General features: G+C 41.6%; 8 protein-coding genes and 1 non-coding gene across 9 annotated transcripts; 3 read left to right on the forward strand and 6 right to left on the reverse strand.

Annotated features, from left to right (window-relative positions):
- Positions 1-7589: 7589 nt before the first annotated feature.
- On the forward strand, positions 7590-16871 carry LOC127763873 (probable inactive histone-lysine N-methyltransferase SUVR2). The gene is made up of 10 exons (XM_052288672.1): positions 7590-7746; positions 10350-10431; positions 11222-11417; positions 11571-11955; positions 13473-14569; positions 14762-15027; positions 15709-15775; positions 15866-15916; positions 16177-16267; positions 16464-16871. The coding sequence occupies exons 2-10, from the start codon at positions 10385-10387 to the stop codon at positions 16487-16489; spliced, it is 2226 nt and encodes a 741-aa protein (XP_052144632.1). The 5' UTR covers positions 7590-7746; positions 10350-10384; the 3' UTR covers positions 16490-16871.
- A 321-nt stretch (positions 16872-17192) lies between these two features.
- On the reverse strand, positions 17193-17263 carry TRNAG-GCC (transfer RNA glycine (anticodon GCC)). Its single transcript has one exon. It is a non-coding gene; the product is annotated as a tRNA-Gly (tRNA).
- Positions 17264-17797: 534 nt separating this feature from the next.
- On the reverse strand, positions 17798-23656 carry LOC127763336 (very-long-chain aldehyde decarbonylase GL1-4). The gene is made up of 10 exons (XM_052288005.1): positions 23477-23656; positions 23002-23225; positions 22665-22897; positions 20092-20311; positions 19559-19940; positions 19364-19471; positions 18868-19068; positions 18664-18762; positions 18335-18505; positions 17798-18244 (listed from the first exon to the last, which is right to left on the reverse strand). Exons 1-10 carry the CDS (start codon positions 23534-23536, stop codon positions 18083-18085), a joined length of 1860 nt encoding a protein of 619 aa, XP_052143965.1. The 5' UTR covers positions 23537-23656; the 3' UTR covers positions 17798-18082.
- Positions 23657-27854: 4198 nt separating this feature from the next.
- On the reverse strand, positions 27855-32681 carry LOC127764285 (E3 ubiquitin-protein ligase PRT1-like). Its single transcript, XM_052289141.1, has 8 exons — positions 32320-32681; positions 31641-31669; positions 31371-31550; positions 30480-30551; positions 30223-30393; positions 29941-30141; positions 28974-29086; positions 27855-28403 (listed from the first exon to the last, which is right to left on the reverse strand). The coding sequence occupies exons 1-8, from the start codon at positions 32460-32462 to the stop codon at positions 28086-28088; spliced, it is 1227 nt and encodes a 408-aa protein (XP_052145101.1). The 5' UTR covers positions 32463-32681; the 3' UTR covers positions 27855-28085.
- A 4911-nt stretch (positions 32682-37592) lies between these two features.
- LOC127764504 (uncharacterized) lies at positions 37593-38813 on the reverse strand. The gene has a single exon (XM_052289387.1). The coding sequence runs from the start codon at positions 38550-38552 to the stop codon at positions 38091-38093; it is 462 nt and encodes a 153-aa protein (XP_052145347.1). The 5' UTR covers positions 38553-38813; the 3' UTR covers positions 37593-38090.
- Positions 38814-41309: 2496 nt separating this feature from the next.
- Positions 41310-47237, forward strand: LOC127762218 (succinate--CoA ligase [ADP-forming] subunit beta, mitochondrial). The gene is made up of 12 exons (XM_052286640.1): positions 41310-41560; positions 41703-41813; positions 42499-42610; positions 43186-43250; positions 43864-43941; positions 44687-44761; positions 44884-45036; positions 45125-45259; positions 45461-45625; positions 46052-46174; positions 46653-46724; positions 46822-47237. The coding sequence occupies exons 1-12, from the start codon at positions 41459-41461 to the stop codon at positions 46897-46899; spliced, it is 1269 nt and encodes a 422-aa protein (XP_052142600.1). The 5' UTR covers positions 41310-41458; the 3' UTR covers positions 46900-47237.
- A 1811-nt stretch (positions 47238-49048) lies between these two features.
- LOC127762217 (long-chain-alcohol oxidase FAO2-like) lies at positions 49049-54338 on the reverse strand. The gene is made up of 3 exons (XM_052286639.1): positions 53879-54338; positions 53511-53786; positions 49049-50970 (listed from the first exon to the last, which is right to left on the reverse strand). Exons 1-3 carry the CDS (start codon positions 54167-54169, stop codon positions 49225-49227), a joined length of 2313 nt encoding a protein of 770 aa, XP_052142599.1. The 5' UTR covers positions 54170-54338; the 3' UTR covers positions 49049-49224.
- Positions 54339-60064: 5726 nt separating this feature from the next.
- LOC127762046 (casein kinase 1) lies at positions 60065-65986 on the forward strand. The gene is made up of 14 exons (XM_052286397.1): positions 60065-60727; positions 60860-60900; positions 61997-62066; positions 62140-62288; positions 62434-62529; positions 63156-63226; positions 63822-63883; positions 64118-64181; positions 64269-64353; positions 64458-64584; positions 64657-64718; positions 64806-64866; positions 64957-65090; positions 65298-65986. The coding sequence occupies exons 1-14, from the start codon at positions 60652-60654 to the stop codon at positions 65589-65591; spliced, it is 1392 nt and encodes a 463-aa protein (XP_052142357.1). The 5' UTR covers positions 60065-60651; the 3' UTR covers positions 65592-65986.
- Positions 65987-67046: 1060 nt separating this feature from the next.
- Positions 67047-68428, reverse strand: LOC127762047 (phosphatidylinositol N-acetylglucosaminyltransferase subunit C). The gene is made up of 2 exons (XM_052286398.1): positions 68281-68428; positions 67047-68180 (listed from the first exon to the last, which is right to left on the reverse strand). The coding sequence occupies exon 2, from the start codon at positions 68051-68053 to the stop codon at positions 67163-67165; it is 891 nt and encodes a 296-aa protein (XP_052142358.1). The 5' UTR covers positions 68054-68180; positions 68281-68428; the 3' UTR covers positions 67047-67162.
- Positions 68429-69477: the final 1049 nt, after the last annotated feature.

The following is a 69477-nucleotide window of genomic DNA, read 5'->3' on the forward strand; positions in this document are numbered from 1 at the left end:
GGCCAGCCATGTGCGCGACTTGATTTGCTCGTGCATACGAGACAGAGAGATGAATCTCGTAAAACATGTGCCACAAAGTCACATCGTGAGAAACAAAAACAATTTTCTACATATGTAATCATCCAATACAACAATATTTTCTTAGTGAATTTCAAACCACTTGTCATAAATGTGAATTTTCATAATGGAGGTACTACAGCTCGTTTAACTCTTTTAAGGTATTTTTATATGTGACTTTGACAATAATTTTCTATTGAAAAGTTAAATTTATAAGATCCACTAAGCTTACAAGATCAAAATAAATATACCCATCTTTTTTTTTATGTTTTGGAGCTAAGTATTTTTTAGATAAGTTAATAGTGAACGTTTTAAGAGTTTTAATAGGGGTTAAACATCATTGTTTTAATCAAAGAGAGTAGTATAGTTAGCTTGCAAGGAAAAGAATGTTTGATAGGGCACGAACCATCATATCTGTGTGAAGGATTATAAGCAGACCTAGGTTGGATAACTATTCAATTATCCAAAGCGCAAAACTTTTGTGCAAAACGTTAACTGAAGTATTACGTACTACAGCATATACCTCCAACTCCGGAAGTCCAGAAAAAATCCACAGCTATTACGACACCGATTCGTAAGGGCGGAAACATGTCACACGACAACACGAACGCGGACGCGGCTACACCGGTGGACGAACGCCGGGAGAAACTGACGAGCCCTCCGCGCGCAACGCGTCCTCACGATCCTTTGCTTCGATGGTCTCCTTCAGGTCGCGAGCAAACTCATTGAATCCCAGTGCATTCAGGACGATCTCGTCTACGGCCGCGTCCACTGTCGCCGCCGCCGCCGCCACGGCCACCTCGTCCTCGTCCTCGTCCACTTCGCCCACGGCCACCGCCGCCGCGGTCAACTCGTCCTGCGTAAAAGCCAGGTCGACACCGTAGTCGCACGGGGCCGGGAGGTGATCAGCGCCGGCGACGTCGACGGCCGACACAGGAGCCGCCGCCGCCGCCGCGTGCGGGCAGAAGCAGGCGCAGATCATGTACAAGTGCTCCACGACGGTGCCACCGCATCGCTCCCGGTCGCGGCCGGTGTAGGCGCGGGCGGCACAGGCGAGGAGCTCCTCCGGCGAGGAAGAGGCGGCGATGCTCGGGCAGTGCAGCACGTCGTCGTCGTCGTCGTCGTCGGAGCGGAGCAGCTCGCCCGCCATGTCCTCGCCCAGGTAGCGGAAGACGCCGGCGAGGAACTGCACCGGGTTCACCTCGTGGACGGCGGCGACGAACCCATCCGCGTCGCGAGGGAGGCCCGTGCACTCGTAGAAGCCGCCGACGTGGTTCTCCTCCCCGGCCTCCGAGTTGTACATGTTTGGTTCCTCCTCCTCCTCCTCCGGCTCCATAGTGATTAGTGAGCGAGGCCTTTCACGAGCGTGTCAGTTGGGTAACACGAGGAAGAGCCGAAGAGGTCGGGCGCACGTGCATCGAAGTATATAAGCACGGAGGATAGTATGTAGGCGTTACGATGAGTGGAGTCACTCTCGGACTCGGTCACGTACGTAGCACCGCGCGGCGCCGTCTCCGATCCGGTCTCTTATTTTTCGGTTAATCAGTTGCTTTCGTGGGTCAGTAGTAGTGTTTTCATCTCTTGAGATTTATATATCACCTCTTTTTTCATGTAATCTAAATAGTAATTAAAATATTTTTTAAAAAACTGGTAAGATAGATTAGTAAAAGATATATACTTCATCTGTTTCACAATGTAAATAGATATGTAGATTCATTAACATCAATATAAATATAGGAAATGTTATAAATATAGTGAATATATCACTATGCAAACATGTAAGTTAAAATTAATTTAGGCCTTGTTTAGATAAAAAAAATCTTAGCTAAAAACGTCACATCAAATATTTAACACATGTATGGGGCATTAAATGTGGGAAAAAAAATCAATTGCACAGTTTGCATGTAAATTGCGAGATGAATCTTTTGAGCCTAATTATGCAATGATTTGACAATGTGATGCTACAATAAACATTTGCTAATGACGGATTAATTAGGTTTAATAAATTCGTCTCCCAGTTTACATGCGGAATCAGTAATTTGTTTTGTTATTATTATACGTTTAATACTTCAAATGTGTGTCCGTATACTTCAAAAACTTTACACCTAAAGAACTAAAAACACCCTTAACTTTTACAAGTTATAACAAATATACACACATTAATTAACTAGTTTCAATTTTCCCCCAAAAAAAAACTAGTTTCAATTTAATTTGTTTTTTCTTAAAAAATTAATTTGTTTTTATTATAACTTATAGAAGTCAAATTTGAACTTGTTTTATTTAAGTGGCATGCAAGAAATGAGAGATAATATCCTCTCAAGAAACGAAAAACCATCTCCACTTTTGTAGCATCTAACTTGCAACAATTCTATCAGTTTCGTCTGTAGTCGTCCTCTTTTTTTTAAAAAAAAAAGAGAAAAAAACGTAGCTTCGATCGTCGGATGCTTGATCCAAGAAAGAAAAAAAAAGATATGGTTAAACTGTTTTAATTGATAAAAGACCAAACATCAAACAGACAAAAATATTGAAACATTCTTTATAAAACGAGAAACAAATAAAGTATAAAAACTGCAGTATCATCACTGATGAAGAAACCATCTTTGGTCAGTCCACCAGATTTCACAATAGTCCCAGTTGTATTAAAAACCGGGACTAAAAACATCTTTAGTCCCGGTTTGAAAGCTCTGAGGAATTTTTTGATCTTTAGTCCAAGATCTATTTACAGTCCCGGTTGGTGTTACCAACCGGGAAAAAAGATCAATATAAGCTTTACTCCCGGTTGATGTTACCAACCGGGAAAAAAGTCGACATAAGCGGGGTGGCTGCACGCAGATCGGACCAATACAATCTCCTCTCCTTTTTTAACTCATCTCCTCACAGAGTCACCCTTATCTCTTTCTCTCCCTCCTCCCTTCCTCTCCTCCTCTCCCTCCTCCCCACCTCCCTCTGCAACGGTAGGGCGCATAGGCCCGGCTGGCGCGCGGCGGTGCGCTGGCGGCTGGCGGTCTCGCGGCGGCGGCCGGGGACGCGGCGGGCGGCGCGCGGCGGCTGGCGGCCGGTGCGGCGGTGCGGCACACGGAGGGCCGGGTGAGGCGGCGCGGCGGCACGCTGCCGCGGCAGCGGGCCGTTCATCTTCTTCCTTTTTTTTCTTTCTTTTTTTTTAAATCTGTGATTCGGATCTGAGACGATTTGTGTGTGATGTTAATATATGATGTATTTGATTTGTGTGTGATGTGAATATGTGATATATTTGTGATAAATTTTGTAGAAGTTGTGATGTAATTTTTTTAAGATTTTGTTATGTATTTAGAGATTGATTTGAGAATTTGGAGACTATTCGGGGATGATTGATTTGGGATTTTGGGATGGGATAGAGTGAATCAATATATGAAAAACAATGAAGAAAAGAATAGAATAAAGTAGCAACCTGAGCTAGCCTCTTTAGTCCCGGTAAAGATACTCTATATTTAGTCTCGGTTGGTAACACCAACCGGGACTAAAAATAGATTTTTACTCCCGGTTTTTTCACCCGGGACTAAAGATAGCGATCTTTAGTCCCGGATTCGTAGTCCCGGTTAGAAAACCGGGACTACAGGGGGGTTACGAACCGGGAGTAAAGCCCCTTTCTCCACTAGTGCATACTAAAACATTTACATAACATCGGTGCAAAATTTGTAAAATGAAACAATAAAACATCTTAAAAATACTTATTGAACATCAAAGACCATCATGTGCAACATTTAAAAATCTATAACACATACATATGCTGGACACTGCTCCCCTGTCCACATGTTGCGTTTGGATGCAGGTCATTTACAGTACTGCTTGTGCAGTACTGCTCACTGACATGTGGGCCCCACAACCTATCGGTGTCACACTGCGGGGGATCTCAATTAGTCGCGTTTACATCTCAACTACTCGGCTTGTTTTGTGCTTACATTAATCTAGAGTTCTCCCATGTGCTCATCTCATAAGTTTTGCCAATAAAACCTATACAAAAACCACATTGATCTTCATAGTCCATCTCCCTAGCAACTAGAGCCAATCTATGGAATTATAGGTTGATTAACGATCATTATAGCGTGCATTTGTTTTAACTCAAGTACAAAAGGTAACTAATTAAATATTAGTCCCATATTTGAAGGAGAGATTTAAATTGATTTTGTAGTCTTTTATGTTGTTGTGTTCTCCTCTCCTTCCCCTTATATGAAGATGTTGAGAAGTGCAATAGTAGCATGGATCAGCAATTACAACGAATGATACAGTGCTTTCATGATAAGACCAAGTGAAGCAAACACCCACCCCTATTTGCACAACGATAATTTTTTTCGCACAAGCTCCGCGTCAAAGAACTTAGGGCTTATTCGGTTCATAGGATTTTCAAATCAAAAGAATATGAAAAGTAAAAGATTAATTAGGATTCACATCCACTCCATTCCTTAGGATTTTTTTTCAAGAGGTCTTACCTCATGCTAAAAATCCTATGGAATTAGCTTGTAAGACTACAATCCTTAGGAATTTGGTAGGCTACATTCATAAGAAACGAATGATGCATATAGAAAAAAAAATTCTAAGGATTCAATTTCTACAAAAATCCTATGAAAATCCTCTAAACTGAATGAAGCCTAATATAGGACTAAGGCAATAACCATGAATCGTGTAGAAACAACATTGTCCTGCATTTGTGCTACATCAGTGAATGGGTATGGCCTGGCTGCTCTTGCCGCTATGTGTTATTTATGGGGGTTACATCGTCGTTGCTTGCAAAAGATCAAACTGAGACTAGGCACACTAAAATTGAACCATTGATGTATATAGATGGAAACATAGATATGGAAAGAGAGAAGGTGTATCAATTACTATAAATGGATCGATGCTCGTTAATTAGAAGTCGAGAAAATATGAAGCACAAACTTGAACTATGTACACGGAGATCACTATTGTAACACATGGACATGGGATAAGAGAAATTGTGTTGATTGCTGGATAGAGATCAATATTTGTTAATTAGAAATTGAGGAAAGAGAAAATAAGATGCGAGGACTAGTACAACAAAACTTAAACATAGATGCACATGAAAGCATATATGGAAACATGAATATGGAAATAGGGAAGTCACAAACATGTAGTATTAATTAAATCAAGGAAAGAGGAAGCAAAGTTGTGAGGCCAAACACAACAATACTAAACCGTTGCTACATACAGGAGAACAAATGGAAAGATGATAGAAAACAGGAAAGCTGCGTTGCCGGACAAAGATCAATGCTCCTTAATTATATCTCAAGGAAAGAAAAAGTAAGTTGTAGGATAAGTATAGTAAAACTATACCATTGATGTACACGGGAACACCCACAAAACATATATATATGAAAAGGAACAAGAAAGCCATTGATAGAGATTAATTAGAAGTTGAGGAAAAAGGAAATACGTTGTATGTCTAGATACAATAAGTGTGCGTTTGATTCATGGTCATGGTTGGATAGGATATTCTCATTCAGCCATTTTGGCCGGATACTCTCATTCAAAATTCTTGTAGAATATTCTCTCTCTGACTGTCCCATACATACTTATCCACTAACTAAACACGCTCAACAATTAGATGACCAACTCGATATCATTTCAATCATGAACAGAGATCAATCGTCATTAATTAAATGGTAAGAAAAAAGAAAAGTAAGACATATAGACAGACACACCGTTGATACACATGGTAACACGAATGTAAATATGAAACAAGACGCTGCATGCGTACAACCCAAAGTATCGGGTTTGTTTCAGCCGGTGGCAGTGCGCACAAACAGACATGGACAAGTACATTTAAACTACATTGTTGATGTACATGGAAATATAGATAAAACATACTTTTTCTTACAACCACTACTAGAAAAAGCATTTTTTCCGACGTGAGGTCTTTTTTTCGCAGGCGAACATAAACCTTGGAGTCAAATAACCGCCTACAAAAATATAAATCAGGGTGAAGTTCATTGTATTTTCGAAGGCGGACCACTTAAGCGGCGCCTGCGAAAATATATTTTCGCAAGCACACCTTATGTGATCCGTCTGCAAAAATCATACCTATAAAAAAAAATTGATACTTATTTACTCCTCCAACCCCTCCCCACCACTCATTTCCCCAAACTTATCTTCTCAACTCTCTCTCCCTCCACAGGCTTCTCCCCTCCCCTCCCTCCCTCCACCGGCGGCATGGACGCGGCGGCGGCGCGGCGAAGCGCGCGGACGCGGTGGCGGCGGCTCCCGGTGCGGCGGCGGTAGCTCCCCTCCCCTCCCCTCCCAGATCCGGCCGGAGGGAGGCCGAGGGAGGGCGGCGGCGGCAGCTCCCCGGCCTCCCCTCCCAGATCCGGCCGGAGGGAGGCCGGGGGAGGGCATCGGCGGCGTAGACGGCGACGTGGGCGGCTCCCCTCCCCTCGCTTCCCCTCCCAGATCTGGCCGGAGGGAGGCCGGGGGAGGGCGGCAGCGGCGAGGCGCGCGCGTGGTCGGCGACATCGGCGGCGGCTCCCCTCCCCTCCCCTCCCAAATCCGGCCGGAGGAGGCCGGGGGAGGGCGGCGGCGGCGAGGCACGCGCGTGGATAGTGATGGCGAGGCGATTTTTTTTTTGTTTTTTTATTGGATTTTCGCAGGCGGGCCATTGCTCCGACTGTGAAAATGGATGATTTTCGCAGTCATTGGTCTGCAAGTGATCCTCCTCTCCGCCTGAAAAAATTGCTTTTGGCCACCTGCAAAAATGCCTTTTCTAGTAGTGAATGTTGTATTTATGGAAGGAACAAGAATACCGTGAATGGAGATTAATCACAAGTTAAGGAAGTTGTAGGGCTGGATACGATAAAGTGCACGTTTGGTTCATGTTCAAGGTTAGATAGGATATTCTCACCTGGTCAATTTGGCTGGATAAGTTTATCCAGTATCTACGTGGAATATTTCCTCTTTCGATCATCTCATCCATCCGTGCCAACAAACAAAAACACTTAAGGCTGTGATCTTACTCAGGTTTCCTAACTCATCTCCCTCGTTTTCCATGCACACGCTTTTTAAACTGTTAAACGGTGTATTTTTTAAAAAAAGTTTCTATACGAAAGTTGCTTAAAAAATCATATTAATATATTTTTGAAAAAAAATTAGCTAATACTTAATTAATCACGTACTAATGGACCATTCTGTTTTCTGTGCGCATTATTCCAGATAGGAACACGTTAGAGCGAACACAGCCTTATAGGAATTAAATGGTCATCTCCTATTCAGGATATCCTCCCAACCACGAACGAAGATCAATCGTCATTAATTATAAGGTGAGAAAAAAAGAAAGTAAGTTATATTGACAGACACACCCGGTTGATGTACGTAATACTAACACATTAACACGGATGCAAAATGGAATGTATGAAGCTGTCACCAACCCGAAGCACCGGGTTTGTTTCAGCCGATGGCAGTGGATCCACACACACACATACAGGTTACAGGGAGACCGACCGAGGTCCGAGGGTACAAGAAGCGCGTACCGCCCAAACATCGCAGCAGCAGGTGGCGCCTCTAATTCCTCCTCCTCGCGCCCTAGTCCCCTCGCCTTCCCCTCCCGTCTCCTCGCCCGCCGGCCGCCGCCTGCGACGATCCCCATCCCGCGAGCGGCAGCGGTGCCGGCGGTCCTCTGCCGCACCCTCGCCGCGGTGAGCTCCCGTACGCGCGCACATCCTCATCCTCCTCATCCCTCTCTATACGCACCTCTTTCTCTGAAGCAAATTGGGGTTTTGGCCGGGTGGGACATGCACCATGCACCACGTTAGGTCCGCCCCTGTTGTGATGCGGGGTGAGGGCTCCTCGTATGAGGGTTTTTCTTCGGCCTATTTCTGCGAAGTTTCGATGTCCTCCCGCGTTGCTTGGGTGTGCGAATGTGATCGCTCCGAGGTTGAGGAGCTTTGCTCGTATTGTATTTTGGGTGCCTGTTCAGTCGCTTTGAGTTGCTCGCTTGTTGCTCTGATCACAATAAGGCTGCTTCTCCTGCTTAGTTTTCTTGTGTGAAAATTTGTGAGATCTGGGCGTGCCTTTGGCACTATTGCCCCCAAATCCACCATTGTGCCGACTTGTGAGCTTCCTGTTCGGGAGTTGGAGGCGTTCTATGTGAAGAATTAGATGCATGCAACATTGAGTACTTGTTCAAAAGGTCATAATATATCAGAATGCAGCCTTGGGTATTTGTTCAAAAGGCTAGATTCTATATACTTCCTCCGTCGGAAAATATAGCTACTTCTCCACTTACTCCCTCATCTCAACCATCCCTCATTTAATTTCTGCATCTACTTTCCCATCTCAACCAATCACAACCATCCCTAATGTAATTTAACCCCTCTTCTTAATGTCCGGGAAAAACTCCAAAAGTGTTTATATTTTTTTTTGGGAATACACGAGGAGCGTATCTTTGTATTAAGAAGGAATAAATGTATGTACAAAGCGGGCCAAAAAGACAAAACGAAGGGTACAGGGTACAGGGGGAGAACAAAAAACTAAAAGCCTAATCTCCAACTAAATTTTGCGACCCTTCTCCATTAACATGGGCTACCAAAACAGGGATTGCAGCTCTTGCTAGCCGCCACAGCTCCGCTTCACCCGTCATAACCCTTGCAACCTCCACCCAAGTTCTGCTCTTCTGGTTGAAGACTCGATTGTTTCTTTCCTTCCAGATCGTCCATGCAACCAATGTTGCGATGGTGTCGAAACCCCGGCGATGTTCCTTGACCATCTTCTTATGACAGTCACACAACCATGAAAAGAAAGAGTGTTATTGAGCGGTAAGCACTCCGAATGCCCGATAGCTTTGAATGCAACCCACCACAGTTGCCGCGATTCCAGGCATGCAACCAAGAGATGATCAATTGTCTCTTCGCATTGATCACAAAGAACACATCGATCCGGGTGTGACAAACCACGACTCGGGAGGCGGTCCACTATCCAATAACGGTTAAGGGTGACCAACCAAAGGAAGTAGCGACAGCGAGGGGGCGCCTGTTTATATTTTTTTTGACAGAGGGAGTATTATATAAGTTAGTGAAGGTTAAATGAAGCCAACATATTTGCTCTCAAGGCCTAGAAATTACCATGTTAATGAGGTAAAAAAAGAGAAAGATATATGCCACTAGTCATGGTTGGTCTAGATTATAGCTATGTAGATTGAAAATAGAAGAAAGAATATATATATATATATATATATATATATAATAAATTATATATTCAAATAAGCTTTAATGGAGTTGCGCATAGTTTGGGTGGGAAATTTGACCAGATATCAAATGTTTTATTAAAGAAAATGATTGCATGGGAAATATTGAAATATATTTCCATAGGTTTGTAGCTACGATTTTCCCACTTTTTTTTTGCTGAAGCCTTTTTAAGCAACTGTTTGGATTAACTCAGTCAAATGCAGCAGGATATAATATAGCTAGGGCAGAAATGGCATTCTTATGTTTCAGAACCACAATAGACTTGGTGATGTGAGTGATCTAGATAGGACTGCGAGTTCCTTCCATGACAATTGCAATGGGATGTTTGTAGTATCAAATGGGTGGATTCACCCATGTAAAGTTTTAGACTGGATTTCAAAACCAATATTCAATACCGATCGGATAGTACTGCAATTTCCTGCGTTTGTTAGTCACAAAGTTCCTGGGTCGATGGGATTGAGGAACGGGGTCGAGAAACGTGGTATACTACTTGTGAGAGGTTTTTACAAGGTGGGCACGAAAATGACCCCACGTTCCCTTAATGGGGATGGGGTTCCCGGGTCTAGGATTCGCTGCCACTGACCCCGTTTCCTGTGACTAATATGATCTGAAATTGATTTTACTTTGTTTGTATTCAATATGTTAATTAAGAAGGGAATTTATATCTTTTTTGAGGAAATCTTATCCTCTACAAACCAGATTTATATGTTTTTGAACTTGTTCGTCCATTGTGAACAAGGTAAACCACTTGCCCAAATTATTAGTCTTATCAACTCGACACTATGGCTTACATTATAACTATATTTAGTAAATGATCATTATACACCTATTTATGGACTACTGCAATTCAAAAAGAGATTATTACTACTGTAGCTTGAACAGTTCTCTGAACAGAAAGTACTGTTCACATAACCTAAAAGTGCCAATTTCTGACACAGTTTTATAGCATGATTTCCTTATGATGTTTGTTTTTGCTACTGCATTCTGATGGCAGAGAAACATGAACAATTGAGCTAAAGGTTATATGTATTCTGCTTCTGTTCACGGACACTATTGTATTTGCAGGGTCAGCAGTTTCCACATCTCAGCTAAGGACTGGAATGGCCAAACCCAATGGCAAAGAGAAAACGGGTGACACGGGATTGTCGTAAGAGTTATTCTTTTACTCAGCATTTTTTAATACAATTGTTTTTATGGGCATCCGATGATATTATCCGATTCCAAACTCTATCTCACTCAGCAAAAAAAAATAATTCACGAATATATGACATGTCTTGCACACTCTCAGAATTCTTATACTAAACCATAGACACATCTTACAGAACATTACTGCCTCATGTAACACTGAACAAGGTATACATTTCTGAATGCTGCTCAAGTTGTCTAACTTTGCATGCACATGGAGAGATAATAATGCAGATTGGATGTCAACTGCTCAAGTAGTATGAATTACTCATTTTCTGTTTTTCCTGTTGTTGCACTGCTGTGTCATGAAAACTAGTCACTTCCCCTGGCATATATAACCATTCTGGTTATAGTGCTATTTGTTAAGTTTATTCCTCAAAATATTTAATTTGTTCCTATAATCAAGTAGATGGTATGTGGCAATTATCCGGTGAGTAATCTATTTCAAATGCCGACTGAAAGAATAATATTAACATGCACAATAGATTGAAAATTCAGAAATAAGCGCAGCCCTTCTCCAAGGATAAATAAGTTAGCTTGTACCTGGAGTACTCTTGTGGTTGGTCCTGTAGCCTATCTTGTGTGCTTAGTCCACAACTTCTCGTAATGTATCACAATCTTAACTTCATTGTACATTCGTAAGATGTTTGTGATACCATGCTTAGTATGTGTATATGGTTTTTCTTATCACTTGCTTTCTCAAAGGATATCACGTGTTAATGTGCCATGCTGATTTGTTCCACTGCAAGCAGGATGGCTCCTCCAAAGATTTCCAAGGATAGATTTGATGCTGCTATCAGAGCCATGGCTGATATTGGTATCCTAAAGGAAACTGCTGCGCCCGTGTTGAATAATCTACTAAACTTATTCGATTACAACTGGGTGCATATAGAAGCTGATAATTATCTGGCTCTTGCTGATGCTATATTTTGTGATTCAGATCCCAAAGTATAATCTTTTTGCTTTGTTCTGGCCTATTATTAAATATTTGGTTCTTTAAGTCAGTAGTGTAGTTTTATTCTTTATTATGTGAGCACCATATATCTTATTATTTCATTAATCTGCCATTTTGATTTGATTCAAGTTTTGGTGATGTACCAGGAAGGACAGAAAAGGCAAGCTAATGAGACAAATCTTGATGCAGACCAATCTAACAAGAAGCTTAAGACAAAAAAGCGTTCTCAAAATCCTACATCCAAGATGCATGGCAATGACAATAGAGAGTTTGTTGAAGCTCCACCACAGCAGGGACGAGGCACACAGTCTGCCCGAACTGTTAATGGGAAGAAAGTCACCAGGGCCCACTTGGAGTTGCCTTCTTCACAATTACTGATCAAGGAACCACATACATGCCCTAGCATTGCAAAGAATACAACAATTGTTGAAAATAATTCTGCTGTATTATGCCATGGTCAAGACCTTCAAACTTTTGAGGTCCCAGTAGCAACTACTTGTCCGCAAGTTGTAGCCCCCAGTACTCGCAAAGGTAATATCTTTGTAGGCGACATAGTGTTAATAATTTATATGAAAATGCTAACCTTTTAATGCTTTGTTGATGGATTCCCACAAATTAATCTAGTTTTATTGTATAAACTAAAACATACAGGTCGCCCAGCCTATTAATGTTGTCTACCTGAGTGTGCTAATCTAAATATTCTTCTCTCCACTCTATCCGTTCCAAAACATCTTTTGGGCGTGGTGCAGTAACAACATTTTGAAATTTGACAAATGTATCTAAATCAGCTGCATAAAAGCAATATTAGTGTATCCATAATCAATTTACTTTCATAATGCTGTTAATTCATAGACCATCCAAAATTAATGACTACTTATTGTTGGGAATTCATGGAGTAAGTTTAATTGTTGGGTTGTATTGTTGTCAACTTCAGTGCTATTTTATCAATTTGTTAACATTATGTTAATATAGTCTTGGTCTGTTAATCAGCTTCCTACCTACACATCACTGTAGCGGTTTTTTTTTTTAAAAAAAGATGAATTACTTATGGTTTAGAGTTGAAAGGAACACTTTATATAAATTCCAGTTAATGGGGTGTTGAGGCTTTGAGAGCAAGCGTGTATTGTAAAGCATTTTGCTAGACATGAGTGCATTATTATTTAAAGAGAATTTTTTACTACTACTTTCACAATAAGAATCATGATCTTCAAACTTGGATTTGAAAAAGACCCGTTATTTAAGTAATATTTCTGTGGGATTTTGTGGTCACTCCTTTTGAACTAGGGTTGTCAATATATCCAAAAGTAAAACTAATATTGATATTCAGATGGCCTCCTTCGGCCTTCCCGGCGAAAAAAACTAATATTGATATAACGTTGTTGCCAATATATTCCGATCAGAGAAGTTGTGAAAATCTTGCATTGTGACTATTAACTTAAAGACCATTTATATTTGGCCAGAGATTATTTCGAATTGTGTTGTCAATTTTGGTCAAAGAGTGGACGTATACCTCTATAATGGTATATATATATAGAGAGAGTAAGTTCACATAGTTATCTGAAATTGTTGCTTAGAAGTGTGATTTTTATAGTTTTGTGAAAGGTAGTGTTGTTTTTGTGGAATTTATTCACATATCGTATACACTTTTTGCAAAAAGAAAAAAAAACATGTGGCTGTTTTTTGGATATATAGAATTTTATGTGTGGATGTCTGAGGGATTATGATCTTATGTCTGTTATTTTGGGGGATGGGGCAGGGAGGTCTAGAGCTCTGGATGTTGATATCTCCTGGCAAAGAATTGGTCTAGCATTTGATCTCTAATAACTGTACAAATGTCAGTCCTTTAAATCCCTGTTCTACTCTGTTGCGAGCATGCTTGTCTAGTGATACTGAACAATATTGGAGTATTCTAGAGATGTCCTTTGCTTCCTGCAGAAAGTGTCATTGTTGTTGCTGTCATGTTAATATTCTTTTTTTGGCTTGTTGCTAGCTCTTTTACTTCATTTCTAATCAAGTCTTTTGGATTTTCTATTTTTCACGTTATGAAGATGCACGTAGGACTTCTGGTGCTCACCATGATCAGAAGCATGAAGATGTATATGGTGCGCATGAAAGGAACAGGGCTGTTGCGTGTAGCAACCAGGAAATTGTAAGCAGCAAGGATTCTCCATCCAACATTGAGGTAGTTTTGTCAAATTATGGAGCTGGGAAACTATCATTCACATACAACTCTTCCCTGGCAAACCGTTCTGATTTTCATCTGCCTGACATTAAATTAATTTGCAAGAAAATGGAGGCTAGATGCCTTAGGAAATACAAGAGCCTAGAACCCAATTTCTCTTTTAAGAATCTTATTAAAGATACTTGCCAGTGTATTGTTGAATCTAGTGGACCTAGACATGAAGGCATCATACAAACTGTTCCTGCCCTGGACATTCTGTCCAAACCTTCAGTGCCGCAAATATTGCAGTCAAATCAAGCTAATTCCTCTTTTATGCCACCTAATAATGTCATGAGCCTTGGTGGTACTTCTTCCTCTTGCGCTGTTGCTGGAGTTAGCCAGAATTCTAGTAATATGCCGGTTGTTCCGCATCAACTACATATTGGTGCCAACAGACCACCTCATGATGTCAATGATATCACAAAAGGTGAAGAACGTTTAAGGATTCCAATTATTAATGAATATGGCAATGGGATTCTTCCTCCTCCATTTCACTACATACCACACAATACCACACTCCAAGAAGCCTATGTAAACATCTCCCTTGCTAGAATCGGAGATGACAATTGCTGTTCTGATTGTTTCAGAGATTGTCTGGCACAATCACTTCCTTGTGCGTGTGCTGCAGAAACAGGAGGAGAGTTTGCTTATACAACAGATGGCCTTCTTAAGGGAGCATTTCTAGATAGCTGTATCTCAATGATTCGAGAACCACTTAAACATCCCCATTTCTACTGCAAGATTTGCCCAAACGAACGAATGAAGATAGAAGTAAATTCTGATTCATCAAACACAGAAATGAATCCTGGTCCTTGTAAAGGACACCTTACAAGGAAATTCATCAAGGAGTGCTGGAGAAAATGCGGCTGCACTAGAAATTGTGGAAACCGTGTGGTGCAGCGAGGCATCACACGCCATTTACAGGTAAGTAATAATACCAAAGTTTTTGCTAGCTTGACAATAATCTGTCAACTGCCAAATATTGTTGACATTATGATGTTAGCTGCAGCAGTTTGTTGTGATAGTGCATCATGTGTATGATCATGTGCTTGTCACAGTAAACATCTCATTGCTTACGTGTTTTAATAATTTTTCTTGTTCTTTCTAAAATTTCAGGTGTTCTTAACCCCTGAAAAAAAAGGATGGGGATTGCGCAGTACTGAGAAACTTCCTCGAGGTGCTTTTGTTTGTGAGTATGTTGGTGAAATATTAACGAACATTGAGTTGTATGACCGTACAATTCAAAAGACTGGTAAAGCAAAGCACACATACCCATTGTTACTTGATGCCGACTGGGGTACTGAAGGTGTTCTTAAGGATGAGGAAGCCCTTTGTCTAGATGCCACGTTTTATGGTAACGTCGCAAGATTTATAAACCACAGGTATCCATTTATTTTTTATAATAATGGATTCTTTTTTTACCAGAACGTCTAATGATTGTTATGGAGTCCTCTGTAATACATGAAGCTGTTGCTTCTATGGGATGGGTAAAAAAAGGGATGAGCTGGTTCTTGTCGCTTTCTGGTTTTTCCGGTGAGAACCTGGTGATGTACATTATTCTGACTGTTCTGCTTGATTTAGTGAGTTCTCCATGATATGTGTGCTTCAAGTTGAAAGTGTAGGAAATTTCATTGAAAATTGACAATTGGTGTGACTGGTAAATGGCTACCAGTGGGGTCCCAACTAAAACCTCATGGACCATAGCGTTTAACCCTGGTTCTGTGAACTAACTTAATATGTGCTTTTCAGTTGTCATTATGTGATATTTCTCGTTACAAAACTGTGAACAACATCGTAGATTTGTGATTGTTTGGCTGCACCTATATTATTGCCTGATGTCGTAGATTAGTGATTGTTTGGCTGCAACCTATATTATTGCCTGATATCAGCACTTAATCAAGATAGTTAAGTCAATGTTACTCTTATTTGAAGCTAGCTAACAGAACAAAGTCTTATCCAAATTTTGAATATATAAGTATTTCTTAAAAAAATGTTGCTTCTGTGCTCTGCTGAATCTAACACTTCTTCCTTGTTGACCTGGCATATCATTGTACGGTTTTCAGGTGCTTTGATGCTAATATTATAGGAATACCTGTTGAGATCGAGACGCCCGACCACCATTATTACCATGTATTTTTTCAACTTTAGCTTGTAACTGATATATATTAGTCCAAGTTAAACCATATTGAGCTTATTCTGTGTCTTCCATTTTTTGGTTAGCTGGCGTTCTTCACAACAAGGATAATAGAGCCTTTTGAGGAACTCACATGGGTAGGTTGTACTCCACAATTTAAATTTAAGCTCCATTTCATGTGGACTATAACCATTTTCAGACATTCTAGTTGAATTTGCTTTCATCTTATGTTTTGGGCTTTTTGACCTTTTGGTGGCCACCTTGTGACTTGATACTCATTAGTGCTTTTCCCATAGATAGTATCCCCCCTTTGTTTGGTTGAATCATGTAGCATATGGAGCACTACCTGTTGTAAGTCATTTTTCGAAGTTTGCCATGATCTCGTGTTTACCTGCAGGACTATGGGATTGATTTTGATGATGTCGACCATCCTGTGAAGGCATTCAAATGTCATTGCGGAAGTGAGTTTTGCCGAGACAAAACGCGCAGTAAGTTCCTGATGGCATCTATATGTGCATTTAGGAAGTTGAGGTTCTCCCCTAAAATATGGCGTTATTAATGCTGATTCTGTGAGGCATTTACCTTGTGTCTCCATATGTATAGATGAGTGGTTCTATGCTGCTGCACTCGTCTGGTTCATCAATGAAATTGCATTAGCTGACAAAAGTTTATATACTGCCACAGGATCTAAATCGAGGGCGCGGGTTTAACCTATGAATTCTCTACTCTGCTATTCAAGTGATTCAAGGAAGTCAATGCAGAGCCATTGATGGTATCGTCCAGAAAGATGATATAGTAATTTTTCTCTGGAATAGGATAAACAATCCAGATTCCAGAGTTACAGACTGCTGGTTCAGCACTTAAATATTCCAACAGCTCATACGAACTGCTGTCCTTTTTTTCCAAGCTTGGTTGCCCGCAAAGCAGTATGCTTGGTTGCCCGTTCTTTGTTCCTTTTACCAATACCAAGTGATGTAAAGAATTCTGGAATGTGAACTCTCTGCCATGATATAGCTCTAGCTCAATGCATTATATTGGGGAATCATTTGTATGTGGAGCATTTCTGCTTTCTTCCAGCACTATTTCCCTTCATTTTCGGCATGCAAGAAAGAAGAGTACACTGTCCACTCTTCCATGACACAAACATGAAACATATGCCTAGTAGTCTGATACTCTGATAGAGAGTACACTCTGAATCAATACATGCAGTTGATAGTCGGATACTCTGCGTGTTTACTTCGTGGAGAGCATAGTCATCGGAATAATACACTGTGCAACTCTTCCATGACACAAACATATGCCTAGTACTCTGGTACTCAAATAGAGAGTACACTCTGATACTCTGCGTGTTTACTTTGTGGAGATCATAGTCATCGGATCGGTTAAAAAAAAAGGTAAGAGAAGAACAAAACGTGCACCAGCCGGGAATCGAACCCGGGTCTGTACCGTGGCAGGGTACTATTCTACCACTAGACCACTGGTGCTGTGTGCTTGAAGGGTCGATGGTTTCCTTTTTGAAAGAAGCATTTCAAACCAAACGATAGTGGAGAGGAGAATGGGAATATACGCAGAACGAGGTGAGCCATTAGCACATGATTAATTGACTATTGACTATTTTAAATTTCAAAAATGGATTAATATTAATTTTAAAGCAACTTTTTTATAAAATTTTTTTTGCAAAAGAAAACACACCGTTTAGTAGTTCGGGAAACGTGCGTGCGGAAAACGAAACAAACTCACTCACAATCACCCAGGAAAGAACACAGCCTTAGAAGTGTGAAGCCAGTGATGCATCTGATTTTGCTGTGTTGCCACTAGTTTCAAAGATTTTGTGCAGAGCGTCATGGGCGAATTTTACAGTGTCGAATCAAACTTTAAGGGAAGGCTAAAACGATAGTAGCAGCGAGCCAGCGAGTAAGCTTAGCTTTACCTGGTCTTGTTTGTCTCGTCTCAAGAGCACTGACCGTGCGATCAGTCAGGTTTTACTTTGCGAAGTCTAAACAAGAAAACATTGCCTATTATTTTAATTATTCCCCCACAAGATTCAAATAAGAGATAAACGTAATGTTACAGAACTGACATAGACTATAGATTATAAAATACTGAGCTATTGGAATTAAGTTCGTTCGCACTGTGCCTCCTCATGACTTATCAGTACCGAAGCTCAGCATTACAAACATAGTAAGACAATAAGTGAATAATCCATCTGGTCCCCAAGCTAGATAATGAATGGATTATGCCGTTGCTGGAAATCATAGCATCATCTACTAGCATGGAATACGCCATCCATGCTTCCAGAGGTGTCAAGCTTTAGTGAGAGGAAGGAATCCATGCCGAATGGCAGCTGACCATGATTTCTCAATATCCATCATCTCATCCCCACACTCGTGCATGTTCCATCCTTCCAGAGCATGAAGTATTCCAGCAATGTGCCAAGCACTCATCACCCTTCTTGGAAGCCAATTCTGACCACAAAGGTAGTAGCACTATTAAGAAGAGGTTCTTTGATGTCGCATATTTTCAGATTAACAAAGCAGATAACATATCTGTATTACCTCGCAGGAGTGGATGTTCTTCATTTCCTCCGGGATCCTCATTGCTGGGGTGCTCATGTAAGTGCAGTCCTTGCGAAGTTTCTTAAGGGGGAACTGTGATATGGGAATAAAAATTGTTCCTTTTGGCGCCATCTTTTGCTCGTTGTCGTCAATATTGTGTACTATCCAAAGCTGCAATAACATGAAGTATTAGCATGAATATAAGCTGCATTTTAACATTACTTGTAGAAGAGTCTATAAGCTACATTTTAACATTACTAGTAGAAGAGTCTACAGGTGCATCATGTTGCTTGAGAGTTTGTCACCATTTCTTGCAACAATTTTTTTACCTGAGGTACGTTGTCGCTCGAGAGTTTCAAATAGCTTGCCCTGTTCTCTGGTATTTGTGACTTGAGCATGTGGTATACCTCCTTTTCATTCATGATCACCTGATCCAGATTAATGTAATGCAATTTAAGGCAAAAATTATGAGAAAAATTAACCAAAATATATTCAAGACAACGATGATTTGCAAATTGATATATAGATTATACCTGGACACCTCTGTCACATAGTGCAATGGCAATGGCACGAGCTATCTTAGAAGTGCCTGTACGAAGAAAAACTTTCTTTGCATCTGAAGGAATACTTTTTAGCACCACTGCAGTAGCTAAGCCACTTCCGTCGACAATTCGAACTCCTAATTTTGGATACTTCTGTCTAAATAGTTCACCGTTTCCATTGAGCTGTTTTGCCTGAAGAGGAAACAGGGGAAAAAAATGCTCAGTTCTCATGATGATTCAGGATTATACACACTCTAAAATGCAATTTGAGAATTCCTAAAAATAGCACAAACTTAAATTTTTGCACTCCTGCTGTCCTTTTTCAACTAATCACATTTTTAACATGAAACAGAGGACATGTCCATGAGATTTTCTTGTTATTGTTTATTTTTGGCACGTTTTATCATGCTACTTTCAACCTTTACCATGCCATTAAACTATTAATTTGATTCTCATTACACGAGCTTTAAAGGTAAGAACTCCACACCTGATTCAGTAGTCCTAGACTAATCACTTTAACCCCTTTCATATCAGCATCCAATATTGCCTTTTCAATTAAGTCGTTGATTGGTTCTCTCTCCCACGTAAGGCCATACTGCAGAGTGCAAAACCAGAACAGTTAGTATCTTCCATAATCCATACCTTTGAATTTAGAAATGCATAAGCGAGGGGAAGTGATTACTTGGAAGTTGTATCTTGGTATTGCCCATGTTTGCATCTTCATCTTGTTTAGTTTAATTCTCTCAACGACAAATGCTGAGGACCCATAAATCCATGCAAGTACCATTGACAGCCATGCCAAGGGCCATAACGTCCACATGTACCACGCAGAGTCACTGTACGGTTTGGAGGCTATGGATGCAATTCCTATCCTTAGATGATAGGCTGATTGCAAGTTGGTCATATGCGTGAGATGAACAAGGTCAGGTGTTTCTTCCGTTCCTTTCAGTGAGCTTTCATACAGCTCGTCAGATGACTTGTCCATGGTGTTATATATGTAGTCATAAAATGGCATGAATAGCGAGTAGTTTGTGCGGAACTGCGTATGATGAAGAGAATGGAACCTGCAGAAGGAAATAGCATTTGTTTGTTAGCATTGGGTTTATGAACTCACGAGGCTGAACTTCAAGTTATGTGAATTCAGTGATCCAATCTGTCATCACGTTGGTAATACATTTCTATGATAGATACATGAGAGAAGAGTGTTGCACTTACGATGGGGTGTAGATCAGATACTTAAGGGGTGGAAAGATTTGGAAAATCCACTCTGGCACCAACTCAAAATTGCAGTGTCCCATGTTGTTCATGAAGTCAATGTAAGCAATGTACCCCACAATGCCCATGGCCGAAACATTTCCCAAATAAATTGTTGACAGTATGGGGATTGCAAACAGTATGAAATAGACCACATGTTCAGCAAAAGGATGAATAACAGCTGCAATGTATAAAATCGTTGTAAGTGCCAATAGTAATTGTGCATTAACAGGGTAGGTACATACTCTTATATATGTGCTTTATAAAAAAATAACAGGACCTATGCATGAACATCACACTGATGTTTTATAGCTAAAACACCTCGTTCAATTTCAGGTAATAGCCTCCTCCCAGATATATGATCTTTTCTTGTACTTAGAAAGCAACTATAATAGTCGATCAATCGCTTTCGAATTGTTCTACTTGTAGGACCTGTATTTGCCAACGTTTGATAAAAACTACTCCCTTTGTCCTAAAGGGATTTCATTTCTAGTATTTCAACCTTGCCCATAAAAGACTTATTTTAACTTTCTTACCTACCCTCCGTCCGTGAATTAAGATTTTGTATCCCTTCAATACCCCTAACTATCACTAACAATACTACTTTCTTATTAATGAGGAGCACTTCGATCTTTTACCCTTATTACTAATTTGTTAACTTTGTTTAAAAAAAAGTCATTGAAGGACGGAAGAAGTACTCTACTTAGGTTGTGTTTAGTTCGTGTGACAAAATTTTTGAAGTATACGGACACACATTTGAAGTATTAAACGTAGACTAATAACAAAACAAATTACAGATTCCGCCTTAAACTACGAGACGAAACTATTAAGCCTAATTAATCCGTCATTAGCAAATGCTGACTGTAGCACCACATTGTCAAATCATGGCGTAATTAGGCTCAAAAGATTCGTCTCGCGATTTACATGTAAACTGTGCAATTGGTTTTTTTTCGTCCACATTTAATGTTCTATGTATATATACAAACATTTGATGTGACGAAAAAGTTGCAAGTTTGAAAAAAAAAGTTTGAATCTAAACACGGCCTTAGGCCGAGTTTAGTTCCAAACTTTTTCTTCAAACTTCCAACTTTTACATCACATCAAAACTTTTCTACACATATAAACTTCCAACTTTTCCGTCACATCGTTCCAATGTCAATCAAACTTCTAATTTTGGCGTGAACTAAACACACCCTTAACCTATGTTTGTTTTCAGTTTTCCATTCAGTATCAGTAATAGCAACAGCTATATCTAGATCAGAAGGTTGTGGAGGTGGTCCAAACTGCATTTTCTGCAAGCCGCAATATTTATGTCTCGTTTTATTGGGTACTCTCTGTACTGTAAACTACAGGCTCTGTGCTGTAAACTGTAGGCTGTTCACCCATCATCACTGAAGCTCTGCAAATGCCATGTGAAATGTCAATAGGAGTATACCGGCCGTTCTTTCCAGCATTTATCGGTCAAATTGGTAAGGAAAGGTAATACTCCTATTGGCCTGCACCGGGAGTGGTCCTAAACTGAATCGAACACATCAGCGCTGCAATTCAGAAAGTCACATGCATTTCTCATTTCTTGCAGGCTGGACGGGCCTCTCTCTCTCTCTGCCTAGCAGGTACAGCCAATTTATGCCGTTTACTCTACAACAGTGACACAGTGTGAAGCTCAGAGCCTCAGACTGGACATATCACAATCCCGTCCCGTAGGTGTTCTTTTTCTTCTTTTGTCATGAAAAGGTGCATTGCAAAAAAAAAAAAAAAAAAAAGATACTGTGGTACTGTTCATGGATCAGAGAACATAAATGATGTTGGCAGAACATTTGTGATTTTTTTTTTCTGGTAGAAGATGAGCTGTTGGTCTGAAATTAATACTCCGTACAGTGTCTTCAATTCGATTCCTGCATCCTGCTGGTCATTCTTTACTTTCATGTGTGTTGTTCTTAGCTACGACGAATTCTTTAATTATCTAAGAATGTGTTATTCCGAGGAGTGCAACTGCTACTTCATCATATTTTAACTCGAGAACATACTAGGAATGTAGGGCATGGCATCTCCGGCAAGTGACAAAAAGTTTTTTCATGAAATTAAACAAACGAGAGGAGCCCATATCGGCCACTTTGTGCTTACTATTTATGATCTGCGCACTTCATTAATCTAAGAACGCAATCAACTATATATAACAATTATTAGACTGAACAGTGAGACACGGTACGGTACTAACAAGTTAATTAAATGAACACCCATGAGATGATAAGGCATCAAACAAAAACTAACGAAGTGAGATGAGCTGCTATGAGTTGTGTGAACTCATGACTGATGCATGTAAAACAAAGCCACTTATTAGCAAATGATAAATTAAGGTTAATTATTTTTAAAAAACAGATTAATGTGATTCTTTTAAAAAAAAGCTTTTCTATAGAAAACTTTTCATATAAAAGCATTTTTTAACAGATTGAGAAGTGTGCGGGTAGAAAAGAAGGAGGATGAAGTTGAGAATATTGAGTAAAGAAACACAGCCTTTAAGTCGTGTGGCTTACAGGTGATGGGCTCGGTGACGATGGAGGCGTGGTGGTGGGAGTGGTAGCGGGAGTAGAGGAAGTGGTGGTGCAGCGCGCGGTGGAACCAGTAGTAGAGGAACTCGACGGGGCCCGTGTGCACCAGCGCCGTCACCACGGCGCCGTCCGTCCTCCACACCGGCATCCGCCTCACGCTCGGCATCGCCAGGTACCCCGCGTAGAACACCAACCCATTGAACAGGATCTGGTCATCCCTGCAGCACGCAACGCAAATCAGCACGAATATATACAGTGGTGGTAGCTGCTTGTTGTTGTTGTTATTGTTGTGCGTGTGGGTGTGCGTGTTGAGGTGACTGACCAGCCTCGCTCGCGGTCGACCTGGTCGAACTCGATGCTGCGGTCGACGATGCGGTGCTTGCTGCGGGCGGTCTGGTAGCGGGAGAGGCTGATCCAGATCTGGTTGTGGATCATCCGCAGCAGCAGCGACGGCAGGATGAGGGAGAAGGCGATGTCGAGGTCGCCCCACCCGTTGCGCATCACCCGGCGCGCGCCGTGCGCCACCACGGGGGCCATCACCACGTACTGCGCATGCCACCCCATGCCATGCATGTCAAACAAAGCTACTAGCCGAGAATATAATCATCTTTTTTTAGGAAACTGCATGCATGTACTGGGATGTGCAATTTTAAGGTTTGGATTTGGCTGGCCATTTACTGTATGCAAACAACTGCATCTGTTGAAGTTCATCAAGAGGAACGAACGGGGGAGCAAGGAAAAAGGATGAACATGTTTTCTTCGCTCAGAAATCAGAAGGTGAGAATTTGGGCGTGTACCTTGAAGTTCCCCAGCCTATGCCACGGCCATTCGGTCAAAGGGCCCGGCCTGGTCGCCATGGCTACGCTGCCGTCGCTGTGGTCACTCTGCCTCACCTCACCTCACGTCCTCACCTCCCCCTCTTTCACGCAATAATACCGTGGCTAGCCAAGCACCAACCCAACCTAGCACTACCCACTTCTTCGCCTTTTATACCCGTGTTGAGGGAGGCCGTGAGAGAGGCGTGAAACGCATATGGAGACGCACACGCCTCTCTTTCCTGTGCCTCTCTCATGGTGTGGGTGTCTGTGTCTTTGAGTGGAGTAGTTGTCATTCAATCGAGACGGTCAGAATCAGCACAAGCCACAAGGTCATCGTCTGTGGCCACTGTCACTACTGCAGCCAAGGACAGGGGCTCCAATCAGGCAGGCATGCATGCATGCAGAGGGCGCATTGATGCGTCAAAAAAAGAGAGAGAGAAACAGGTACAGTACGGGGATGACTCAGCACCTTAATGCGGTATACTGCGGCGCGGTTACGCAATAACGCGGGCGCGGCGGCCTCCGTGTTTCACTCTTGCGTTGCGGCGCGCGCATGAGGCAACAAGGCAGGCAAAGGCGCGAGAGCTAGCGGTTGCAACAACTGAAAAAGTTTGTTCCGGTCGGTCACGCAGGAAGCGCTTGCCGACGCCCGGTGCCTGCCTCGTCCCGGGTATGTATACAAACTATACACGGCGACGTGTTGGGAGTAGGGATGTAAGCGGAGCGGGTAAGCGGGTTTTTTTAGCCGCTTATCTCACTTCTAGTTTATTTTTTCTTCTAAATTTTATACTACCACGTGAAAAATAAACTAGCAAACAGATTTTTATACGGATAGCGGGACTACCCACTTGCATTTCTAATAGGGAGTCGGGACCGAGCACGCAACAGCTTGCGATGAGGTCACCGCCCCGTCCTCATTTCTCCCCCCTCCTCATACCTAGACAGAGAGCGAAGCCAGAAGCGATGGTTTGGCGACGAGCTCGACGGAGAGAACGACGATGAGCTCTTCAATCCCTGGCCACCGTCTTCAATTGTCGCCGTCCCGCACCTTCTTCCGCCGCCGGCCACCAGATCCGGGAGGGTAGCCGGTAGCGAGCAGTGGGGAAAGAGAGGGGGCTGCAGCGGTGACCAGCGCAGCGAGTGGAGGGCGGTGGCAGCCAACAGAGCGGGTGGAGGACAGCAACGACCAGTGACCGGCGCAGCGGGTGGAGGACGACGATGACCGGTGCGGAGGAGGAGGGTTGCGGCGATGACCAGCGCAGCGAGTGGAGGACGGTGGCAGCCAGCATAGCGGGTGGAGGACGACAACGACCGGTGCGGAGGAGGAGGGCTGCGGCGATGACCAGCGCAGCGGGTGGAGGACGGCGACCAGTGCAGCAACGATGGGTGCGGCGGGAGGATGACATCGACGAGAACGAGATGCACATTTTTTTTCTTTTCTTTCTTTTTATTTTTTTCCCTCACCTGTTTTAGCGTATATAAAGTGGCGAATTATTGATCGTTGGCACCATTTTTTTTTATAATTCTTTATACCAATTCACCCATTACATATGCAACAGATTTTAACAAAATTTGGCTGATTGAATAGTACTATAACTACAATTGAATGGTACACTAAAATTGCAAGGGGTAATCTTACCATACAAAAGAGGAAGTAACCATATTCTAACCTCATATACCAAACCAAATAATATCTCTTGTATACAGGATTAATTTGCGCGTACAATCAACCAACTTAACTCGTACAACCAACCTAACAACCCTATTTGCACCCACCTATCCAGGCTAAGGGTAAGCCTGGATGGAACATACGGACCAGGCTAGAATGGTGCAAGCAAAACCAAACACACCCTGTAGGTTCGTCTATTTCGCGGCGCGGCGATACACTGGCCAGCAGCAACTAGCCAGCTTGTGATGCCATGGAGTTGAAAAGAGAAGCGTTAGTTGCTACTAGTATCATGCTAGTCAAACTTAGAATAATGAAAAGGCGCACGAGAGATTTTTCCCGCGGAGATAGAGAGAGAGAAAGGAAGAATTTTCCTTTCCACCGGTACAAAATCCCTCATTGGCGGTGTTCATCTCTGTTAAAATTACATATTTTATTTAACTTTCGTTAGCCCATCTTTTAAATTGCTAATCGGTATATTTTATGCCAAAAATTTTCTATATAGGTGTTGTTTTAAAAATATTAAATGAATTTATTTTTTAATAAAGTCATTTAAAGTTTACAATAATTAAAATTCAACTAATCATGCGCTAATGATTTTCTTGTTTTGTGTATCCTAACTTCGTATTCATCTTCATTATAAACAAATACCATCAAAAGTTTCTCCTTACTGATATAATGGTGGAGGTCCACTTCCTTATAATCTTTTTCACTCTGAAGGTTCAGTAAAGCCATTCACAGTGTACGGTGAGGTGAAGTTTGGCCTCACATAGCTAATTTGAATATCTTCATTCACGTTAGTACGGGTTGCGCCTCTATAAGAACACATAAGCCTTATTAGGATGAAGGCTCATGATGCATGAGGCAACGGTCGAAATCGTGTCGAGGAGTCGGGGAAGTCGTGCCCTCAAGATGTGAAGCACCAGTCCCCTCCTGAACTTTCTCTACTGCCGCTGTCGAGCTTCCTCCGTCTTTGCCACCATCGATCTTTAGTTTGATCTGACGAGCCACCCTTGTTGGAGTGGCCTTGCACGCTTGAGGAAGTACTCATGTTGTCGCCGCCGCCGCCTCCCAAATCTAGATCTGACGAGCCTCGGGCTAGATCTAACGAGCTCAGTGCCACAGAGTGCCGTGTCGGGGGCATTGGTCGAGGGGACTCGCTCGCTAGCAACCCGATTGCATTGATGGGTAAAAGAGAAGGAAGAGAAAAAGAAAGAGGTGAAGAAAAAGAGTCACTAACATATGGGCCCCACACGCTGACTCAGCTGGTTAGACTAGGTCAATGAGCCACATCAACAAAAACCGCCCGCAAAAATAGCCGAGGAAGTTAAATTGGACTGATTTTATTGGTTAGGGAGTTAACATTTGATATTGATGTTGAGTGATACAAATTAGATTGAACCTATATATTTCAGAGTTAAAATGGACTTGTTCCTTGCTCTCCCCCTTTGCGCGCAGGATTCAAAGCTGAAACCTGGCCCAACCGCTGGATGAAGCCACGGCCCAACCACTACGCCCCCTGCGCGTTGCGTACGCAGCGTACCTCATTTCCCGTTGCCTCTCTCTCCCGTCACGGCCTCGCCACTCACCCACCCCATTCGCGTGCTCTATGCCTTTGCCTCGTTGCCTTGCTGTGTCGCTCATTCGCGCGTGCACGGCTCCACGTGCAAGCGGATGCAGACGCATAATCGTAGTCATGAAAAACGAAAGCGCACGGCACGGAACTACGTAATCAGCCCGAGGTCAGTTTGTCCACACTCCACATAACCGCACAGCTCTGGGTCGTGGCGATCAAGGGGCACGCGGCGTCGTTGTTCCTGGTGGGAGAGGAGGGGGAGGGGGGAGGCCCATGCAGCAGCGGCACTTTGATTGCCGTGCCGGTGGGGCTCCGCTCCTGGGTTTACGCCGTGATTCTGGAGCTGCTCGTGACGAATTGGGATGAGGTGCAGTTATACATGAAAGTTGCAACCGCGAGATAACAACTGCACGCAAATTTGGTCGTCCGTTTTTATGATCAACGGCTCAGATCGAATGCTACAGTAAACAACTGCTACAGTACTTCATGCTACGTTTCTTTGTACAGTACAGTATGCAATCTGGCACGCCCAATTTACATCCAATGACATACACCGTTACTATTTAAGCCGATCCAAATCCGCTCGCGACGGAGGGACGAGATTGCACATTCTATTTTGGTCATGTTTAAATCCTACAGAAAAATTTTACACCCTATCATATTGAACGTTTGAACACATGTATTAACTATTAAATATAAGCTTAAAAAATACTAATTGCACAGATTGTGACTAATTTGTGGAATCTTTTAAGCCTAATTACTCCATAATTTGATAATGTGGTGCTACAGTAAATATTTGCTAATGGCGGATTAATTAGACATAATAAATTCGTCTTGCGGTTTACTGACGGATTTTGTAATTAATTTTTTTCATAAATACCCGAAAACCTCATGTGACACCTATATAGTATCTGATATGACACGCCAAAATTTTACACCACTAGATCTAAACACCCCCTTTTGTTGAAGTCTGGAGCCTCAAGGAAAAGAGCTTACCAGGCTTCTAGACGTGCAAAAAAAGATTAATAAAACAAAAGGTATTTATTACAAAACATTAATAACTACAGGATGCTTCTTCGCTTGTGCAGTTGTGAATTGTGATACGCTGTACCTGGTGCCGTTCTTTTCTCATTCGTATTTCCATTAACAAGAATATAAATGTAGATTACAAAAGCAGAAATAAGATGTTTCCCATTAGATTGAAGTAAGGGGCTATGGGCGTTACACGCCTACAAGCTTTGTTCAATCCCTCCATTTCATACAATACCATTCATGATTCATGTAGCCTCCTCCACATTAAAGAAAGGACAATGTCGAAATTCAGGTTTAATACCACTGATTCGTTTCTAGAGCAAGTGATCATCCTCACCGTTATCCTCGATTTCCTCATGATCATCTGCTATTATATGCACCACAGCGTCAGGAGAAACAAATGCACCTTCTATGATTATCTCTCCTGGGCCCTCCTCGTGTATCCCTTGTAGCCTCATCAACCTATTGAAGAGTGCTGAATGATCAAGTTCCATCCTGTGGTCAGGGGTATGATGCTGATTAAACCGGCCTGGAAGTTTCGATTTTGTATTGTAGCATTCTTCGCAGAGGTCAAATCCAATTAATTCAGTGCAGTCCTTACATTTGTACCTCTTCCCTCGTATTGGATACATCTGCAATGCATTCGTCAATTTCATATTAGCAGAGAAGTGAGAATAAAGGCATGATACAAATGTACCTTATAAAATATTTAAGGCTTCCTTTTTGTGTAAAACAATATTCCCTCCGTCCCAAAATATGAGAGATTTTGGACGGATGTCACATCCCTCCAAATTCCCTTATATTAAGGGACGGTGGGAGTACATTAGAAGGTTTAAAACCAGAAAGGCTAGAGAACAGTAAACAACTGGACACATAACTTATGTAAACCTCGTCTTGCAAACAAATTTCTAATTTTCCAACACAAATCTACACTTGAATTAAGTACTAATAACTTAAATAAAATTTGAAAATGTGTTCCCATCAATGTGATCACAAGATAGAATATGGAGATTGCAACAACTTAGTGTGAATAATTTAAGAGACGAAATCATTTTTTTTCTGGCACTGAGTGAACCCAAAGTACTACTAGTAACCAAAAATCACTATTTGGGCTGCATAGTGGATATTACTAGGCGACTAGAACAGTTTATCCATTGGATGTATGTTCACCAAATCTTAAAAAGTTCACAACTTGTGCATACCCCGCATGAATCGCATCCAACCCCAATATGAACATCTGACAAGTCATCATCCTGATGTGCACGGTTTTCCTTATTTGTTGGTCTACCCCTGCCTTCTTTTGTGCATGAAGTACCTAACCACACCACAAAAAAAACAGTTAGCCATGAAAGAAGAAATCAGTTATGGTATTCCTTTCGAAAGTTATACGTATTTACAAAGATATCACTTTCATAACTCGTGCCCAAACTTTCCGTAACCAATAGCAAAACAGGAAAGGCAAATTGGCCATGCTATCTTTTCAGACAATTGAAAGAACTAGCCCAGTATCGTAGAGAATTATAGTAGATCGAAACCAACTTCCTATGACTGTCCCAGAAAGCAGCAAGCTGGTTCCTCTCACTCTTCCAGTGCTGTATCACTGGTTGTGGCCTACTGACCTGTAACTGGGGTAGTATAAAATCTTGTGGTTAATTTCTACAAACTATTGCTAATATTCATCTACGCATTTCACATCATAGGATAAATCATAGTGGCTATTGGCATATAAATATATAATACTCATTGTTACCAGTAAGATAGTAACTCCCTTCGGTCAAAGCATACATGACTTTTGACTTTTTTACAGTCCTCAAAGTACAGCTTTCACAATTTTATATTGGAAATAAATTAATAAATTCTAATAAGTTGATGATATTATCATAGTGATTTTCAGGGTAAATCTTCACATAACTTTTAAAAAAAATAAGCTAAGCATTTTAAAAGTTATTGATGGGGAAAGTTTCAAAAGTTTGACTGAATCTTGTTCTAAACGCCAATCTCTTCATGCAGAAGATAATGCTACACCATATGCTAGAAATACTTCACATAAGCAACATCGCCCTATGGTTAGAAAATTACTTCTAAAAAAATAATAGGATCTTTTCCTTAATTTTAATATTCTGTATCAGTATGGTATATAAGAAAATACACCATGTGAGATAAGCTTACCTGAAGATGATCCTTGATTGCATTCACCCTTCAAAAGCTTAATCTTCTCTCGTCTTAAGTCATATTCTGCTGGAAAATAGTCTTCGATAAAATGGTCCAAATCCAAGCAAACATTAGGAAAATCTCCTGGATGAAGACCTCCACAAACTTGGCATTTGAGTGCACCGTCATCCAAGGACGACAAACAGGACATGCAGTACACTTTTCATAAATAAAGGTAAGTCAGTATGTGAGACAATTAGCGCAATACGTAACATTTTTTATTCTAGCTTTAAATCTTACCATGACCACAATTAAGAACAGCAGGTTGATACAACAGCTCCTTACAAAGAGCACATGACACGTCCTCCAGCTTAACTTTCTTCGGATGCCCATTGATAGTGTTGCCATCAGATGTAACTTCTTGTGGAGGTCGACTATTACTTTCTTCAGGTCTATTCTCCCCATCAATTTCTTGCAGAAGGTAGCACATCTTATAAGTTGAGGCAAACTTGAGAGCTGAGACAAATATCATTGCAGTTGTATGGCACAATTCTTACCACAATCGTTGCTCTTGGAGTTTAAAAACTCAATGATTTGTGGAGAATATGTATCCACACGCTTCTCATCCTCTGAGTCGAAACCAAAAGAAGAGCATCAGTAAGAACTTGCAGAAAAATAGGACGTGCTAATTACTGAAATCAGGCAAACAGCTATTGGAAGAGGAAACCATGTTTGGTTTGTTAAGCGTGCTGTAATTCTTGAAACTCTGGTGCTACAAAAAATAAGCCAAAACGTAAAACTGGATGGACTCATCCATATAGTGTGAATTGTGAAATTTAAGAACTGTCATGGTAACTGCAAAGCGAAAAAACTCTGTGTTGTTCAGCATAAGATTGTGAACTTTTTCTACACTTTCAATATCCATTAAACACAAACTCTAAGGCAATGTATTCACCAATATCCTCCTCATCCAATGATCTCACCCAAAACTTACAAATCCCTATCCCCATATTGCCAGCAACATCCTCTGACATCCATGTTTGCACAGCCAACTAGGAACCTATACCATCGATGCCATAACAACCTCACCCTCTACATGAATACACCATCACATTCCCTTCTGCCCTGATGACCCCAATCAATTTGGATTTGATGAATTTGAATTCAAATTATGAAATTGCATTATTGCTCAGTAGAACTGGTTGTGTTCTAGCACTTTAAATGACAGTTGCAAAATAATTTTGAAATATAAATGCTTCTATAACAATCCAAACATGACCCCCAAAAAATTGAACTAGATCTGCAAGAGCATCAAAATTGACGGTGTATTCATATGCAAAACACAATACATGCAGTATCCATACTTCGCAAGAAATACAAACATTTACTATGAACAGTATTGTTTATATTATGAAAGAGGTTTAATGGTTTGGATTTTGGATACTCACCTAGTACCTCTTTTTCCCTTCTTTTGTATTCCACAGGTTCAAGCTTTATAAGCAAGTGATGGAGGAGTTGACAGATACTAGGAAAATGTTTATAAGGCTGCCTACAGACAGCACAATGGGACTCCCTGATGATATGCATAGCATTGTGGACGCACCAGAAACATGACATATGTCCACATGCTGCACCAGTAATTGATAAATGAGATTTCAAAAAATATATACTATGCAATCAGGTTGCTCTTTATGTTAGCATGAACAGCAAACTCTTACCAATAACAACTGGTTTGTACAGAAGCTCCCTGCAAGAAAGATTGAACAACTACATAAGATATCTGTGCTTTCTTTAAATGCCATCATTTGCGAATTAACACAATGACCAGAGATTCAAAACCAGTCAAAGTAAAAAAAAAAAAAAAAAAAAAAAAAAAAAAAAAAAAAAAAAACTACAGCAAGACAATGTGCCTTTTCAGCATTTACAAGAGAAGGCCAATGTAAAACGCAGTTTAGACAAATGGCAACAAAACAGACTGTTGCAGGCCCTCCGCCATCAAAGGTCTAGAGCATGATCTAAACCTATTTAGATGTTCCCCTAAATGTTGCAAGGTGTCGAGCTCAACAATTGCTTTTCCCGTCACCTAGAGCAAATTATGGCTACAATTCGTCACCGGTATTCCTAGATGGAGATCTTACATTAACAATATCTAAGCTTAATATCACTACGCAAAAATTTAGGAACGGCGCAATGTATAGAGCATAAAATCGATGCAAAAAAGAAAATATCAACGACGAAAATAAGCGGCGAATTGCACTGGATCAAAAGCGAGGGCGCGTAATCACGCAGCACGAACGTCCAATCAACGAAAGGGGATCGTCTGCTCATACGCCGGCAAAGGTCACTACAACATGGGCGGAGAAAAAAAAAACAGAGAGAAGGCGCGGCGTAACTCACAGGCAGACGCAGCACTGGAACCGGAGGTCCTCCTCCAGATCGCCGCAGCCAGCTCCCGCCGCAGGTGCGGCGTTCCACACCGGCGGCGCGGCCGCTGCGTCCCCCGGCGGGTTGCCGCCGCCGCAGCCGTCCTCGGAGGCCATCCTCTTCCCCCTCCCACCCGGCTTCGCCCCCCCTCGAACGGAACGGGCGGTGTCGCGAGGAGGCAGGCGGACGCGAGGCCGCGAGAGAGAGAGAGAGAGAGAAGGGAAGCTCGAGGTCGCGGGTGGCTTGGAGCCTTGGAGGCGAGGGACCGAATCGGATCGAAGGAACGGGACGGGGGAGTACGGGGCTGATGAGGTGGTGCGCCGTGCGCGAGAGGTGATCTGATGATGAGGAGGAGGAGGTGCCCGCCGCCGCCATCGGTTGGGCCGAAAAATAATGTTCCGTGGCCTTTCCTGACACGATTGCGCCCTGCCTGGCGTGCGGTGTGAATAATCTTGCGCCACCCAACAAGCACTAAACATTCCTTATTACACAAAAATAATGTTACTTGGAGTAGTATAAAAATGGAAATTAGCAGTTAAACTTTGACACAAAAAAAAAAAAGCAAAACGACGTGTTACGGGAGCACATATATACTTTGGTGTCGGTATCGCAGTGGCAGGCCTGACTTGTCGCCTGTGACGGGCCGCGGCCTGTTTGGCCTGCAGGAGCTTGCACGGCCGTTTCCGCACGGCACAGGCGGCGGCGCAGCACGCTGCACGGTGCACGCATGGCGTCGTCGAAATTCTCGATTAAAAATCACACGGGTTTTTTTTTTTTTTCGCCGTGCTGATCTCCGACTAGACGCACGCACAACGGTGACCAGCCGGATCCGGATGGGGAGGAGGAATTCGGTCTCGCATCAGGGAAAGCGGGGAAAGGGGATCCCGAAACCGAAAGGAGGGCAGGGCTTGATTGATTGATTGATTTTGGCTTTTCAGTTAAAGGACAGAGCACGCAAAGCCACACAAGATGACTTGTGAACTGCTCGACGGAGTGACGGATACTGAATACTGATGAGCGCGCGCAGGAGATAGAACAATATGCACATTTGCGCAAAAATGCACAGGTTCTCACCGTCCGATGCGCCTACGTGAAAAATGTGAACAGATTATCGGACCACGTATCACGGGATTCAGATTAGCCACAGAGGCTCCCATCGGTTGCCCATTTGGCCCAAAATGGCTTATTTGACTTATTAGAAAATTAAAATTAATTTATAAGTAAAACTTTTGTAGATTTGTTCGTAGCGACTTAAAAGCCAACATTAAAAAAATTACGTTAAAAGTATTTCAAAATCAACTTCAAAATTAAGTTCAAAAATTCAAATTTTGGCTTATTCTTTGGCTGTTTAGGCCAAACGATGGGGCTAAAAGTGTCGCACACGGTCACAGTCTTGATAGGTTACCTTTTTTTTTTACACAAGTTGTCTTGATCACGTTTTAAGACCAGTTACTGTAAGAGCAATTAATAGTAGTAGAACTAACAACAATATATATGTGTATATTAGAGTTAACATTTACAATAGGTTAGATATAAGATTAGCTCTATTTATTATCTTCTCTCTTTTACTCTGGCTATGAACTTATAACTAATGTATTTATCTTAGAGCATGTGGAGAGCTAGCTCATGTGTGAGAGCAACATTTCTTTTTTTTTCTTTATTTTTCTTCTCCACGTAAGCTTGTAACACACTACTATCCTTATTCTAAGCCTCTAGAGTCTTACTCCCTCTGTTCCAGAAAAAGCCCAATTTTAGAGATGAATGTGGACACACATGTGTCCAGATTCATTTTTAAAATTAGAATTTTTTTTGGATGGAGGGAGTATACACTAACTCAAGATGTTACATATACTTAAATGATGAGCGGAGAAGAGAGGTAAGAAGAGAGAGGATAAGTCACCTCACGTGTAAGGAGTAGCATTTTCAGAGCAAGTTTAATAGTATAGTCAACTGCTACCTCTAAAATTGACATATTATCTATAGTCATTTTAATAGCTTACCCATAGAATAGTTTTATATAAACATATATTGCATCATTTATACTTTGGTCCACGTCTCATACACAGATAATATCTCGGAGCATGTGTTACAACTTACAACTAGCTACAAATATGTAGCTCATTTTTCTTCTATCTCTTCCCCGCTGTCCTTTACATGTGCTTGACTATTGCCTACTGTTGTACTTAGCTCTCACAAACTCTAAGGGAGAAAATGAAAAGAGTTATATTGATTAGATGCAAGTGAATAAAAATAAATAGTAGTATTGTATTGGAGATAGTGTATACTACATGCTACCTCCTCCATCTCAAAATATAAGGGATTTTGGATGGATAATATACATTATAGTTCTATGAAATCTGAATAAACTCTCTGTTCAGACTCGTAGTACTAGGGTATGTTCCATCCATCAAAAATCGTTTATATTTTGGGACGGAGTGAGTACTCCCTCCGTTTCATAATGTAAGTCATTCTAGCATTTTCTAGATTCATTAACATCAATATAAATATGGAAAATGCTAGAATGACTTATATTGTACTGTGAAACGAAGGAAGTACCTTCTAATTAATTAGTTGCTGGCGTGGATAAAATTAGAGGCGTCAATCACCCCTGCCATTAAACTTGCTATGAGGCGCATGGCTAGCTTGCGCTGTTTGGCATGGATGCAGGGGCACGACAATGGTTGGCGTTAGGCAGTGCTTCCAAACTTCTAGCTTGTGTTAGAGATGCTGCTAGTTTTTAATGTAATATTGGTTAAACTCGAAGAAATTTAACTTAGAATAAACTTAAAACAACTTATGATATAGAATGAAGGGAGTATTATTTTGAAATGCATGGGTGCTAGATGCAAATGTGTTGGAGCTTTCAAAGGAAATTGACAAAAGTTAGCCAAATTTTCCTGCCAATGATGTAAAATTTGTCTAGGGACATTTCCATACAGGGGGACTTGAAGACTTGATATTCGTGTTGCTCTCTTCGAGCGACCCAGGAGGAGACGCACCCACATCCCCACTGCATCATCGGCCACCGCGGCCGGTGCCACCACCTTGACTCAATGACATTCCTCACATTCTTCTTCCTTTTCCTGTGGTTTCCCTCCTTTTCCTTAGATTTGGGAACTTTCTTCATCTATTGGTAACCGTTGATTGTCTAGTTGAGGTGGCCTTCTTCCTTTTCCTCTTCGATGCCCTTCTCATCATCAATAATTGATTCTTCCTTCCTGCAAAGGAGAGCTCAAGGCACACCTAGATCTAACGCCAATGTCTACTGTCCCTCGGTATCTAGAGCTTACAACGAACCTGGACGAGGCCTTAACACCACGGGCTAACCCGGATAACTCATTTCCCTTCGATTCTTCCCATTTTAGACGGATTTTGGTCATAGGTTCTGTTGCAAGTATCATGGCTAATGGTGACCACCAATGGCTCCATTGTTGCTAAGGAGTGAGGACAGCATCCGTGTTCCCTTCATCTTCTCTTTGTGCATGCCTGAGCTTCACCAGCTACTCACCTTGGTCTTCCTTCCCTGTTGTCGTCGTCGTCGTTGATGTTTGCTAGTTCCCTGCTTCGTCTTAATCATTTTTGCTTGGATGTCTTTGGCCACAATTTTCGTTGGCTCTCTCTCCTTTGGGCTTCCTTCCCCAAAGAACATTGGAGAGTGTTGAACTTACTTGCAACTTAATAAAACCTAACACTTGATGGCTTGATGTGGGAGGCCATGGCAAAAATCTTCGGTGGGTGCTCTCCCCTTTGGCTTCCTTCCCTCAAAGGGCATCGATGCCGGTGGCCTTCGACGACCACAACCGTTGAACGTCGGAAATCAAGTCAGCATGATTGTGTGGTGCAAGGCCCTCCGGCAACTTTCATTTTCGGTGCTTCATGTATGTCTGTTAAGTGGATGTCTTCGTGTCCGATAGCTCTGATGTGAATGGCTTCAGCCTTGATTTCCACTTTTCTTCGGTGCAACATCAGCAAAGCTATGACCTAGGATGCTAGCATTAGTTTGTGCTTGGCATTTGGCAGTGTGTTTCTGTTGGTGAAATAATGTCACATACCTCTTCTCTTCTATTTGGGTTATGATGATCCCCTGTGTTATCTTCAGGGGCTCTTTGTGTTTCTATCGTCCTGTGTAAGCGCATCTGAATATTTAGGTGTGTAAGCACATTCAAAGTAATGCATATTTAGGTGGACACTTCGCCCCTGTGACACTTATATTTTATTTCATTTTTTGTGTGTCTACGGAATGCATCTGGATAAACACTAGTGTTGCACTTATATCACACCAAAACCACTGTATTCTGATGGCGCCAATTCCTGCCTCCCTACCTTTGCCCCAATCGGTAATCTTTTGTTGTTGCCCGCAGCTGTCAGTCACCTGGCGTGTTGTACCTCTTAGTCCAGTAGTACGCGTCTCCCATGTATCTCCGTCGCTGTCGACACAGCAGTGAGGCCAACCACTTCTGCGCAACGGTCGTCACTAATGTGGAATGGTTGTTGATTATGATCAGATCGCAAGGACGGTGCCCAATGTGATATCGCCCAACTTTGGGTACAGCGATTGCAATCGTCTCGCCACAAGGAATCAACACCTTGCTGAAATGAGAATAGCTATTGGTGCTCCTGCTGGTTTCACGCGAAAATGTTTCCGGTTCTCGTTTCAAATTGAGCTTGAGATTGTACAGAAGAAACCGTGTATGAACCAAAGTTCATCTTGAAGAAGCGCGGAATTTTGAGATCAAACCTTGAAAACGTATACACTGCAGCAGCAGAGACCAAAATAGCTCATAAAAAAGCGGGTCAAACTGTCAAAGTACCCAAGTCCTTCGATTGACTCTGCATAATTTAAACTTATCTGGCTGCTACGACATTGAACAATTTGACGAAAACCAACAATAGCACGCTGAACAAGAACAAAGACTTCCCCTCTTCTAATTTAAAAAAGGAGGAGAGACTAGAAACCATAGGGTGTTGCTCTTTTGTTTCCCTGAAACAAAAAAGAATGCACAATGGCGTCGTCCTAACTCCTAACCATGAATATACACAAAGAATAAATCACCACTTCATCAACCGTGTGCAATAAAATGGCAAAATTTTCCAACACAAAGCATTGTTGCCTTTTGCAAATACTAGATCAATAACCGGATCGGTGGACGGCAACCACAGATTTTAGATTCTTCGATTTATTTAAAACAAGTTGGATGGACTAAACGTATAAATTTAATCATCTGGACCGAAACTATAACATTGCATATCTGGAAACAGTACAGCAAGTATATTAAGAATGAAATCAAACTCACGAAACAGAGAAAAGCTTCACTCGAGATGTAACCATCGTTCCACATACCAGTAGCACACATGGCAGGTTGGCATTAACGGGGCTAAATAACATCTCGTTTAATTCTGTACATATATGTATCCACTAAGCACAACAAATCGTGCGTTGATAGGTCATTCGTCAACCATTTGCTACACTTTTGAGACACAGAGTTGGGAGATAAACACACCGGAAGCTAAGCTAGCGCCTTCAGTTTCAAGTTCAAACCTACATGATTTTTTTTTCTTAACATGAAAAAAAGCATTTAAAAGGAAAAGAGACGAGGTGAAAGTAAAACCACTTGCCATGTCCGAAGCATCCGTTCTTCTCTTCTTTCGCTCCGATCGCTTCGGGAGACGTGCATGCGGCACCGCAAGCGACCCACCCCGCCAATGCCGCGACGGCGACCGTGCGCCTCACGGCCCCGGCGGTTCTACTCCTTTATCCGGAGCCAGTGGCCGAGCTGCGTCGGGTTGACGACGCCGGGGACGCGGGCTCCGCCGGCCATCAGCAGCAGCGACGCCTCGGCGTACCGCGTGCGGGGATCGGGCGCCGCCGGCCCGGCGCTCGCCGCGGGGGCGGGGGCCTTGCTGTTCGACTCCGGCCGCTCACCGAGGAGCGTGCCGGACCTGAGGAACTCGTGCGCCAGGTACCCCGCCATGAGCTTGAAGCTGCTCCCGCCGCCACCCTTGGGGAATGGCGGCGGCGGCGGCGGCATGGGCTTGACGAACCGAGCGGGGTGAGCCGGCCTGGGCGGCTGGGGCCTAGCGGACATCGCCGGGAACAGCGGCGGCGGCGGCGCCCGCTGCTCCTCCGACGACGGGCGCTCCCGCTCCTTCCGCTTGCCGAGCGTCCCGCCGCCACGTGGCGGCTCCGCACTCGCGCAGATCGACATCTCGACGGCCCCCCTGCCGCCACGACAGCAGAGCAGCGGCGAGACGAGACGGAATCGCTCGGCGATAGCGATTGGGGAATAAACAAAGGGGAGGGGGGGGGGGGCAAGAGAAAGTCGTGGAGTGTGGGGACCACCCGAAGATGATAGGGGCAATTTCGTAAATTGCACGGGAGGACAAGTGGATGGGACCCACGGAGACGGCCACGAAACGGCCGGACGAGAGGAGGGCGGGCAAAGGGGAGGGAGGAGGGGAAATGAAGAGGCGGGCGGGGAGGAGCGGCTTGGGTGGTGTATTTATGCACGGGTTTGCTAGGGTTAGCCACCGGATTTGGTTGAAACTTCGGTATTGCCATCGTGAGGGGATGTAGTGAGGCAGCCGTGTAAAGATAGGTATGTAGTTCTGGCTTAGGTGCGAGGGTATAATGGTCATTGACCTGGGTTTATTGTGGTTCGGATTTGGGCCTTTTTGTGGGCCGTGCTACGTGGCGGGACTTGGGAAACATATGGACAATCGTTTACCCGCCAAGGCGGCAAATGGTATGAGTAAACATTTTGTTTTTTTTTTCACTAACATTTTTTCTAAAAAATAGGGTACAGATAAGGGGGCTCGCACACATCTTTATAAATACACACATCTTATCTTTAGGGGCATCTATGAGAAACTGTTCCAGTATATTTTAAAATTGACGAAATTATTATAAGCGACTCGTTGTCGATGGGAATACCGTGTACTACTGGAAAAATAATTAGTCGTAATATGAGCACTCATACTAAATTTAGAACTTAAATCTATCGCAGGTTCTACAATAAAAAACCAATTAAGTTAAACCTCACTTTTGACACGAACATTTTCGTTTTCTTTCTTGCGAAGATAGCTTGCAATCGTGGCCATGCCAACTCTAGAATAATTTGATTGGTGCTAGGTTGAACTACCATGCATTTGCCGGGTTCCAATTGCCAAACAGGTATACTGGCTTGGGTGTATTCATCCTAATTACAGCAGTTTCTTTGCTGAGCAAAAGGAACAAAAGTTGTACGGTTTCTTGAGTAAATTTCCACGTTTTTTCTTCCATGTGTTTTTCAATGTAAATGAAAGTACGGGAACAAATCTCAAAAACTCCTTTGGTCCAAAAATTTCAAATCCCATCTTTTCAAGATATATTTAAGGAGCAATACAATAGACTTAAATGCCTCTAATTAATAGAGAAGTTATATTACTGGATGGATAGGTGAGGTATTGAAGGAATAGAATTTATATAGTTATGAACCAATAGTAGGTACTTCTAAGAAAGTATAGTTGCTTTATTTTAGGACAAGAAGTTGGTTTATTTTGGGGCGTAACCGCGTAAGGAGTACACAGTACATCCAAGTTATCATTTAGCTATCAGCTACCGCAAACATACCAAGATGACTACATCCGGATATCCCAAATGTGTTTGCGAGGTTGTTAGGATCGGAATATTAGGTTGGATCATTCTATTTCAAATAATATTGTAGGCTTGGGATCTATCAGATTTTTATAAGGTACATATTTTTTATATAAAATTTGTAACATGTTTTAAAATTTGAAGTCTCTAGTATTAATTTTGATAAATTTAATTGGTACTCAATGCATTCCATATTATAAGTTACTTTGATATATTTTTTTTCTATTAAAGCTTGTTTAAGTTTGATTAAGTTTATAAAAAACAGCAATGTCTACAACACCAAGTCTCATCAAAACCAATATTTAATATATTTTGATAATACATTTGTTTCGTGTTCAAAATATTGCTATATTTTTCTAGAAACTTGGTTAAACTTAAAGAAGTTTGAAAAAAAATCAAAACAACATATGATATGAAACAGAGGTAGTATTTTTTAAAATCTCAGTAAGCTTATTCACGTTATTTTCAACACACATGAAATTTAAAAGATGCTTATGTAGAATCGTAGGGTCGAGATCTTATGTAAGATCCTACCAATCTAGTGAGATCATATTAAACTCTTATGCTGTTCGGGATGCTATGAAAATTAAGATAAATGATGGGATTTCCATCGTTTTGGGTTGGCATATCTACGAATAAGATATGTATCAGAATACCAACGACCTGTGCTTACAACATGTAAAGCCCCGGTGGTCTAGGACTCTTGGGACCTATTTGGGGGAGTTTCCGGTAGGTGCAGCTTATCCCAGCATCAGAAGCTCCCTCAAATAAATAATCTAGCTTTTCGTTTAAATTCTGAGAAGCTACAGTTGTAAAATCTAGAAAACAAACTAGGAGCTAGAAGTTGGAAAACCCACCTTCTCCATATTCTTGAAAGTTAGCTACCAACTAATTGTTTCTCAAAATTTTAAACTCCCGAATACAAATTGGGGCGTGTTTGATTACTTGCATTGCATGTGCCTCCCAGTGCCACTTTCCTGCACTGGGCTGTGTGGGCTAGACTGGCCACTGCCTAAATGTGTGTAAATCACAGATTTAGGCCAGCCCAACAACATTTCATCTTAAGCTTATCTGGACCTGTCCAGCCCATACAGCAGGGATACCAGTTAGGCCGCTTAGGCCCATGAAAAGTGTATCAAAGGCTCGAAGCACAAGTGCCTCTATACCTGAGCAACCGCGGCCTACATTCATCTGACAATGACATATGGACCCCACAGTTATGGGACCCACATGTCAGTGAAACTGTCGTGATCCTACATGTCAGTCAAACGCGCCGGCGTCTGGTCCCTCTTCCTCTCCTACGCCGCCGCCGCACCCTCTCGCAAGAAAGAAAAGGGAAAAGAAGACGAGAGAAAAAACCGAGTGAAAAATCAAACCCGCATATAGAGAGAGAGGAACAGCGAAAGACCACGCGTGCCATCCCTCCACGCTTGTAGGGTTTCCGGATCGGAGGAGAGAGCCCCCCACGCCGCCGCAGCCATGGTTCGCGGATCGCTCGGGAAGCTGGCCTCGCGCGCCCTCTCCGTCGCCGGGAAATGGCAGCACCAGCAGCTCCGCCGCCTCAACATCCACGAGTACCAGGTGCTCTTGCAACCCCCTCCACCAGATCCCGCAGATTCCCGCACCATATTCCGTTCGATTTTTGCGGGTTTTTTTTTTTGGAGTCTTCGATTTAGGGGCCTGGGCTAACGCGCTAGGGTTCGTGGATGTGTGGGTATCGCAGGGCGCGGAGCTGATGGGGAAGTACGGGATCAACGTGCCCAGGGGCGCGGCGGCGGGATCGGTGGAGGAGGTCAAAAACACCTTGAAGAACGTCTTCCCTAGTGAGAAAGAGGTGATGTTTCCGTTCCTTATTCTTTATTGTTTGTGCGGCCAATTTGAGACTTGGTTGTGGCAGTTATTTGATGGTATTAGGATGTATATAGAGAATGTAGTTTACTGCAATTTCTGCTGATGGCCTGACCAGTTTTTCTCCAGAGGGGAGGTTAGTGGTTGCTGTAGTATACGGGATATAGTTTCATATAATACGAATGGGTGAAATACATCACTGTTGGTGCCTGGAAAGTAACATTACTTGTAATTAGTCTTAGCTACTCTGGTATGACACTATTATTGGTGTTTTGAGTAATTTTTCAATGCTGTTTAGTCATAGGACTGCATATAAACTTTTTTTTTCTCCTTTTCAAAGATTATACACGCACATGTGGTCTCTTTAAAATAATCATATCTTCTAGGAAAATATTGCCAAGGTTTATAGTCAATGTGGCTTGTAAGCCCTTAACTTGGTTAAGGGGAAACCTTTTGCTTATCACAAGATAGTATTGGGGTATTCCGCTTCAAAATGTTTGTTATTCCGTAGAACTATAAAGATGAGTCAGTAGATGGTAGGCTGGCCTACTCCAAAATCAAATCTAGCTGATTGTTGTCCCTAGCCTACTTTGTAGGGTAGATCTATGTATTATTGCATGAATCATTTTGTGGTTCAATTCAGCCATACTCAAAACATGACACAACTGCAGATAGTTGTTAAGAGTCAAATCCTGGCTGGTGGCCGTGGATTGGGAACATTCAAAAGTGGACTGCAGGGTGGTGTTCATATTGTTAAGGCAGAGGAAGCTGAAAGCCTCGCAGGTACGAGTTAATGTCAGAGACTTACGAATATATTGAACAGCAGCTTGACAAGTTTCTCCCAGTATGTGCTTCAGTTGTTTGTTGCTTCAGATGATAATGGGCAGCTGATTTAGAAGTTTATACATAACTGTTCCATGCACACTAGTCTTGCTTCACAGTCTACACAGTAACCTCCAATGCAATTTATTGCTATTATTTGGTTTTGGCAATTACATGTGTTATAATGAAATATGCAAGTAAAGATAATCTTATTGTATGAAGTCTGACATCCTTGATACTACCTTCAGATTTGAATAAATCCATATATGATAGGTGATTTATTCCTTCAATTGATTAATTAGTTCCTTACCTTTCTCACCAACTTAAGATTTGGTTATTTGTTGTTTGGTTCTGAGTTTGACTGCCTCGATGCCTTATGATTTGAAGTGAATGGCCTTTTAAGTGACATGCAATGCTCTCTTTTCTTCATAGTCATTCAATTCTTTTCTTCGTAGTCATTCAATTAAGTTGTATACTATACATGTTATTTGTGTATGTACTCCTACTTTTAAGTGTTTATGTTATCTCCTCTGCAGCAAAAATGCTTGGCCAGATTCTGGTAACAAAACAAACTGGTCCACAGGGGAAGATTGTGAGCAAGGTTAGTTTTTAGTAATATGTAGCCCCCTTCAGCATCTATATTCCAATTTGAACTGCAATCAGCTTGCCATTTTGTTTTGCTACCACAGTTTCATTTGGTGTTTCCAGCATTGTTAGAAAGTACTGTTGTTGTGTTTGCTTGATTATTGATTCTTTAGTAAGAAAGCTTTTTATCACTATATTTTTTTTGTTGCAAATATGTAGAAGGTTAAGCTTTAGCATATGACTGTGTTCGCCCAAAACAGTATTGAACTTGTAAATCCAATGCCGTTTAATGTACTTCCATATGAGAAATAAATGGAATAATTGGAAGAAGCCATTACACTATACGGAGTGCCTTTTTTGGTGCATGCTGTGGCAATGATTGTTTCCCTTGATTCTTTTTTCAGTCTAATCATAGTGGATCTTGTAGTTATTACTTTTTTGAATGCAAATTTAGATGCAATTTCATGTAGAAAGAGGCTTACACAGGTTGTCATGCGACTGTCCATAAGTTCTGCGTCTTTCACTACCTTATCTTTCAAAGCAAGAGTCACACTTTTTAATGCTCTATGTTTCTGCTCAAATCACTGAAAATTGTCAAGTACTAAATTCGTTGATTTGTGTTTTGACAGGTCTACTTATGTGAGAAACTGTCACTTGTTAATGAGATGTACTTCGCCATCACCCTTGACAGGAATACTGCTGGTCCGGTATGTCTTTGAACACAAGCAATTTTTTGTATTGCTCATTTTTCTCTTTTTATTTACTGAGTTTTGTTCTATTATTTGAATAAATTAAGGAAGCTTGGTATTGCACACTTTTCCATCTAGATTCAGTATTTCTTGTAACCTAGATTCTGATAATTTATGAGACTATGTTAAGGAGTGGTAAGTACTAAAATATGGATCAATTTTCCACAAGAATAACAGTTTGTTGTTGTTTTGCAACCATGTGTACTTGTTTATTTTATTAATTTTTTCAATACCATAAACTAACAAAGTGTGCATGAGCTGATGAAGGTTCACATAAATCTTTAGTCAACGGATAATGGGCTTCACAATTAGTAACAGATAATTGCATGCAGTAGCTGTGTCACTAAGCATCTTTGTAAAGGTCAAGCATTCTAAGGCTGTGAACCAATAATTATTTTCCACTTTTGTATTGTTTTTTTTCTCAAAAATATTTTGTATTGGTTTTGGTATAATTATAAATTATACATGGGAATGATGTAATCAATCCTTCGAGTAGGATTACTTTTGTGCTCACTTCTGAATTTAGACGCATCATAATTGTTTTTATAAATCCTTTTTTGCTATCATTTTGTTTTCTTTTTTTGCTTGTGCCTGAATTACTTAAAGAATTAAACCATTAGGTAGTTAATATGCATGTTCCCCTATTTCAGATAGGGGTTCTTGACTTCTTGCTGTAGACTAACTGATTTTCACTCATTTTCAGCTCATTATAGCGTGCAGCAAGGGAGGAACCAGTATTGAAGATCTTGCAGAGAAGTACCCTGATATGATCATCAAGGTAAATCTATTGCCTCTAATCAATATCCCTCTGTTGGCAACAGCATTGTGTGCTCCTGCATTTTTTTAATTGTTTCTAATGAAATCGATCATACATTGAAATGCAATGCTCTGGATTGCCAGGTTCCTATTGATGTATTCAAGGGAATCACAGATGATGATGCAGCTAAAGTTGTTGATGGTCTGGCACCAAAGACAGCTGACAGACAGTCTTCCATAGAACAGATTAAGAAGCTCTATGAACTGTTCTGCAAGTCTGATTGCACACTGCTCGAGGTAATCAATAACAAATGGTATCTCATTTGGAATGGCCCGCTTTACCACTGCACTGGTTATGACTAATTTGGACATGTTATGTGGGTAGATTAATCCTCTTGCTGAGACAGCTGACAACAAGCTGGTCGCTGCTGATGCAAAGTTGAACTTTGATGACAATGCTGCCTTTAGGCAGAAAGAGATATTTGCCATGCGTGACACAACACAGGAAGATCCCAGAGAGGTATATTACTGCTTGCCATTTCCTTTATTCACTTTCTCTTGTAGTCTGTGTGTTCCTTTATCTCTATCTATGTATTTTTTTTTCATTTACCCCTTCTTTTGGAGGATGGCTTGACTTGCCTCTGGAGGGATGTTACAGCTTTTGTTGTTCTGAGAATGGAAACTGAAGATATTTATGAGTTTATCTCTAATACCTTTACAGGTGGCTGCTGCCAAAGCTGACTTGAACTACATTGGGCTTGATGGAGAAATTGGCTGCATGGTGAACGGTGCAGGATTGGCAATGGCTACAATGGACATCATTAAGTTGCACGGGGGTACGCCTGCCAATTTTCTTGATGTTGGTGGAAGTGCATCAGAGGGACAGGTATAATAAGCTGAGAATTCTTTTTGTAACTACCATCTCATGTGAATCGCGCCACTAAGGCTGTGTTCTTCCCCCCATTTTCCCAATCCACCTCTCTCGTTTTCCGCGCGCACACTTTTCAAACTGCTAAATGGTGTGATTTATGCAAAAATTTTCTATATGAAAGTTGTTTTAAAAAAATCATATTAATCCATTTTTTTAAAAAAATAGTTAATACTTAATTAATCATGCAATAATATGAGCTTTGTTTTGCGTGCCGGGGAGGAGGGGTTCCCAACCGAACCCCTCCTCCCGAACACAGCCTAAAAGATTTTCATATAACTGATAATCTGTTTGTTGGAATCCATGCTAAATTGTTATTTTGTTTTTGCATGTTATGCTTCCCAGTTTGGTCATTTATAAACTTTTTATATAACTTGTATTCAGGTTGTGGAAGCATTTAAGATTTTGACTTCCGATGATAGAGTGAAGGCTATTCTAGTGAACATTTTTGGTGGTATCATGAAATGTGATGTGATAGCAAGTGGAATAGTGAATGCAGCAAAACAGGTTTGTCTTCAAATTTTGTATGTAGTTTTCATTGAATGACTAAAGCAGCTTATTGTGGTTCCCTCTTGCTTCAAATTAATAAATTACAATATACCTATTGAATCTTTCTTATTCCATGGTAACCTTTTCCATTAAATGTGGAAGTTTCTTATGAGATAGTTTTCTATTAAATTTTTCAGAACAATTTCTTTTCTTTATGAAAGTACTACTGGTATTGCATCAAGTATAAAACATTTGAGATTAACCCTATGACAACTTCTTGTGGAATCTTGTCTGTTCCACAACATTTTCTCTTGTATTTGTTTGAGAAATATTCTTTTAACAATTACTGTTTCTTGGGAATGTAATGACACAGTTATTTCCTTGGATTGATGATTTTATATTTTTGTTTTTTGCGGGACAATTTAGATTATCTTGCTGGTTAATGTACAATATAAAACTTTCCTGCACTGTATTGAATCATTCTCTTGACCGCCAGGTTGACCTGAAGGTGCCTGTTGTTGTTCGGTTGGAAGGCACCAATGTTGACCAAGGGAAGAGGATTCTAAAGGTAAAAATTACTTGCATGCATTCTTTTTTTGTAGGAATATCTGCCAAGTCGTCCTTCACTGGAAACTTTCGTACCTGACTGTGATGTCCTGTTGCAGGAAAGTGGAATGACATTAATCACTGCAGAGGATCTTGATGATGCGGCTGAGAAAGCTGTAAAAGCATCTGTCAAATAATTAACTATTTGTAGTATACCAACATCAAGTTTATTTTTTGCTGGCACAAGATGAGCGGTGCTCATGACATATTTCAGGGGTCTGAAGTTGGGAACCCCAAATCCTTTTGAAGTGGAATTATTTTGGCTTGATTTCCCCTAGAAACATTTTGGTCTACTGTTAATAAACCTCTGTCGGCACCAAACTGAGCAACCACTTCTTTTTGCCAAAGTTAAAGTGGAGTTTATCTGTTTTTGCCTTGAGCAAGAGAGTACGGCTTTACACTTTGCATATGCGCGATAACTGATTGTAAAGTCTGTAACATCTTGGCTATAGGTTATGATGACGTGTTATGATCATATTGTTCTGTTCTAATACTGAAATGGTATTGGACGCTAGCTAATGCTATGATGCCAACTAACCCTTCTTTTGATGCTGAACTGTGCACTACATTGTGCTGGAAATCAAGCTGAAGGTGTAGTTACTTTGTATTACATATGTCACAGAGCACCTGTGTGGCTTGTGCCCGTAGTTTGGCATACTTTGATTTATTACGCCTTCCTCTCGCGATCGTGAACAAAATTGATCAATTATCTGGACTGTTTGCGGTGTGCATTTTTCTTAAATTTGCTTCTGCGTAATTTTATTATGCCTGATCGTGAACTGATCGATTATCTGAACGGTTTGGGTGTGCATTTCCCTAAAATTTGGTACTTGAGCTTCTTCATTCAATTATGCAGTTGACATTCGACAATAGAGGACTCGGATAAGCTAGGACTAAAGTTGATGTAGAGGCCCAGGCATCTAACAAATGTATTTGCCTACAGTACAGTTGTAGATTCATTGTAACTTGAAGGCTAGTACTAAATTCTTTCGCCATCACCAACTTGTATTCGGCGCTCGTAGTGAAATGTCATTTGTGTTGCACTGTTTTGATGTAAACTAGTACGAATAGCTGTTAGAATCATGAAGGAATAATCATGAATTTTGATGTAAACTACTACTGGGAATAGCTGTTAGAATCATGAAGGAATAATCATGAATTTTGATGTAAACTACTGAGAAGATATGATGCTGACCAAATGGAATTATGGAAGGGCAATGCACATCCTGTCGTGTTCTTTTGCCTAATACTGCACATCTGCAGCAATGCTAGATTAAACACATAGAATTACTGATTATTTTGATGCTTTTTTTTATTTCGATGAAAAATATTGCACCTACGTGTACAAATATCAGCATTAAATGACAAGTTCGTCGCGAAGTCACGAAGAGAATTTTCGAAACGGAAGCTCCTAATTCACTCCAACTTTTTTTTCTTTGGAAATGCACATTAATGCTATCATAACATCGTTACACTGGTGCAGTATCATCCCATCCACGTCCCACCTGTGACAAAAGAGGAAACCACTAAACTTTTACAAAGCAAAGTTGACAATTGAGTATAGCCCAAACCACGAGCCAAATTAGCAGTGTTATCTTCATTTTTAATTTATGACACTGTTGACTTTTAAATATATTTAATCGTTTGTCTTATTTAAAAAACATATAACTATCATTTATTTTATTATGAGTTGTTTTATCACTAAAAATTTTTTACTAATATTTATGTCTTACGTATTTATATGAAATTTTTAAATAGATAAATGATTAAACATATATTAAAAATTAATGGCATCACCTATCAATAGACGTATGCAGCAGTAATATGGAGGGCAATACCATCCGGGTAGGCAAAGTGGTGGCTAAAGACGGAGCACTCAACTGCTGCTTGCACAGCACCTGTCGCTTCATGCATGAATGTTCTGGCGTTGACGCCTCTTCTGAAATGCTGAGTCAAGAGCATTGCCATATCTCCCGGTCGAAAATGCCCGTGCGCCATCAACACATTTAAACACACACGCATGGTTTAATTTGTTTCTGATAGTATATGTGCAGTGCAGCGCAGGTTCGTTCCACGTCCCTCTACATCCTGGGTCGACGGTCACTCTATTCTCCAACTGTGCTCAATTTAACTAGTACTTATAGTGAGTACTGTGCATCTCTAATGTAATGAAAAGATATGTGCAAAGAGCGACGAATTCTAGACTGAATAAAGTATGCAGGAAGCATTTTCATTGCGGTGTTTATTTTTTCCTTTTTATAGAGATAATTACAGATAATCCATAACTTCACACGACAAGAATCATGCACATTATTCTGGTCCTCGTAACAATCATATACGCTAAAACGTACTAATGGAATTTGCAAGCTGTGATAAACGTACTAATCGAATTTGCAAGCTGTGATGTTCTGGAATGGACTGGAATGGATGAATTTTGTAGTAGAAGATACGATAGGAGCTAATTAAGTCGTTTTAGCGGACAGGGAGTCGGCGATGCCATTTGCGAGGCAATACGCTACGGACTGTATGGTGATCATGGGGTTGACGCCCACCGCGGTGGGCAGCACGCTGCCGTCGCACACGTACAGCCGCTCCGCCTCCCAGCTCTCGCCGCGGGCGTCGACGGCGCCGTCGCCCGCCGTGGCGCCCATCCGGCAGCTGCCCATGTGGTGCGCCGAGCAGAAGAGGCCCCACGTCTCGCTCCTCGACTGCGGCCCGCGCACCACGGTGACGCCGTCGAGGAACTCCTCCAGCGCCTCCTCGGTCAGCCCCTCGCACCGCAGCCGCTGCCCGTCGCTCCGGTGCGTGCCCACCTCCGCCGCGCCCGCCGCGACGAGGACCCGCAGCGCGCGCCGCAGGCCGTCGCGGATGTCCTCCCTGTCCGCCGCGTCGAGGCGGTACGCGACACGCCGCTCGCCGTGCACCGTCCCCGACCCGCGGTCCCTGACCAGGGAGAAGATGTGCACCGTCCGGGCGAACCGGAGCATCCGCTCCTTCGAGTCTCGCCCGGACAGCCAGGGCATCTGCGTCCCCGTGGCGGCCACGGCCATCATCGGCGTCTCGAGGATGGCACGGTGCGGCGCGCCGGCGCCGGAGGTCTCCACCTTGTGCATCGACGTGATGATGCCGCCCTCGTACGCCTTCCCCTTCAGGTCCGGCATCGTGTCCGGGAAGTAGCCCCACGCCAGGGCGGTCGGGTGGAGGTGGAGGTTCTTGCCGATGTGCGGGTTGGTGAGCCCGCTCCGCTGCAGCAGCACGGGCGTGAGGAGCGAGCCGGCCGCCGACACGGTCACCTTGGCGCGCACCTCCAGCGTCTTCGTGATGGCCGGGTTGGTGCTCCTGGCCACCACGCCGACGCACCGCCTGCCCCTCGCCCCGCCGCGTTCCAGCACCAGCTTCTCCGCCTTGCACCCCGTCAGGATCACCGCGCCGCGGCCCACCGCGTCGACCAGCCACGTCGTGTCCGTGCCGCGCTTGTCCCCGGTGCGGCAGCCGAAGCCGCAGCTGCCGCAGTAGTGTCCCTCCGACGAGTTCCTCGCCACCGCGTCGACCTTGTAGCCCAGCTTCTCGCACCCCTTGCGGAGGACCTTGTTCTGGAGCCCTTCCTCCGTACACCCCGACGTCACGCCGAGCCGCTCGAACACCTTGTCCATGGCGGCGGCGTAGTCGGGGCTGGCGAACAGCGGGAGCCCGTGCGCGGCCGCCCACTCCCTGCGCACGAACTCGGGCGTCTTGAGGCAGGCCGACCAGTTCACCGCCGAGCCGCCGCCGACCGTGGAGCCGGCCAGGAGCAGCCCGCCGCCGTTCATCGTGGTGACGAACCCACCGGACTCGTAGAGCTGGTTGATCGACGGGCCCTCGAAGGACGTGTAGTCCCGCGACGTGAAGTAGTTGCCCTTCTCGATGACCACCACCTTGTGGCCGGCCCCGGCGAGCACCGCGGCCGCCACGCCCCCGCCGCAGCCGGAGCCGACGATGGCGACGTCGCACTCCACCCGGCACACGTTGCGCGCCGCGTCATCGGTCACCGCGAGGCCTTTCTCCGCGAGGGACGACGGGAGGGACGCGTCCGTGAGGTTGATGGTCTCGACCACGCCGTCGTCGAGTGGCCGCTTCGTCGCCTCCGTGTGCTCCTCCGCCGGCGGTTCGTCGGTCGGCGGGCTGTACCCGATCGCTCGCCAGTGCGGGTTCTCTGAGCTCTCGTCAATCTGCAGGAAGGTCAGGTTTGTTACATTTTTCTTTAGTACTCCTTTGTTTCATTTGATAATTCGTTTGACTTATCTGATATACTAATTATTTTTAAGTTTAACTAAGTTTATAAAAATAACATGTACTGTATAACACAAATTAATTTTTTAAATTTAACATTAAATATATTTAATATAATATTTGTTTTATATTCAAAATGTTAAACGATTTATAGTAAGAAACGAAGGGAGTAATACAGTATTGGACGTCGTTTGAAATGTGATATTGATTACTGTATAAGTTTATTTTCAAATATCTGTAGCTGGCACTATCAGAGAGGACATGCACATCGACGTCGTTTGGGGGAAGAAAAACTACTCCTGTCGCTGTCCCTGTGTGTTGCCTGACTCAGCAGAAAGTTTGGTCTGGGCATCAAGGCGCATTCACCTGTTCAGATTCAGCTTTAACGATTATGCAATTCCTAAATTCGTTGTGTGCACATGATCCACACTGAACTTGTGGTCTTGTGGACACCAACCGCCACCTCATCATCACTGCAGCTTTGGCAATGGTATAGTACAAGGTTAATCATGCAGCGAGAGAAGGACAAGGCTCATTCTAGAAGCTCAGACTTGGTGCACGGCTGCACGTTGCGCTCGCGCCAAAAGATCTGCAGCTCCAATGTCATGTGTGTGTGCCAGTGCCACGCTCGCTGGCGCACGGGCACGGTAGCTGCCATCATTGACATCATACCGGCATACCGCGATGCGCCGCATGCGGAGGCGCTATGGCCTGCGCCAAGACGAGGCGCTGCGCGTCCAAAACATGCGGCTATAATGGATAGTAGTACTCCCTCCATTTTAAAAATATAAGTATTTTTAAACTTTAATACGATGTTCGAAATACTATTCGGATCAATATTATCTATAAAAATAAGATGTATTAAATAAGAAGAGTTACATATTATAATAGTTTAATAATAAACCTAGTAACATCAATATTATATGATTGATTTTTTTAATTTTTTACTATTAATAATTAAAGTTGAAAATGGAATACTTATATATTGGGGAGTGGGAGTTATTTTTTTTACCCAACTCTACCATTTATTTTTGGGGCGAGGACAACCCTACTTTTCTTTATAGTTCTACTCCATCGCATCACTATCTTTATACTAGTACCTGACCTGAGCCTAGCATTTAAACTAGTGTATTATAAGTCGCACATTGGTATGACTATGGCTGTGTTTATGTTTAGTTCAGCGTAAAGTTTAAATTTTGATTAAAATTAAAGATGATGTGACTGAAAAGTTATGTGTGTATAACAGGTTGATGTGATAGAAAAGGACTGAAGTTTGGATCCAAACTTTAGATCTAAACAAATCCTATATTCTCCTCTCTATTTTTTTTCTCTCTACTCTCTTATCTCTTTCACATGTTTTAGAGTTTGTTTACAACCTGCTAGTGTATACTTGCTCCAGTGATGTAATAATACACACATCACAGTACAGTACTTAGGTTATTATGTTCATGTACGTAATTAGATTCCTAGTTGCACCTTTTATATTCATGTTGTGCCACTTTTGTGAATTGATTTTGCTATCCATCTCTCGTGTGATTTTTTTGCTGGCATTTGACACTTTTTTTGGCCTCCATACAACCACTTACATGTAAAATATACATTTGTCGACAAATTTTTTCCTAAAAATTTGACAGATGTAATTATAGTACAATCGTAGTGTAATTACACTGTAACTTATATGTAATTACACTGTAACTTACATGTAACTACAGTGTAACTTATATGTAAGTTTCACATAATTTTGAATCGTTAGATCTATTACAAGATTTGTTTTGGTGAGGAAGAAAACAAATCATATCACACACATATGTGAAAGAATTTGTTCCCACGACCTCCATTTTACCGAAATGATATGTTACGGAGAGATTTTTGAAAGTTACATACAAGTTATACTATAGTTACAGTGTAATTACACTACGATTGTACTGTAATTACATTTGTCAAATTTTTGGGAAAAATTTGTCAACAAATATATAGCAAAATCGATATATATTTGTATTTTCTTTAAAATATAAAATTACAGTCCTATATAACTAAAATTATATTTTGTAAATTCAGTTGATATAACATGTAAGTGCACTGTAATTTAGATAAAAATAATGTGTAATTAAATATATATTTGTTATATTCTTTTGTAGTTCGTTGCATGTAAATCTAAGGGTAGAAAAAATCTAAGTGATTCCTTTTTTAGAAATCACCAGACAAATAGATAAACAGTCCCATTCAGGGATTCACTAGTTACTGTCCGGTCCCACATACAAAAGCGGCAGGTCTTTGCAAGACTCCACGGCCCACGAACACAACCCTCAGTCCGTCCCTCAAGGGCGTACGTACGTGCATCCGTCGAGAGAAAAATCACCTTGCGCACGTGCGTGGCGCGGGCAAAACGCGAGAAAAAAAAAATCTAACGTGAATGAACTCGCAGCTGATCGATGAGCGGTGTACGAGAGGCCATGAGAGGAGGAGGAGGAGTGGTTACCCAGGAGTAGAAGACGTAGAGGCAGAAGACCTTGACGACGAGGAAGAAGGCGCGCAGCGGCGGGAGCACGGTCACCCTGCTCCACCGCCGGAGCGCCTCCTCCCGCCGCTCCACCGGCATCTCCGCGAACGTGAGCACGAACGGCCACCTCCCCCACGACACGCACCGCCCCCCGCACAGCGCCAGCGTCCCCAGCCGCGTCCCCAGCAGCCACAGCACCGCCCGCACCAGCGCCAGCGCCTCCCGGAGGCACATCCTCGTCATCAGCTCCGCCACCTGCACCATCGCCGGCCGAGGCTTCACTCTCGCTACAGGTAGCTAAGCAAAAGCAAGCTTGTTAAGCGCGTAGGCCGAGTTGTAGTACCAACCTCGTCGGGGACGGGCGGGTCGGCGGCGGAGGCGAGGAGGAAGTCCCTGACGGCCTTGGCGTCGGACGCACCGGCGCCGCCATAGCGTCCGCCTCCGGCGTCGTCGTCGTCGTCGTCGCGGGTGTCCGGCGAGAGCGAGGGCGCCAGCGCGCCGCACAGGGCGGCGAGCGCGACCATCTGGGAGGCGGAGAAGCCGTGGGTGTAACGCCGCCCGGCCTGCTTCCCCGCGCCGCCTCCCCTCAGGAGAGGGTGGCCCTGCCGCCGCCGCTGCTGGCTCTTCTCCTCTCCCATGGCGTCTCTGCCCGCCGTCCGGCAGTCGATCGGCACCACCGGCAGCAGCTACCAGCTAGCAGTGAGTCGTCGTCTTCGATGGAGCTTGGAGACTAGGAGAGGTGGTGCTACGCCCGAGGATTAATAGGATGGACGGGGACTCTCGAGTGCTAACGCCGAGCGGGTCAACGAAAGCTGATTCTACCTTCCCTGTCCCGGTCTGTAGAGCGAGTCCCGACATATAGGATTCTAGATAGAGTTTTTTTTTTTGTTTTTTAATCTTTGCTTAATTATCTGTTGTGATACGCATCAGACATTCAGCATCAGGATGCAGTTTTTTCTGTTAAACTTAGACGATAAAAATAAACAGAGCAGATATGTTTTTGTAATCTTTTGGTTTATCTGGAGTGATACGCGTCAGGATCTGGACGCAGTTACAGTTAATTCTAGACGATAAAATAATCAGAGCGTGATTTTGTTATTAATCCCTTGGTACACTGAAACCTACTAGAAGGCGGCGCCTTTGCCGTCCACTAGTAGCTCACTGCTCAACGGCTCACCGCGGCACGGCAAGTAGGTTTCAGTTAAGGTACTTGCCGTGCCGTGCCGTGCCGCGCCGCGACACGGCGTGTCCTAGCGCCGCGCGCGCGCGCGCGCTGGTGAATGCACGCCTGCACGGACGGCTCAAAACAGCAGCACGGCTTTCTCGGGCCGACGCGGTCGCGGGGGGCAAGCAAGCAAACACCGTGGTGGTGGATGCCGAGGTAGCGTGCGCTTCGGTTTGGGGGGCAGTTTTGCGGTGGAACCGTGTGCGCCTGGTTGCTGGATCTTCCTGATCTTGCTATACGGCAGTTGCTAGTAGTATATCCTTATTCCTGTTGTCCTGGCTGTGAGGTTTGTTTAATCACTCTGTAGATCAGTGCCAGGAATATCAAAGCCCCACCCCACGTCTGCAACGTGGAGGAATCTTGCTTGCACCAGAATCACGAGTTCACAACGGATGGCGGAAGAGTAGGTGGTGATCAATGCATTTCTTTTTAATCACGCCGAACATACGCTTAAGACGTGAACACATCAAGCGACGATGAATGATGATGTAGTTGTTGTAGCTTATATTGTGGGATTTGTCAGACTAATGATATGGGTACTTGTTTGCATGGTCATATGAGAGTGAGTTGATGTGCGTCAGGATTCTGTAGCCCTGCCAAGTGATATGTTGTTCTCGTGCTCCAAGCACTAGAACTAGAAAGGCTGTGTTTAATTGGATTCAAAGTTTAGATTTTGGTTAAAATTAAAGATGATGTGATTGAAAAGTTATGTGTATGACAGGTTGATGTGATGGAAAATGGCTGAAGTTTGGATCCAAACTTTGGATCTAAACACAGCCTAATCAAACAAAAAACCAATTGTACTCTGAATTACTCCATCCGTCCCTTAATATAATTTTTTTTATTTTTTGCTTGCACTTTGATCATTCGTTTTATTAAAAAAAATTAGAATTATTATTTATTTTATTTGTGACTTGTTTTATTATCCAAAATACTTTAAACATAACTTTTTGTTTTTTATAATTGCACAATTTTTTTAATAACACGAGTGGTCAAAACCTCTAATATTAAGAGACGGAGGGAGTATGTACAAGTTCTATGTTTGACCATGTGCCGGGTTCAACAAAAGATTTCAACCACACCATTGTAGAGAATGACCAATTTTGCATTCACCAGCCTAACCTTGCATCATGACAGGCATAGCCCACTTGCGTGTGAGGGTGCCATGCACGCTGTACGTTCATCTTCGAAGTTGATTTTTTGAATTCATTTGATCATTCATCTTTTCTATAAATATTTGCGTAAATAGGCAAACATACTAGACATGCTTAAAATACTTTTTTACGACATATTTAGTGCTGTTTTTGCCACTTTACTTAATAACTAAATAATTGAACAAACATTGTTAATTAGTTACGGTTTAAGGAAAAATCAACCATGTCATTTATTAATAAACGGAAATAGTATAAAAAGACTCAACACATGTGACAAAAGATAGAACTAGTAGCTCGATGGCGCGATAGGATGATAAACGAAGATAGTAAACCTATATTATCTTTTTCTCCAAAATGCATGGCAAAAGGAATTGCTCAGGCGACTGAACTTGCTAGTCACCATTAGCTTAGCAATCCCCTCTGGGGGTAGGCAGGAGAGGGGAGAGATGGGAAAGAGAAAGGGAGGAGACGTAGCTTACATGCGATGGTAATGATGGCCATATTCTCCTGTGACAGTGGCGCCCTAGCTCTGGTAGAGGAGATAGGGATTAGGGTTGGGTTGGGTTTGGGACAGGGGGAACTAGTGAGGCAACGAGGCGACACTGAAGCCATGGCACTAGAGGTTGGCGGTGGGCAGGTGTGTGTTTTTCGCATCAACAGCAGGGTTGGTATCGGGGGTGACACCAACGAATGGTTAGGAGAACGGGCGGCTGTGGTGGATCAACGATGGCTCACCACTTGAGATGAGGAAAGATCAACATGGCAAGGGTTCACATTGCTGGACTTGGAGAAGAAAGAGAAAGAGATGAGAAGGATGAGGAGACCAGTCCGGCAGCCCTCGCTAGTGCCGTTTGCATCTCCTAGCCAGCTGGTGAGGCCGGAGGCCGCACAATTGGGCGGGGGAGGAGGACGGCACCAACGTCAATGTGCGCGGTTGTGCGAGGGGAGGGGAAAATATAAGAGGATAGGATTCACTACTCATGCGTGTTTCTCGAGGTAATCCTGGCCATTTTTCTTTGTTTTCGGGCAACTGAGAAAAAGACAATCCCATAACACAAATTTTTTCAGCTTTGATTAAAATTATGGATCCTCCTTTTATGAACTTTTTCAAACCATGTGAACTTTAGTGATACACTGGTAGCCAAAGATACTCATGATATGTTAGTGATCTACCGATGACATTTGTAGCTGTGTTCTTTCGTTGAGGTTCCCAACTTACCTCCCTCGTTTTTCATGCGTACGCTTTCCAAACTACAAAATGGTGCATTTTTACAAAAAAAAAATCTATAGAAAAGTTTCTTTAAAAAATCATATCAATCTATATTTCAAGTTTTTTTAATAGCTAACACTTAATTAATCATGCACTAATTCACTGCTTTGTTTTTCGTGCGTATGGGAGAAGTTCCCAACATCTCATAACAAATACTTCATCTATTTCACAGTGTAAGTTATTCTAGTATTTCCCACATTCATATTGATGTTAATGAATCTATATATATGTCTAGATTAATTAACACCAATATGAATATGAAAAATGCTAGAATGACTTACATTTGAAACGAAGGGAGTACAACCTAAGGGTGGTATATCGTGATGATACTTTGGTGATGGATATGGACTTATTCTACTAACATTTCCAATACACCCATATATATATGTATGTATATATACATATATATGTATACATATATATATACATATATATGTATATATGTATACATATGTATATATACACATACATACATACATACATACATACATACATACATACATACATACATGGCAACATATCCTATGCACACAGGCCCTCATGTGTACACACGTGCACACCAACTAAAAAATGTCACCAAAAAATCTAGAAAAAATCATACACATACTTTTAATTGTATTACACCTAGGGTTAAAATCTTAACGTCAAATTCATTATATTTTAGCCGTAACAAAAAAAACAAAAAATCTGACAGTTTAAGGTTGCAATTTTGTCAGAATTTTATCTTTTTTGTTATTCTCTATGTAGAATGAATTTGAAGATGCTACTTTGCACGTAGATGTAATACTATTTAAAGTACATGTATGAATTTTCCTAGATTTTTTTGTGATAATTTTTAGTTAGTGTACACGGTGTGTACACGCGAGGACCTGTGTGCATAGGGTACGCTCCCTACATACATACATACATATACATATATACATACATACATACATATATATATATATATATATACATACATATATATATATATATATATATATATATATATATATATATATATATATATACACGTATACATATATACATATATTCATATATACGTATACATATATATACATATATTCATATATACGTATATATATATATGTATATATGTATATGTATATATATATGTATACGTATATATATACGTATACGTATATATATATATATATATATATATATATATATATATATATATATATATATATATATATATATATATATATATATACAAGTTCAAATTTAGTTCAAACTTGCTTTGAACTAGTTAGTAAAGTGGTTAATGTTAATACCTAAGTAATTGAAAAAAAACTTTTTCAATTACTTAGGTATTAACATTAACCACTTTACTAACTAGTTCAAAGCAAGTTTGAACTGAATTTGAACTTGTTTTTGTTAGATTTTGATTCTAGGTATATAGCATCCATACATATAATTAGTTAGGTATATAATCATGGATTGTGAAATAAAGTTAAATTTGAGTTGTTTTGTTGATATGTATAAGTATAAATCGAATTATTATAACTAGGTATATACTCACAATTTGAAAATTTTGAAAAGTTTGAGTGATTTTGTGCATTTGATATCATGGTGCCCCATATGAGTGTCATATATATATATATATATATATATATATATATATATATATATATATATATATATATATATATATATATATATATATATATATATATATATATATATATGCTACATCGTACAGTAGTATTTAAACAGGCCACCATGTACACATGCTTCTTTATATTGATTTGTTTCCAATAGACATTGTTCAATTCTACTCATACAAACGCTTACACGTTTCAACTACTGACATGGACATGCCTCTTAAACACACCTATTCTTTTGGAGGATCCTCAACATTTTGGAGAATCCTCAACAAGATACCCTTAGCAGGTAGGAGTAACAAGAATAGAGTAAAAGAGTCAGAAAATAAAATGGAAGGCAACCAAGATGAATGCAAAACATGAAGAAAATAGAAGAAAAACATAAAACCATATGCAAAACAGGATCTGGAAATGATGTCCCACCCATTAACGGATAATATTATATTATACCTTTCCATTCCTATTTCTTCATGTCTAGTTTAATGCTGACCATTCACCTATTTCCTTTTTTCTGATCCTATACCTCTCTTAATTAGGGATGAAAATGAAACGTACAGTTTCCGTCCGTTCCGAATAAAAACAGATATAGATAACTTTCGGAGCGGATAATTCTCGGATAGTTCGAATACGGATACAGGTACAAATGCGAATATGGTATCGGGGTTTCCGACAAATGCAGATAATTATACGGATATCTGGTGAACAGTGCTATTCGGATATCCGCTTAATCCATGAGATATACCCCATTTCTTTATAACTATACAACCTTTATTCTACCATTTTAGATTTTAATAGTAGCCCATTTCTTAACCCTAGTCTACACTATTAATATTATTTAAACTTCTATTTTTTTTGAAAAAAATATACTATATATTTTATATAAAACAAGCAAATTATATATGATGTTATGTGTTTCTATTAAAAGTTTAAGGTGGTTTCCGTGAAAAGAGTTATTTCCGTATTCATGCTCGTATTAGATCTATCCGAGCTATTCGTATTTGTTTTTTATCCAGCACAAAATATAAAAACAAATATAGTATGAGTATTATCCTTTTATATTTGCTCCGTTTTCATCCCTACACGTAATCCATTTGCCAAATAAGTCGTATGATATCCACATACGTGGAAGAAATTATGCGTCACATGGGCCGTCCGATACTTTGTTCGGACGTTACAAAGCCGTCGGATCCCTCAATCCGCGAAAGACCGAAAACTCTTCTTGATTCCTTATAAAGAAACTTGTTTTTTTTACAAAAAGGACTTCCACATCCCTAGCCATAAAAAAAAAAAAAATCAAAAAAACGCGTCGTCCGCTGCTCTCGTCCTCTCCTCGCCAGTAGCCACGCCGCCTCCACCCCACGAAAGCCCGAGAAGACGCCGCCGCCTCCTCCTCCTCCTCCCACCTCTACTCCGGCCACCGGCCGCCTCCTCCCACGCTCCCCCCGCCGCCGCCATCGCCACCCGCCTCCTCCTTCTAGCAGTAGTAATAAAGGAAGGAAGAAAATCCACCGCCCTACCCCTATCTATCCGTTGCCTCCCGTCCGTTTCCCACATTTTCCGCTTCCTTCGTCCATCGCCATCTATTAACCCGCCCCCCCACGATTCCTGCCGAGAAATTTCTCCCCCCCACAGAGAGGGAGGCGATCCCTAGCCTCGTCCTGAATCTCGCGGCGCCGCCAATTCGATCTGCCCGCGCCGTCTCAGGGCGGCGAATCTTGGGCTGGAGTCGGGGGGAGAGATCCGGGATCTTCCTTTTCTTGGGTGTTCCCGGGACGCAAATCTTGCGGCCGCCGGGCAATGTGACTGGGGTTCTTGTGGGGGGTGAGGCGATTCGCGCGCGCATTCGGTGCTGAATCTTGCGGGGATGGAGCATGTGATCGGGGGGAAGTTTAAGCTGGGGAGGAAGATTGGGAGCGGATCTTTTGGGGAGCTATACCTTGGTACGTTCCTCGTGGGGTTCTCGGATCTCTCGTCTATCGCCGCTCGTTGCGAGGCACCGTTCGTTTTTCTTCTTCTTACTGTTTACGCTGTTTGTGATGATGTCGTTGATTCATGGATTGTTTCGATTACAGGTGTGAATATACAGAGCAGTGAGGAGGTAGCCATCAAGTTGGTATGTGAAGATGATTTCGTTTCTGATATATAAGCCTTTTCTTACGCCAATGTATATATTGTAGTAATTAGTATTGCATTGGTTTCTTTTGTGCTGATGTTGTGATGCGAATATGGTTTGTTCTGCCCTCCTAGAAAAGATTAGATCACCTGAGGTGTAACAGAGTTTGCATTGCTGCATGATCAGAAATTTGAATGAAGCTACATGTATACGTCCTTGTGAAATCGTTGACATGACCTCTTGCTTAGTATCATACTCTTTCATACAAGTAGAAACCAGGTCTTCTAAATTTTTTTGGTTCTCCGACCTAACTGGTCTATTAGAGATATTCAGAATTGGGAAGTAAGAAAAAAGAGGTGAAGATTTTTCAGCTTCCAATTGGATCGTTGACATTATTTAATTGCTTCATCTAGGATTCTAGGTGATGTGTGTGGTTTACGAGAGCACTTATTCTGAAACATCTGTAAATAACATGAGGCAGCCCACCAACCCTTGTCATACTATATTATCTGCTCTTGTAACATTAGGATTCAGGGCAGCCGCCCGTGATTCTGTTCACATCCTGTAAGACCTGCAAACAAAGCTTTTCTGTCTGGGGAAACGAAGCCTTTTGGAATACCTTGTGCATGTTTTGGCTAGGTTGGGTAGCTGTGAAGCATTGGTTATTGTCTATTTCAATGTTTCAAAGCAGCATTCAAGGATTCTCCTGATATTATTGCTCCGGTTCAGTGGTCAATGCACTTCTTTTAGAAGCTTCTATTATTTCGATATGATTGTTAGTAGTTTGGTCACATCTACTTTTCAAGCAACTTACCTTGTAAGTTCACGTAGTTGCTAGTTTTGTGAACCAGCTTTGCCTTTCTAATCATGAATGCCATTTCTATATTGTAAGCCTGTATGCATTGGATTGCTTTCTTAAATGGTGCAATCCTTGTTCTATGAGAAAATGTTGGTAATAATGAAAATAAGGTGTTCGGAAACTTGGAAAGTGTATTTCTATATTGACATGAATAGTCACTGTCAGCACTGATTACTTGTCCTTGCTGACACTGGGACAAATTACCTAAACCTTTTCTGTCATCTCTTATTTTGTTAGGAATCTGTAAAATCAAGGCATCCTCAGCTTCATTATGAGTCAAAACTATACATGCTTCTGCAGGGGGGAAGTAAGTGTAATACGGGAAACTGTTTATCTATTTAAATAAAATTGTTCACTTATTATGTCTTGGTTATGTTCAGCTGGAATTCCTCATCTGAAGTGGTTTGGAGTGGAGGGGGAGTACAATGTCATGGTTATTGATCTTCTTGGTCCAAGTTTAGAGGACTTATTCAACTACTGCAACAGAAAGTTTTCTCTTAAAACAGTACTTATGCTTGCTGATCAGATGGTGGGTTTTTCTTACTGAATTCTATTATTTTGGCTGTTAATTTTGGTTACCTGTATGACTAAATTTCAATAAATTAACGATCAAGGAAAGTAAATTTCAAGACTTTATTTGTCTGATTTAACCACTAACTTCCTGTTCTATACAGATCAACAGGGTAGAGTACATGCACACTAGGGGGTTTCTACATCGTGATATCAAGCCAGACAACTTCCTTATGGGTTTAGGCCGCAAAGCAAGCCAGGTTTGTCCCATTCATCTGCAGTTGCTGGTAGATATAATTCATTATTTTTCTGCGCTTTGGATGTTGTTGGTTGCCTGGTCTGTATAATTTTGTATTGATAACATCTTGATTCGAGTATTTGGCCTGGTTTCTAAGTATCATCTTTTTTGGTGCTATGAAGTTTTGTCAATTGGCAGTAGTATCTTCAATTATACTTTCTAAGAGAGGCTATGATATTACCAACAACAGCTGTCAGCTGTGCTCTGTGTGGTTGATGATTATACTAGTTTCTTTATGGAGAAATTATCTTGTATAATAAATTTTAGTATTTTTTAGAAACATCTTTTTTATGAATGTAGAAAGTCTTTGGAGATTTTAAACTGCTGACTGTGATCATCGATTTACCATACGTTTTATTATTTCGTAAGAACTTGAAGAATACAAGGATAATATTTCTGTTTTCTCTTATTTGTGCATACTGTTACTCAGCATATGCATATCAACTGCCTTTCTAGTACTGCTGCTAACTGATGATCGAAAGCCTGCATTTACTTCATATGTGATATATCTTACAATGAATAACATCAAGAAATAAGCACAACTTTTTGTAGACATTGTTGTGAGTGATCTTTACAATTCTGTAACAGGTTTATGTCATCGACTATGGTCTTGCAAAGAAATACCGGGACCTCCAAACTCATAAGCATATACCTTACAGGTAATTAGAAATTCTTCTCTTGTAAATGTTTTAGAAAGTATTTATGTTTACACCTGGAAGATTGTTGTAGTAGAGCACTCAGCTTATGAAAAATCATACTAAAGTATATTGTTTTGGTAGCAACACCGTTTTTATCTGACAGAGCTCAAAGTGCTTAATTTAGAATTTTTCATTACCATAACTGTGCTTGGCACACTACCGGTGGAGCAGTATCTGCTATTAACCATATTGGCAAGCAGTATCTGCTATTAACTATATAGATAAGCCCACACAATTTTGTTATCTGTTTTTACTTCTTGAAATTAAGAGATATGCTTGATAGTAGTGAGTAATGACAGCAGCATTGCAACAATTTGATCAATGATGATTGTGATAATTGATAAACCATTTTCTGTTATGTTTTAGTACTATACTGTGACATTGGTCAGTAACACGGGTTACACTATCACTATTCACTACTTAGCAGTTACCTCCTTCATACTAATAGTAAAAAGTTTACCAGTTTATCTACCATTATATTTCTATGCATGATTATGCTTCATACTTTTCTGGGGATATATGTTTGAAGCTTACATGTTTTTCTTTCCTACCATAGGGAGAACAAAAATCTCACAGGAACAGCACGCTATGCTAGTGTAAACACCCATCTTGGAGTAGGTAAGTGTCTTTACCTGTTACTGATTCGTTTTCATCAGAAGAGATTTTATTTTTTAAAAATCTGAACTAACACAAACTAATATGTATTTAAGAGGTGCAAAATGTGGCGACACTGAAAAGTTATGAACAAGTGTAGCTCCTTTGAAACAAATAAAGTTTAGCTTGCAACAAAATTAGTCAATTGCACTCTGACTGCTAGTATATGCGTTCTTTTAATTCTGTTTTTCACTACAGAACAAAGCAGGAGAGATGATTTAGAGTCTCTGGGCTATGTGCTTATGTATTTCTTAAGAGGAAGGTGAGACGATGCTTGTTTTCTATTTTTTAAAATTCCATTTTATACGACAATACATTTTATTGATCTATGTTAACTTGTCCATCTCAGCCTTCCTTGGCAAGGTCTAAAAGCTGGCACAAAAAAACAGAAATATGACAAAATTAGTGAAAAGAAAATGCTTACTCCAGTTGAGGTAATGGAAATTGGTTTCCATGCAAAAAAAATCTATGAAGAAGCATGACATTTTTTGATTTAATTGCAACTTAACCTTATCATGTTTTACACAATTTTGTATAGGTTCTCTGTAAATCTTATCCCACAGAGTTCATTTCATACTTCCATTACTGTCGATCTTTGCGATTTGAAGATAAACCAGACTACAGCTATTTGAAGAGACTTTTCCGAGATCTATTCATCCGTGAAGGTATGCTCAAATATAATACAATGAAGTATCTCCGCATACACATCTAAAATGATTTCCTCTCAATTCTTGCAGGGTACCAGCTTGATTATATATTTGATTGGACGAAGCAAGGTTCAGAAAGTAACAGATTGCGAGTATGTCTGCTATTCCTTTTTCTAACTTTTTTTGGTAATGCAAAGCTTTACCATACTAAATGTGTAGCATCTTTTCCTTGCTTCCAGTCAAGTGGAAGGACAAGTGGGTTGGTGGGACCATCTGCAGAACGGACTGAACGAGCTGCAGGTTTGTCAGTAGCATAGACATTTTTTGAATTTATATTTAGGAAATAAGTTTGGAAAATAACAGGGGTTTTTTGGGGTGTTGTCTCAACAGCAAGACAGGATGTTCCTGACAGATTCTCTGGTACAGTCGATCCATTTGCTAGAAGAACTGGCTCTGGTTCTGGCCATTACGGAGAGCACACAAAGCACAGAAATATATTGGATTCATTACTTGCACCCAAGACGGTAAGAAACTGAGCAGCTAGATCACCTTCTAGCAGTATCCTAAAAAAACTGCTCAAATTAGCAGGATAATGAGACGGATGTTTCTTCGTTAGTCTTGACCATCTTTTCGCAGAAATCTTTTGTTGTGTTTTTACATTACGTTGCTGTTGATGATAGCTGGAACTCTGTATTCTGGAAGGCTTATGTCAATTTTACCATGCGTGCTAGGCTGTTGATTTAGATAAAAGAAGGCCCACATCATCATCTCGTAATGGGAGCACATCAAGGAAGGCTCTCTTGTCAAGCAGCAGACCAAGTTCTGGAGATCCCATTGATCCGAACCGCAGTAACCTAATTCCAACCAGCAGTGGCAGCAGTCGCCCATCAACTATGCAGAGGCTTCACCAGTCAACAGGACTTGAGACCAGGTCCTCGCTTACCAAAACTGCAAGAAATGTCCATGATGATCCCACTTTGAGGACCTTTGAACGCCTTTCAATCAGTGCTGACAGAAGGAAATAATGCTTCGAAGAGCAAAAGATGTGAGTTGCTGCTCCAGTGAGGACACTGGGGATTCCTTCACACGATGATTACTGATCAACAAGTAAAAACCATTCTGTGCTACAGATGATGCTGAGATATGCTTAAGAGTGAAGTTTGCTTACTGAATCTTGGCGCAAAAGAAATGGTTAAAGAAATCATTTTACACGCCATTCAGAAGAACCCGGACCAGCAACTGTGCTGGTCCAATTAATGCTGATGTTGATCAAATATTTGTAGAAATGTTATTGAAATAAAGCAGTTCATTACTAGCAAAATATGTACTATCACGTAGTATTTCCTTTGTGCACTGCAACTAGAACTTCTGCCACTCTGCCACTATACTCTTAAGATAATCAATATCCTTTTTTGCCTTAGTGCCCTTTAGATACTCCGTCACATTATTTTCTTAAAAACTTGGAGATCATGTAATCGTTATTAATATATCATACGATCAGATATCGTTATTCAACTAGCAGTTACTTTTCTAACTATCAAAATATTTGTTTCACTTTTTGACAACTGATTTAACTCAAATATGCTCTAGCAGTAGGCAAATTTGAGTGAACTGAATCTTCTTTGTTCCAAGAACATTTGTGAATCTGAGGCTATTGCCAGTGGTGAACTACTACGGTTGGGTTCAGAGCTGTTGTGTTCTGTTGAATATTTCTCAGTAACCTGTAATAAAGTACTATGCACGTACTTCAGCTAGGAATGCGTTTGTTTGTTTGTTTTTTTTGAAATATGCAAAATGCATATCTTTGTATTAAGATAAAAAAAGGCTGTTACAACCAGGCACAACTACATGTACAGGAATGAAGTTGTACATGGGTCCTGATCATTTTTTGCTAGGTAATGCCCCCAGCTGATGTTGCTGAAGTTGTGTTAGGGCTTCGTGGTTGATGGAACATTCTTTTTTTTTTTTTCGCGAACGCGCAAAAGATGGAACGTTCTTTTATATCTTAATAAAAAAAGTCCGGCAGTATATAATCGGAACAGAATACAGAGCAGTGAGCAGCACTGCCAACGAAACTGGAGGCAACACAAGAACAAGTACCAATATGTTAGGGTTAATCTGCACTTGCACCTTATTGCAAGAAATCCATGTGACTGGGCTGAGCAGTTCTCTCTTGACTCGATTAAAGATTACATGTGACGATGTTTGTACCTAATTATTTTGTACACCAAAGTTTAAACCACTGAATGCGCTCAGAAAGCTTATCAATATATGGCAGAACAGATAAGGCCCGCCATGTATATTGATCACAGTAAGGGAACAAGTAGACACTCCCTCCGTCTCATAATAAGTTAATTTAGTACGAGATGTGGCATATCTTAGTACTATGATTTTGGACAAAGACATGTCCAGATTCGTAGTTTTAAGATATGTCACGTCCCGTAATAGAGTAACTTATTTTCTGACGAAGGTAGTATATGTTAAGAAAAGCATATACATGCACATAAATTGCTCCAGAATAATAAGACTAATGGTAATACATCAATTATAGATAATGAACATTGAAACCAAAATTCTGCACATGCACTTTCCTCTGTTATTCAGTTATATCAAAGCAGAGTTTAGCTTCATCCCAGGGACCATTGATCTCAAACTTGTATTCCTGAATTCTTATAAGCCAGTAAGGGCAAACAATTGAGATAAAAACAAGCAGTGCCAGCAGTAGGATGAAGAACATGTGATGCAATTGGTATGTGACGCCTAGGGTCATGATCATCAGAGCAAAGGAGAAGAGCAGATGAAGTCTAAGAGAGAACTTCTTAATACAAAACGCGACGAGGGGCACAAACAGGAAGATCTGCAAGGAGAATAGCATGATTGCAAAGACATGCAGCCTAGATGGCAGGCGCGAAGCTACAAGGACGGATGCTACTATCGATGCATTCAAGGAGATATTGCTGGTCAATTTTGGGTTGTTGAGTGCACCAGGTGGCCTTATAGTTGAACCAGAATAATCATGCAGAAAGAGGTGAACCAACAGAAGGCATACAGCAAGTGCCCATATGGAATCTGAACTGATGGACCTAGTGAGGGTTTGATAAATCGGTGCCAAAACATACAGACCACTGATGAAGAATGATGTATTGAGGACATACTTGGAGAGAAGCTTGAGCGAGAACGGACTTGCCGTGAGCAAGAGCATCGAAAACCCGGCAAGAAGTAGACTAGTGTCTAGCTTCAAAAGAGTGACCTCATCAATGACCAAGTTCAGTGTATAGGTCCATGTTGAAACCACAAGAGCAACAATGCAGAGATACTGAGATATGGAGACCGAGTCGATCATCACTTTCAGGAGGTCCCTCTTGACAACATTGGCGTTCATAACCATCTCCTCAAGGAATGACTCATCCGTGTGGTTATCGTCATAGCCTGGCTGCCTTCCCCCATAGGCAACTTTTCTCCACTTTGGTCGACACTCATTGTTCATATTGTATTTGCTACTATGTTAACAACCAGGGGCGGATCCAACTTGGGAAACTTTTGGGGGGAACAAACAAACTGCTACTTGTATTAAGGTTAAGGCTCTGAAATTAAGAGAAGGGCTTCTTCCAGATCTAGAAGAGAAGCTAGGGTTAACAAACGCAAGCGAATTCCAGACAAAAGTAGTCCCGGTGGGATTGAGAGATGAATCAGAAAGAGGATGTGGATGCTCACCAGGATCCCCTCCCATCCCCTGCTCTGCTCGCCAGATGGAGACCGCCGCCCCTCGCCTGTTGTGTTCAGCCGCGACTCGTCTTGGCGCAAGGAGCGGAGGAGACGACGAGACGCGAGATTCCTCTTTATTTTACGCCAACGGAGCGAAGGGAAGATACCCGTGTTACAGGCAGATTTCTAGCTATGAGGTTTTATCAAAAAAAAAAAAAAAAAAGAGTAAATTTCACAAAACTACATGTTTTATGGTTCAAGTTGCAGAAACCACAAATATTTTGACACTTGGCACTTAAGTATATATATATTTTAGAAGTTTAGTTTCACAAAACTACACTATCGATGTATGGATTCACCCGTGAGATGACGTGGTCGTTCCATCTAGGATGAGGACGTGGCATCCTATTAATTTCGTGCGATGGCTGGTAATAGGATGATATGTCCTCGTCCTAGATGAAACAGTCACGTCATCTCGCGGGTGAATCCATTCATTGATAGTGTGGTTTTGTGAAACTACACTACCAAAATATATGTAATTAAGTGCCAAGTGTTAAAGTGTGTGTGGTTTTCTGCAACTTGGACTACAAAACGTGTAGTTTTGTGAAATTTACTAAAAAAATATTTCTAATTATGTGGGTTAATTGTCTCAAAATTCATTTTAATCAATTTTATACTATGAAATGTATACATATATGGGTTCATTAAATAAGATTATTCTAGTCATTTGTCTATCCTCCTAAAAGCAAGTTTAATAGTACAGCCCGCTCTTAGCTCCAATTCTTCCACATCATCATCATATAGTATAATTTAAGAGACACATGATACAACAGTTGTGCTCTAATAAATAATAAGTTGCTGACACATTATATATTTATTTTAATTAACGGAACCATCTATGTTTATTTATTTATCTCTCTTCCTCGCGTTGCGTGGACCAGCTTCCCCTCGTGTTGTATCTGTGGGCCCAACTTCTTAGAGTTTGTGAGCAGCCCAGCGACTAAATAGTCGCCCACTCACCTTCCTTCTTTCCTCCAGCGCATCACGCGAGCTAACGTGGAACCATTATCGCCAGCGTTAGGGCTCTATTGTACATGCTCTAAGGCTGAGTTCGGTTTGAGTGGTCGGGAACAAATCTTCCGTGCACAGAAAACGGAGCGGTCTATTAGTGCGTGATTAAGTAAGTATTAGCTTATTTTTTTTAAA

The sequence above is a fragment of the Oryza glaberrima genome, chromosome 2 (assembly GCF_000147395.1).
Source record: "Oryza glaberrima chromosome 2, OglaRS2, whole genome shotgun sequence".
Classification (NCBI taxonomy): domain Eukaryota; kingdom Viridiplantae; phylum Streptophyta; class Magnoliopsida; order Poales; family Poaceae; genus Oryza; species Oryza glaberrima.

Excerpts from the sequence above, each read along its gene's own strand:
- LOC127762218 (XM_052286640.1), top strand. The coding sequence starts at position 41,459 with ATGGTTCGCGGATCGCTCGGGAAGCTGGCCTCGCGCGCCCTCTCCGTC. Across the intron at positions 41,561-41,702 it reads TCAACATCCACGAGTACCAG|GGCGCGGAGCTGATGGGGAA; the intron begins GTGCTCTTGCAA and ends TGGGTATCGCAG. Across the intron at positions 42,611-43,185 it reads GGAAGCTGAAAGCCTCGCAG|CAAAAATGCTTGGCCAGATT; the intron begins GTACGAGTTAAT and ends TCTCCTCTGCAG.
- LOC127762046 (XM_052286397.1), top strand. The coding sequence starts at position 60,652 with ATGGAGCATGTGATCGGGGGGAAGTTTAAGCTGGGGAGGAAGATTGGG. Across the intron at positions 63,227-63,821 it reads CATAAGCATATACCTTACAG|GGAGAACAAAAATCTCACAG; the intron begins GTAATTAGAAAT and ends TTCCTACCATAG. Across the intron at positions 65,091-65,297 it reads CATTACTTGCACCCAAGACG|GCTGTTGATTTAGATAAAAG; the intron begins GTAAGAAACTGA and ends CATGCGTGCTAG.
- LOC127764285 (XM_052289141.1), bottom strand. The coding sequence starts at position 32,462 with ATGGCCTCCGAGGACGGCTGCGGCGGCGGCAACCCGCCGGGGGACGCA. Across the intron at positions 31,551-31,640 it reads GTACAAACCAGTTGTTATTG|CATGTGGACATATGTCATGT; the intron begins GTAAGAGTTTGC and ends TTACTGGTGCAG. Across the intron at positions 28,404-28,973 it reads TTGGATGCGATTCATGCGGG|ATGTATCCAATACGAGGGAA; the intron begins GTATGCACAAGT and ends AATGCATTGCAG.
- LOC127762047 (XM_052286398.1), bottom strand. The coding sequence starts at position 68,053 with ATGAACAATGAGTGTCGACCAAAGTGGAGAAAAGTTGCCTATGGGGGA.
- LOC127762217 (XM_052286639.1), bottom strand. The coding sequence starts at position 54,169 with ATGGGAGAGGAGAAGAGCCAGCAGCGGCGGCGGCAGGGCCACCCTCTC. Across the intron at positions 53,787-53,878 it reads ACCCGCCCGTCCCCGACGAG|GTGGCGGAGCTGATGACGAG; the intron begins GTTGGTACTACA and ends GCGATGGTGCAG. Across the intron at positions 50,971-53,510 it reads TCTACGTCTTCTACTCCTGG|ATTGACGAGAGCTCAGAGAA; the intron begins GTAACCACTCCT and ends ACCTTCCTGCAG.
- LOC127764504 (XM_052289387.1), bottom strand. The coding sequence starts at position 38,552 with ATGTCGATCTGCGCGAGTGCGGAGCCGCCACGTGGCGGCGGGACGCTC.
- LOC127763873 (XM_052288672.1), top strand. The coding sequence starts at position 10,385 with ATGGCCAAACCCAATGGCAAAGAGAAAACGGGTGACACGGGATTGTC. Across the intron at positions 14,570-14,761 it reads GCATCACACGCCATTTACAG|GTGTTCTTAACCCCTGAAAA; the intron begins GTAAGTAATAAT and ends CTAAAATTTCAG. Across the intron at positions 15,028-15,708 it reads GCAAGATTTATAAACCACAG|GTGCTTTGATGCTAATATTA; the intron begins GTATCCATTTAT and ends TACGGTTTTCAG.
- LOC127763336 (XM_052288005.1), bottom strand. The coding sequence starts at position 23,536 with ATGGCGACCAGGCCGGGCCCTTTGACCGAATGGCCGTGGCATAGGCTG. Across the intron at positions 22,898-23,001 it reads GTCGACCGCGAGCGAGGCTG|GGATGACCAGATCCTGTTCA; the intron begins GTCAGTCACCTC and ends TGCGTGCTGCAG. Across the intron at positions 18,506-18,663 it reads CGAGCGACAACGTACCTCAG|CTTTGGATAGTACACAATAT; the intron begins GTAAAAAAATTG and ends ATGTTATTGCAG.